Genomic DNA, 72,089 nt, shown 5'->3' with positions numbered 1-72,089 from the left:
CTTTTTAATTCTTATTGTATATATTTATCTATTTAAAAAAAAAAAAAACTTTGCTATTTTTCATGATTTAAGTTGTACGATGTCTAGTTTTCAAAAATACTCTTATGTAAAAGATAGTCTCAAGCATGGGTGGACCCACGTTGGCCCAAAGGGCTTGTGCCTCTCAAATTTTTGACTTTTTAATTCTTATTGTATATATTTATCTATTTAAAAAAAAAAAACTTTGCTATTTTTCATGATTTAAGTTGTACGATGTCTAGTTTTCAAAAATACTCTTATGTAAAAGATAGTCTCAAGCATGGGTGGACCCACGTTGGCCCAAAGGGCTTGTGCCTCTCAAATTTTTGACTTTTTAATTCTTATTGTATATATTTATCTATTTACTCTTTTGACCTTATATTCATGTGTGTCTGACGCCTTATTCCTCCTTCCTTCTCTCCTTATACCCATTTACCCTTTCTTCCATTTACTACTTCCTTCTCTCCCAAAGCCATATTTATTTTTGGGTACTGAATTTTTCACTTTCTTTTATATTTATGTGTTGTTTTATGCATATATATATATATATATTATCCTATTTTTATTCATAATTATTTTATTATGATGACTATTTAATATAATTCTAGTATTTATCTATATAATATTTTGATAATATAATAGCTATTTAATCAATGTTCTTAATATATTAAAAGTGTAATTGTTTAATAACAAGAATATTTATTTTATAAAAAAATATTTATAATATTATTCTTATTTAAATTTCATATTAATTTGGAGGAACTAATCTGTACTTTTTTTATTTAATTACACATTTTTGCTGTTAAATTTTTTTTTATTTTAAGATGTTTAAATTTTAAAATAACCAACTTTTTTATTTTTTAAAAAATTTTGCGTCAAGGAGTTTTTTAGTTGTTTACATTCTAAAATATCCAACATCTTTTTTTCTTTTATTTTGCATCAAGGAGTTTATATATATAAATTATGTAAAAGTGTTAAAATCATATTTTTCTTGAAAAGGAATTGGAAAAAAAAAATTTAATACTTGCGGTTTAGTAAATACTCTAATTTGTTAGGCTGCAGTATGGTGAAACAAATGTTACATCTTTTTTTTTTTTTTATATGTATATATTTCTCACCATAAATTAAAAAATAGTCAAATGGTAATATATCATAGTGCCCCCTTGGAAAATTTTCCTGGGTCCGCCGCTGGTCCCAAACTACTTATGGCATTTTAGTCGAGGTTCCTATCATAGATGTTGAATCAACATTCATGTTGTTTTTTTTCCATTAATGATAAACTTTTGTGCTTGGTTTCCATAACGTATTGGCATTTATAAAATTTATATGTGCCTCCAATATTTTTTTTGATCTTTCAGAATTGAAAGGATACACTTAATAACTGCATTAAGTGAAAAGTCTGCTTTACCCAAATTATCAAGGTCATAGATTCCATAATTGAAATTGCCATCATTCTTCCTTTTATTTGTTGGTTCTTCTTCATGTGTCATCCTAATATGTAAATTCTTTTTGGGACAATTATATGTCACATGACAATGTTGTTCACATTTGAAACATAAGTTGTATTTTTTTTTTTTTTTCCCTCCTAAAGTCAGTAGCATTAAAAGAATATGCTTTGGACTTTATTGGCTGACTGGCATTGTGATCTAGTTTCTTAAAAATTTTCAAGGCACTGTATGTCCAAGGAAACTCGAAAAGATTGTTTCATCTTGTGAATGGGTTTTTGCTATAAACCCCCTTTTAGAATTTTCACGTTTTGTTCTTTTTGAGGATTTTTTTTTTTTTTTTCTTTTGGTAGTGTCGCATAATTAATGTTGCTAATTTACTAGTTTGGCATAATGTTATTGTTGAAGCCCACTATAGCATTGCTTGATGGAGCCCAAGAGAAAAAAGTTTCATATATGTATATATAAAAGGAATACTACATTTGGATTCTTGAAATTTGAATTAAATACAATTTAATTTTTAAATTTTTAAAATGTACAACTAGTATTCTTAAAGTAGTGTAGATAACATTATTTCAAGTGGTGTGAATAAAACAATTGAGGAGAAAATGATAACATTTTGGATGCTAAGGAAAGTTGATGATATTTTTAGAATGAAAAGGACTGTATTTAAGTTAAACTTTAAAAAAGGTGTATGAAATGAACCCATATATAAATAATGTTTTATTCAAGCATGCAGATAAATATTAAAATCCATGGTCAATTTTTTAGTACACCAAAATTCATGGTCAATTTATTATGGGTTATAATTGATTTATAACTTCTAAGCTTAGATAATTTTCATATTTATAAATGCCAAAACAATTATTTAATCACCAAATATAAAAATAGTTGCCTAAATTTAGACACTGATGTTAGTATTTAAAAGCAATTAATTAAATTAAGCAAGCTTTGGAAGAATCAATCAAGAGCTTGTATTGCTAACAATTAAAGATTACAACTTGTATCATAACTCTCTCTCTCTCTCTCTCTCTCTCTCTCTCTCTCTCTCTCTCTCTCTCTCTCTCTCTCTCTCTCTCCGTATATATATATACACAATAATATTATATTTACCGAAATATAAATCAAATTTATTTATCAAATTATACGGTAATATTTAATAGGTTTATTTTTTAATTTATTTATTTATTTAAGAATTCATTTTTTCATATTTAAGTTATATGAATATATTAGCCAATAATATTTTAACATATGTTATTTGATAAATACATTTAGTAAATATCAGGTATCTATAGCACTATCTATATATACACAGCATCTGTTTATTATGCGGACGTCCACAAAAACAACGGTTTTTGAAGAAATCATCATTAATAATATACAATGGTTTTTAAAAAATTATTATCAATACTATACATAAAAATGATAGTTTTTAAAAATCATCATCTTCTTTGTCGTTTTTCTGAACGTCCATACGATAAAAATATAGACATCTGCATTATAGAAATTATATATATATATATATTATAGTGGGTGTCTATTCCTTTGTGCCTCCAATCAAGCAAAATTTCATCCCGCTTTTTAATTGTCTGATGGAATACGCTGATCTATGAAGGGGGAAAATGCTTCAAATAGCAAAATTAATATATGTATATATGTATATATGTATATGGATATAGATGTACATATGCTTGGATTAATTGAAGTAATTGATTGTAACTAGACATGCATTTTCAATTACATATATAATCAAAAATATAATATAATATATATATATATATATATAGTGGACTATCTAGGTTACTTTATTGGTGACAATCTAAGGATAAAATGAATAAATAATATATGACAATATTAATAAAACTTTTATTTTTATTTTTATATTTTAAAAATGAATCTATAATACAAATTTATCAAATTGTCATATGATATATAAATAAAACTAGATTTTATAAAAATTAAAAAAATATTTGTTTTTTTTTTATCCCATTTAATATTTGCGCCACATTAATATCATATATCATATATATCATAAAATGAACTAATTAGCCAACTAAATTAAAACTTAATATATTTCTTTTAACCAAAGGGGTTTTCTTTTGCTGAATAAGCAAAGCGATTTAGGCTTAGGTTGAGATAAAAGCACATCCAAAATATGTATTTAATTGCTACACATTTGTTTTCATTTTTCATTAAATCTGTCAACAAAAGTGATTTAAAAAGGTCCAAAATCAGTTGAGATTCTCTGCATTTCATTTAAGAAGGAAAATGAAATTCGAACCTTTATAATGTGAGAGTTTTTTATTATTATTTAATTTACACTAACTGCATGGCTTACACTTAAGCTCACTTCATTTATTATACAAATGACAATAAATTTTACTTAGGTCCCCTTTTCTACTCTCGGTCATCTTGTGCATGTATACATTATATACAACGGTTCTCTTATTTATAAATTTTGGACCATTTCATTATTTTACCAGCAATAAAGCACCTTTTAATGCCCTATCTGGGTGACACGCATTCAATTGGTGGGATGTAAAAAAAAAAAAAAAAAAAAAATTACACATCCCATCATAGTTGCTGGCATGTGTGTGTTCGCTACTAGAATAAAATCCTATGTATGTACCTAAACACAGGAGGGTTGATTGGTCAGAACAAGCTTGAAAGGAGTAATATGGGTGGTGAAAGGTCTGCTGCAATTTTGGTTATGGTTATGGCTTTGCTCATAATAACTACAGCTCAGGTTGAACCAGCTTGGGATTATGCTAATGCCACGTTCTACGGTGATATGAGTGGCGCTCAAACCATGAGTGAGAAAATTCAATCTTTTTTCCTTTTGTTTTTCTTTATTGTTGTTATTTTTTAAAAACTTGGTTTTGACTTTACGCTGACGTTTTTTAGTAAAAGAAATCTATAATCTAGCACAGCTTTTCTGCATCACAGTCTAAATGGACTGCTCTTGTTGGTTGAGATATCAGAAGCTGTGCTGAAAAACATTTTTATTTGCAAAATCTACTTTCATAGCCAAAAGAATTTGAACTTTTGATGATGAAGCAGATAGAAGGCTAGTCTAGTTGGGTTTAAGGCCTAGTTTTTCACCATGGTTCATCAACTTGCAATGTGCATGGCCAAAACTTTTTCTTTTTCTTTTTTTTTCTTTTTCATTTTTATACCATTAAAGTGTAGGAAATCAAATTCAAACTCATTACTTGAGGAAATAATAGCTTTACCGCTAAGTTGTCCCATGATAATTAAATTGGTCTTTTCTACAAATTTCTTATTTCATGGAACAAAGTACCAATTATTTAGATGTTTTATGTGGTAGTAGTTGCCGTTAAAAAGTTTAAAGAAAAATTATATAAAAGTCCTTAAATCTCTTTTTCAGTAATGATTCAACGATATATATATATATATATGCAGCTTGTCTATGACAGGGGGAAGGTGCCTTCCCTTGCCATAGTATTTCTATATATATATATATATATATACACACTTCATCTAATAAAACTCTAAACTCAAAATCAGTATATGTAATGCAGAGGGAGCTTGTGGCTATGGAGATCTATTTAAACAAGGATATGGACTTGAAACCACAGCCTTGAGCACAGTTCTTTTCCAAGATGGCAAAACCTGTGGAGCCTGCTTCAAAATCATGTGTCATAACTCTACACAATGGTGCCTAAACAATAGCATCCATGTAACTGCTACAAACTTTTGTCCTCCCAATTACACCAAAAGCACTGACATCTGGTGTAATCCACCAAGGAAACACTTTGATCTGTCACAGCCCATGTTCAGAAAGATTGCCCTTTACCAGGCAGGCGTTGTACACGTCATATATCGACGGGTAGCTTGCATTAAAACTGGAGGCATTAAGTTTGATTTTAAGGGAAATCAAAATTGGATACTTGTCTTGGTGTATAATGTGGGAGGAGCTGGTGATGTTGTAGATGTGAAGATTAAAGGTTCAAACACTGATTGGATACAAATGTCCAGAAACTGGGGCCAAAACTGGCAGACAACAAGCAACTTGATGGGGCAAAGCTTGTCATTCCAAGTGACTACTAGTGATGGTAAAATGGTAGAGTCTGATAATGTTGCCCCAGCAAATTGGCAATTTGGAGAGACTTATGAAGGTGAACAATTTCAAACAGAGGAAACCTAAAGCTCTAATTATGCATGCTACTGTCTATAATAACTCTAAATGGGCTTTAGGCTTTAACTTTGAAGCCTTTATGTACTTATAAAACCATCTTAACAAAAGAAAGATGTGTTTTTTTTTTTTTTTCTTTCATAAAAGACAAAATGGTTTCAAAGGGTGTTTTCTAAAACAAATAATCAAATTGTCAAACACCAACAATAATCGTTCTGAATTTAGATGCATGCCAAATTTTCAACCATTCAAATTATATTCCTTGTGGTTTTGGCAATATGAATGCTATTGCAACTTACATTTCATTTTCATTTTTTACATGTTATATACTTCTGCAAGCTATTCGATACAGAAAACTACAATCGTATATGTTAAAAAATACAGTTCATTCACAACAAGTTTCTACAATTTCTTTCATTTTTTTTTTCCTTTGTTTTAAGAGCATGTGTTGAGACAACCTTGTGAATTTGAAAATGTGTATGTGTGAAGAATAAAATTGCAGTATCATCACTTTTTTAGGCAGAAATCAAGAACTTCTCGAATCATTGACCAGAGTCCTTTGCATATCTGTCGACCTTGTCATCATAATCAACAAAATAAAGACCAAACCTTGAATTATATCTTGCAAGCCACTCTCAATCATCCAGTAGAGACCAGGCAAAATCTCCTTTTACATTGAATCCATCTTCTCTCCTGTTTACCAAAACAGAACCATATTGGCTTTTAGACCTCAAGCTTTGCTCTTAAAATATATAGAAAGCTAAACAGCTTCACTTAATGGAACGTGCAGATAGAAGATATTAATATACTCGACAGAAGCTAGGAAGTTTGTTAGATAGTCATTGTTGTATTTTATCATTTTCTCATCCTTAAGAGCATCCTTAATGTGAATCAGTCTATCATATGGATCATCCATCCCCCTAGGATTACAGTAGTTCACTATTTCCCTTTAGAGACAAAGGTAACAATGGAATTGATGTGCTTTCTAAAAAGTATTTTTTGATAACAAAATAAATAAAAAAGAAATGATAAATCAAATGGGCTAAGATTTTTTTGGCTTTTAATATTCTTTTTTACTTTTAGGCTTTCAAAAGATTACTTTCTCTGTGATAATGACTGGATGGTTTCCATACTTGTGCATGATGACGTTCATTAATTTTCTCATCCGCTCCGGTATTACGTATGACCATATTGAATTTGCCTGTGATTTTGGCATAACAAATTATGTGTAAGAAAGTAGAAAAACAATGATCCTTATATAATCATTTATCGTTATTAATAAGGTTTAAGTTAAAGTATAATGTCAACAAAGTTGTAAGTCACTAGTTCGTTTCTCTGTTGCTAAACAAAGGACTTTTGGCAACATTACTGCAACAACTCAACTTTAGAATGCTGTGAGATTCCATCAAGATCTTAGAAAGGCTAGCTATATATATATATATATATATATAATTGGAATAAGTCCAAACAAATCTGAAAACTTAATGTTTACCTTTCTACTCTCTCACCTCCTAGTTCTACTTGCTTTGTTATGAAATAGTGTATGTCATATTGACCTTATTTATTTATGAGTGTCATTCATTTTACACGCTTAGATATACTTGTAAATTATTTCTAAGGCCTTAAATATTCCCTCGCCTCCAATATATATACATATATAAATATTCCTGTGTATTTTAATGAATGTTTATTTACCAAGTTTTCAGTTCTTTGATCCTTTTTAACTATTTGTAATTTTCGTAAAAAATAAATAAATAAGTTACATGCACTAATGAGGAAATGATTAAAAAAAACTAGACATATGGATTGTAGAAAATGTTACTAATATTCGTTTCTTAACATTTTAAAAAGCAAGATTACTTAAATCTGACCTAAATGCATGAATGTAAAGAATAAATACATTACTTTTGTCGTAAGTAATTCGTTTCTCCATTTTACATTGTCATAGTTAGGAAGCAAAGTTTCATGTATATATTTGGCAAAGCGATCGAAGAACTTCCATTTTCACCATTACACAAATTGTCTATTTCTAAACTTTGAACAATTATTTCAGCTTTCATTTCAACTTTTTAGAACAAAACACAATGGCAGAACCAATCCTCTCTACCATCGCCGAGGGAATCATCGAGTGGTTGAGTTCTGAAGCTATGAAAGAAGTAGGATTGCTTTGGGGCGTAAACAATGAGCTTGCGGGACTAGAAGAAACCATTATAACAATCAAAGCAATACTTCTTTATGCCAAGGAAAAGCAAGTCCATAACCATCAAGTTAGAACTTGGCTTAAGAGGCTTGAAAATGTCATTTCTGATGCTGATGACTTGAAGGATGAGATCTCACATGAGGCTCATTGGCAACAAGCAATGGATGATAATAAGGTGATGAAGAAGGCATATATTATCTTCTTAGCCTCAAAACAAGTTGTTTATAGGCACAAGCTAGGCCACAAAATAAAAGCTATTAAAGATAGACTAGTTGCCATTAGAGATGATAAACACTTTCATTTGGAAGAGAGACAAGAGGAGACAAAAATTGTCACTAGAGGGAGAGAGCCTACTCACTCATATGTACCTGAAAATGAAGTTTTTTGGAGGGATAAAGATAGAATCGCAATAATGGAAATTCTATTGAATGCTAATATTAATGATGATGAGAATTATCAATGATTTCCATAGTTGGTAGTGGAGGATTAGGAAAAACCACACTTGCTCAATTGGTGTTTAATGATGAGAATGTGGAAAAGCATTTCAATTTAAGGATGTGGGTGTATGTCTCTAACGATTTCATTGTGAGACTGGTGGTTGAGAAAATAATTAAATATGCAACTAATAAAGGCCTAGAAAATTTGGAAATGGACCAATTGCAGAAGGAGCTCTAAAAAGAAATCAGTGGAAAAAAATATCTTCTTGTATTGGATGATGTGTGGAATGAAGACTTTCAACTATGGCAAAAATTGAAAATTTTATTGTCAAATTATCAAAAGGGAAGTAGAATAATTATAACTACTTGTAGCGAAGCTGTTGGAAAAATTACAAGTACAATGAAGCCATACATCTTGGGAAGATTGGATAAGGATGATTCTTGGTCTATATTTAAAAAGGTGGCTTTTAAGTATGGAGAGGAGCCAAAAGATCCTACAGTTGTTGGAACTGGAAAGAAGATTGTTGAAAAGTGTGGAGGCAATCCTCTTGCCATAAAGACAATAGGTGGGATGGTGTGTTTCATGGATCCCGAAACAGAATTGTCCTCTTTCCTAATATCCAAATTTTCAGAACTCCCTCAAAAAGAAAATGATATTCTACCAACATTAAAACTTAGTTATTCTAACCTCCCACCACATTTGAAGCCTTATTTTGCCATCTGTAAATTATTTCCTAAACGTCATGAAATCAATGTAAAAAAGTTAATAAATTTTTAGATGGCACTAGGATTTGTTAAATCCTCACATTCAATTACGTCATTGGTAGATGTTGGTCATGATTATTTTATGGATTTGTTTTCAAGATCATTCTTTCAAGAAATGCAAGAAGATATTTGGGGTACAAAATGTAAAATGCATGATCTCATGCATGATCTTGCAACACAAGTAGGAGGAATAGAATATGTTCTTTGGGAGTCAAATAAGAAAAGTAACTTTGACAAAAATACTCACCATGCATCATTTAATTTTCATTTAGATTCTTTACAGCAAATTCCAACTGCATTGTCTAAGGAAAATAGGATTCGAACGATTATTTTGTTGGATTTATGCTCCAGAAACAATCTAAATCGTTGATCATGAGCCTTAATTAATAGTGGTCGTTGGATCCCCAAGCTAGCTAATAAAGTGACAGAACCCATTAATAGAGACAAGTATGGCCTATCTGTTGAGCCTAAGGTAATTAGAAAACCCTGAGAGGCTAGGGTTTGGAGTCGATATATAGACTACTTTTTAAAGAGCCTCAAAGGGAATATTTTCCAAATACTAAAATAATACTTTGGAGTCTTCTTGTTTCTAGTGATTGGGTGTGCCCACACACAAATCCGTCGTGACTAGAATAGCTTGGAAGATTCAGCGAAAAAGGTTAGTAAAATCTATATGGGTAATGACATAATTTATCGCATATTTTATTCAATCATGATCAGGCTTCCGCTATATGTATGGTTCCAACAATTGGTATCAAAGCCTAGATTGAATTGGTATGTGATAAATCGAGTCCATTGTTTTATTTTTCATGTATATGTAATGTATATTAGATATATGACACCTAGGGTTCTATTATTCATGTTATTTATAATTTTTGTATTATGTATGAATGATTTAGTTTTGGTCTTAATCCATGGTAGATTTTTGCTTGTATTTTTTTTTTTTTTTTTTTGGGATGTAACAAAGAGGCTAATCATAAGATTAGGGTTTCCTCCTTGATTAATTTATTTATTTATTTTTCCTGCAATCTTATTTGAATTTTTATATTTAAATTCAGATTTATTGGAAAAATATGTAAAAGTACCCGAGAAAACTATATATGTGTTGTTGTTCATCACTTTTCGTGCTGATTGAAGCCATTTTTTGACAAACCAACACCCAAAGAAGATGCATGACATGAAGGAGGATCGGTGGGAGGCAGATGGCCACCGGAAGATGCTTCACACACCCACACGCGCCACTCAAAGTGACTGAGAGTGGGATTCATGCGCCGTAATTTAGATGGCACGTGAAGGAGTGTGTGTTGTCAGAATTTGATGATTTTTGGTGGGCTGGTTTATATGGTGACTATTTACCTCCCTATAAAATTTTGTGAGGATCCGAGATTTTTGTGGCGGCTGGTGGTGGTTTTGGTGCTCGAGATCAATAGGGAACATGTTAGGGTTTTGTGTTTTTTTGCGCTAAAAACCCTATAAATCAATTCTAACATGGTCCACACCCCATAGACTTGCAAGATTTGAAGAAAAGAAGAAGTGCGGGCCAGATATCAAGTTGGGCTCCTTGGCCCTTTTAGGCTTGTAATTTTCTTTTCTAGGAAACTATGGATTAGGGCCTATTAATTATTCTATGTTTATAATTGTTTAAATTATATGGATATAACATGTGATATGTACTTAACATACCATTTAGAATAGGTGGTACCATATAATTGCATCATTTGATATATACATGTCCATAATAATATTTGTTTTATCTAGGTAATATTATTATGAAAAACCCTAATTAATTAATGTAAAATATTGAATGGGTGCAGGTTAAAAAATTAATTTAATTTGAAACCTGCCGGCTCCATTAAGGGTCCAATAATAAAATGGTTGTGTGATGTCCCAACGGATAAACATGAATGGATTTTATTGGATTGGATCTAAAATAATTTCAAAATTTTAATGAGGTTGTACGACCCAACGTTGACAATGCTTAGATATTAAAGATAATTTTGAAATTAAATTAATGGTTATTACATTCAATTTTAGTGATATTAATAATTCTTCCAACAATACTCTGTTAGTGTTATTAAAAACCCAAAGATTATTGAAACAATGGTTTATTTCTAAAATTAATTTTGAATAATGTGTGTTTGTGTTATCGGAGAAGACTTTGTCTAAGGAGGTAGGTTTTTAAGGAGTTTTTGACCCACCTCACATTTTCTGGGAGTTGACTTGGTAGGACACTATGAATATCAGGTTCAAAAAGTTTTAATTTTTTAAATCAATTTTGAGTGGTATGTGTTCGTGTTATCTGAGAAGGCTTTGTCTAAGGAGGTAGGTTTTTAAGGAGTTTGAGACCCACCTCACATTTCCTGTGAGCTAACTTAGTAAGACATTAAAACATTCCATGTTCAAAATTTAATTCATTACAAATGTCTTGCCCAACGTAAGTATTTGTAATGGAAATTAAATTATTGTTACAATAAACATTAATAATAAGTAGTTTAAGGGATCTACATATTTGTATGTTTGTTGTGTTGATTACGTGTTAATATGTGTCCATTTTAATTTTCAAAAAATGGCATCTTTTAATCCTTTTGCTACAATTTTGAATCAAAAACCATTAGATGGAAATAACTACAACCTATGGAAAACCAATCTCTACATTGTCCTTGATTTTGAGAGAATAAAACTCATTACAACAACTCTGAAACCCCAAGAGCCCACTGCTAATGCTTCTGAGGAAACTAAGAAGCAATTTGCAGATTGACAACAGGCGAATACAACAACTCGCTGTTATATTCTAGCCAGTATTGCAGAACATCTGTAGAAGCAACTTGATAATTTGAAGTGTGTATAAAAAATAATTCAGACTCTAGATGGGATGTTTGCTAAAAGTAGCAGTACTGCTAGACAAGTAGCTATAGGGGCACTAATGAACACTCGTATGACTGGACGAAGTGTGTGAGATCATTGTCTAAAGATGATGGTGCATATCAATACTGTGGAAGTGATGGGAGCTAAGCTGGAACAAGAGATGAAGATAGACATGATCTTGGAATCTCCACCGGATAGGTCTCTCGGGAAGCAAAGAAGGTCTCTCGGGAAGCAAGGAAGTGCCTATCATGCCGAAAGTTCCTCAAAACCTAAAGGAAAACCTAAGGGTGGAAAGAAAAATAAGAAGCAGAAGGGAACAGGTCCAGCTACCGAACCAGCTGCAATGAAGAAGCTGAAAGGCAAGTGCTTCAAGTGCGGACAGAAAGGTCACTGGAAGAAGGATTATCCTAAATCAGATATGGGTAGTCTAGATATTGTTGAGGCTTGTTTAGTGGAGAATTACAATGATAAATGGATCATTCATTCTGGAGCCACTAACCATGTTTGTTACTCTTTGCTGTGGTTAAACAAAGCAGCTCAATCAGTAAAGGATAAAGAAGTTTAAAGTTGGGAAATGGTGAATATGTCTCCGTAATGGCAATAGGACTAGTGGACTTATGTTTTAATAACAAAACTTTATATTTATCAGACTGTTTATTTGTTTCGAATTTTAAGAGGAATTTGATTTTTGTTAGTTGTTTATTTGAACATGGTTTAACAGTACAGTTTAATTCCTCGGTTTCAATAAAGAGTAATAATACTTTTACTTGTTCTGGATTATTGATGAATGGTCTATATTTTTTAACTCCTTTGTCTTATAGTATAAATGCCATTGAAAATACTGATTATAAGCAACTTCCCTTATCTAAGAAAAGGAAGGTTTTAAATGAAACCTATTTATGGCATTTGCGATTGGGTCATATTAATTCTAGCAGAATTCATAGTTTAGTTAAAAGTGGAATTTTAAATTCCTTGATCTTTGAACCCATACCAGTATGTGAATCATGTTTAGAAGGTAAAATGATAAAAAAGCCTTTCAAGACAAAAAGAAATCGTGCCACCATACAGTTAGAATTGGTACATACTAATGTATGTGGACCAATGAGCATTCAAACCAGAGGCGGGTGTGAGTATTTCATCACATTTACTGATACCTACTCATGATATGGTTATGTTTACCTAATGCGCCATAAGTTTGAAGCTTTTGATAAATTTCGAAAGTATAAGGCTGAGGCAACAAAGCAATTGGGTGTCCATACCAAGCAACTTCAGTCTGATCGAGGCGGTAAATACTTGTCTGGAGAGTTCAAGTTTTACTTGGCTAAAGAGGGGATATTTTCTCAATTACCATCTCCAGAAACGCCCCAACAAAATGGAGTCTCTGAAAGGAGAAATAGAACCCTTTTAGATATGATGAGGTTAATGCTTAGTTATTCATCATTACCTGAATCGTTCTGGAGATATGCCTTAGAAACAGCTGTATCCATACTAAATTTGGCTCCATCTAAATCTGTTTCAAAGATGCCCACAGAATTATGGAAACGGTACAAATTCAGTTTAAACCATATTCGGATTTGGGGTGCCCCGGCACATGTCTTAGCACAAAAATCTTAAAAATAGAAATGTGTATGTTTATTGGCTACCCTAAGGGAACAAGAGGTGGAATATTTTATAATCCAAAAAAAAAGAAGGTAATAGTGAGCACTCATGCCACTTTCTTAGAAGAGGATTATATGAACAATTTTAAATCTAAGAGTAAAGTGGTTCTTGAGGAGCTTTATAACAACCCAGACCACCTGTATCAGGAAATTGTCCTCTTTGGCCCAGGGTTCACACCCTCTCTCCCCCCTAGCCTCAAGGTTTTGCTCACAAAACGCGTCCTGAAGGGAGAGGTATCCACAGCCTTATAAAGACCGCTTCGTGCCCCTCTCCAACCGATGTGGGATGTTACAATCCTCCCCCCTTGAGGCCCAGCGTCCTCGCTGGCACACCGATCCGGGTCCTGGCTCTGATACCACTATAACAGCCCAGACCACCCGCATCAGGATATTGTCCTCTTTGGCCCAGGGTTCACACCCTCTCTCCCCCCTGGCCTCAAGGTTTTGCTCACAAAACACGTCCTGAAGGGAGAGGTATCCACAGCCTTATAAAGACCGCTTCGTGCCCCTCTCCAACCGATGTGGGATGTTACAAGCTTGACTCAGTTCAACATCCACCAAAAACTCCTAGTTTTCCACCCCTATTTTCCGATGATGTTCAAAGAGGAAAAAATATACAAAATGTACCGGAAGGTGAACAAACACAGGAAAAAGCACAGGAACAAATTCAAGAAACTCAGGAACAAGAATATAATGAAGAGATTGGTAATTGACCTAAACTACAAAATTTGGATCCTCTTGTACATGTACAACAACCAGTGCAGCAAACTCGTAGTGGGAGAATGATATGTAAACCTATAAGATATGCCTTGTTAGAAGAGACTTATCAAGTTGTTCTGGATAATCCTGATGATGATCCTACCACATACAAAAAGGAATTGGAGGATGTTGATGTGCAAAAGTGGAGAAAGGCCATGGATCGTGAGATGCAATCTATGGATTCTAACTTAGTGTGGTCTCTTGTAGAAGCATCTAAAGGGGTAAAACCAATTGGGTGTAAGTGGATCTACAAGAGAAAGAGAGGATCAGATGGGAAGATTGAAACCTTCAAAGCTAGATTGGTGGTAAAAGATTATATCCAAAAAGAGGGCATAGGTTATGATGAAACATTTTCACCAGTAGCCATGCTTAAATCTATCCGAATTCTCTTAGCTATAGTAGCAGCTTTTGATTATAAGATCTGACAAATGGATGTCAAAATAGCTTTTCTCAATGGGGAGCTAGAATAGTACATCTATATGTAACAATCGGAAGGGTTCATAATAAAAGGTCAAGAACACATGGTTTGCAAGTTGCATAGGTCAATTTATGGACTTAAGCAAGCATCCAAATCATGGAACATCAGGTTTGATCAAGTTATCAAATCATACGGTTTTAAGAAAAGCCATGATGAACCATGTGTGTATAAAAAGATTCAATGTATAGTGGTAATTTTTCTGCTTCTTTACGTAGATTACATTTTTTTAATTGAAAACAGTGTGAAAGTGTTGTCAGACGTAAAAGTTTACCTGAAAGAGAAGTTTGATAGGAAGGGTTTGGGTAAAGCTAACTATATTTTAGGAATTAAACTTTTACGAGATCGGAAGAATAAGGGGTTAGCTCTATCCCAAGCTTTCTACATTGACAAAATAGTGACCAGGTTCGGCATGAAAAATTCCAAAATGGGACTTCTATCCTTTAGACATGCAATTCATCTTTCTAAAACGTAATCACCAAAAACTCCTGAAGAGAAGGAACTCATGAGTAAGAAACCTTATGCTTCGGCTGTTGGTAGTCTCATGTATGCCATGCTATGTATCAGGCCAAATATCTGTTATGCAGTGGGTGTAGTAAGCCGATACCAATAAGATCCTAAAGTGGAACACTAGACCATAGTAAAGCATATACTCAAGTATTTAAAGAGAATGAAGGATTATATGTTGGTTTATTCCAGTGGGAGTCTTGAAACACTTGGTTATATGGACTCTGATTTTCAAAGGGATATTAATTCTAATAAATCAACATCAGGATATGTGTTTACTCTAAATGGGGAGCCATATATTGGAGAAGTATTAAACAAACTTGTTTTGCTGACTCCACAACTAAAGCTGAATATATGGCTGCATCTGAAGCTACAAAGGAAGCGGTATGGCTTAAGAAATTCCTTTTGGATCTTCATGTGATACCAAGTGCAGATCAGCCCATTACCCTTTACTGTGATAACAATGGGGCCGTAGCACAGTCCAAAGAACCCAGGTCTCACAAAAAGCAAAAACACATATTAAGAAAGTACCACTTGATCGTGATTTCATTGATAGAGGAGATACAGTTGTTACTAGAATAGCATCTGAGGAGAACCTAGTAGATTCTTTTACTAAGACTCTTCCTGAACGAGTGTTTGAGAAGCATGTAAATTGTATGGATCTTAAAAGGATCCCAGGCTCACTTTAGAGTAAGTGGGAGTTGGTTACATTTATACTCTAGGAGCAAGACTAATTGTAATATCATTTTCTAATTTAATAGTATGAATTTTTTAAATTTTTACACACACTTTGTTTTACATATAAGGTCCAGATTAATTATGTAATATATGACCATATGGATAAGTTCATAGAAGACATGATCATAGGTTCTCATAATTAATGAATTGTCTCACAGTTGTTAAATAAAGTTGGGCACTTTATTTAGACTGCAATATTTTATGAAATAATCTGTCTTGGTTATTATAAAATATTGGAATGATTTATAGTTATTCTGAGAGGATCATGAGAGATTTAATTAAGGATAAATTTCTGCAAAAAGAATTAAATCTCAAGCAACATTGGATATGTTATTTTTCTTAATCCTAAGTATATTGTAAATAGAAAATTAAGTGACTATGCTTCTTTGAGTTATCAATAAGTGAGGTCTATTATGAACGACCAATATCTTGATAATTTGGGAATTATGGTTCATTTGATTACCAAGTATTTATGAAATATACAACATGGAATTTGTATGAAATATCCTCTTCACATGTTTTAGTACTCGGATATTAAAAGTCACTAGCCAGTGCATTGGATCTGTTAGAGAAATTGATAAGTTAAGAGAATAAATAATTAATTGATGCACATAAATTATTATTAATGGAATAAATAATTAATTGATGCACATAAATTATTATTAATTAATTATTGATATTTTACAAAGGAAAAATACATTTAATATTTACATTATTAATTTTGGAGTTCACATATGGGCTTTTAGTGGAGTAGCACCGGATAAGATCACGGTCCTAGACTTACTCCTAAGTAAGTGGGAGATTGTCAGATTTATGCTCCAGAAGCAATCTAAACCGTTGATCAAGAGCCTTAATTAATAGTGATCGTTGAATCCCCAAGCTAGCTAAGAAAGTGATAGAGCCCATTAATAGAGACAAGTGTGGCCCATCTGTTGGACCCAAGGTAATTAGGAAACCCTGAGAGGCTAGGGTTTGGAGTCTATATATAGACTACTTTCTAAAAAGCCTCCAGAAGGAATATTTTCCAGATACTAAAATAATACCTTGGAGCCTTCTTGTTTCTAGTGATTGGGTGTGCCCACACACAAATTCGTCGCGACTAGAATAGCTAGGAAGATTCAGTGAAAAAGATTAGTAAAATCTAGTTGGGTAATGACATAATTTATCGCATATTTTATTCAATCATGATCAGGCTTCTACTGTATATATGATTCCAACATCTTTTATTAGGTCATTCATCAAGTATAATTCAAGGAACACAAACGTATTCAATTTGTGATGTAGTTGTGTCAAACTTTAAGTTTGTACGATTCTTGGATCTTCATAATTTGGGGATTAAAACAGTGCCAACTTGTATTGGTAAGTTGAAACATCTAAGGTATTTTGATCTTTCTAAAAACAAAGATATCAAAGCATTGCCTGATTCTATTACCATGCTATATAATTTGCAAACATTGAATTTTCCGATTGTGAGGAACTCCTAGAATTACCAAAAGACATGAAGGGACTAGTCAACCTTGTAAATCTTAGTATTGATGAGTGTAGCAAATTGACTCATATGCCATGTGGGCTAGATCAGTTGACTAATCTTCAAACATTATCACAATTTGTACTAAAGGAAGCCACAAGTACTTATGTGCCTAGGCATAATTGTGAGGTGGGTGAGCTAAGGGACTTACTGAAATTGAACAACCTCAGAGGGGAGTTGGCTATTAGGAACTTGGGAAATGGGGAAGATACTAGGCCTGTAAATTTGAAGGAGAAAAACATCTTGGTGCTTTATGTTTATGTTGGATTAGAATTGATAATTCATATCCCAAGGTTGTTGAATGTTAGGTCTAAAATATTGATGATTTTATGCCATATTTATAGCTTAATGTTTGTTAGTTTGTGTTAATTTGTTATGGAAAGATACTTAATTATGTATTTTTCTTAATCTAGGTGCAAGAGGAAGAATTTTAAGAAAACAACCATAAAGATGGATTCCTTGGGAAGCAAGATTGTGCTCGAACGGATCAAGCATTGAAAAGATTCTAAAAAGATACTTTGAAGATTCCATAAAGATTCTATCGAGAATTTCATGGTGGAAGCGGATATCATATGAATCCTCACAATCTGATGATCTCAAATGTCTCATTATTTTTGAATTTCGAGGTGTGAGTAAAGAGTTATTGTCATTTAAAATTTGGAATTTATAAAAAGGAATATTCTAGTTAAATCTCCACCATTGATCAAAAGAGGGAATCAAGGTAATTTGAGGACCAAGATAAAGACAAGTAGCAATAATTGGTTAATTTATCATTAATGAGGTACATGTCATGTCACATGCTTCATTAAGGATAAATTAGACTAATTAACTATTTTTTTAGAAAGAATTAGAGAAAAGGAAAGTATTGGAGACCAAGTAATATCAAGTTTACTTTTTACACATGAAATTCATCCAACCTTCTTGATGGCCTAAAAAAGATATCTTGCAAGACTCCCACATTGAAAATAAAAAGAGAAAAAGGTTTCCAAGGTCCTATATATATAGCCCTCCCCCCCCCCCCCCCCCAACACACACATTGAAGGAAGATATACAAGTCCAGAGAGTTATTTAAGAACTTTTAGAAAGCTTAAATAGAAACAAACCAAATTTTGGAAGTTTCTAAAGTTCTTTTAAGGATTCTAGGATTTTAAAGTTTTGGAGTTTTAGAAGATCAATTGGACAGTTTGGAGGGGGTATAGAGGCGTGGCCTTGCTTGGAGAAGAAGGCTACGACTTAGAGAGCTTTTGGAGGAGGATTTCTTCAATAATTTTTATTCTCATTTCTTTCTCTTTAATTGTGAACATTATTGTTTTTTTCTTTATAATTATTTTTGCCATGAACTAATTTCATATCTAGGGTTATGATGTAGCCCTAACTATGAAGGTCTAATTATTTTAATATATGTTGAGTTTTATTTAATTAGTAATATGGTTTGTTAATAAATCATTGGTATGTTTAATGCTTTCATAGACCGGAAGGAATGAATGATTTTAATAATATTTGAGCTTGGAAAAGGATAATATTATGGATCTCCAATGATTTACATGAATGCAGAATTGATTGGAAAATAGTTCTGTCTCATGCCATATTATTTGCTTAATTTATGCTTAATAAATTTGCATGATTTAATTTATAGGCCTGAAGAAATAAATTAGGTTATGTGAATATTACCAATTGTGAGTGGAAACTATTTTTGATTAATTTTGTGATTAAGTGTGGTTAACAAAATTACTAGTAAATTAAATTTACATATTTAAGTAATTAAATTGGAATAGTTAGTGGTGAAATCAAATGCCCTAATATTCATAATTATTAAACTCACTCTCTTACTTGAAATTGATCTAATTTTAAATTCTTGTTTTTGTTTAATTTAGTTTATTTAATTTTCAATTGCCATCTTAATTGCTAGTTCAAATATTATCAAAACTAATTATCTTTGATACTTAATTCTTAATTCCTTGGGTACGACAACCCTATTTTTCTACTTTATTACTTGAAAACAATTCGTGCACTTGCAAGTTAATTTTACATATCATTGAATATGAAGCAACATTAGAAGGCCTACAATGACACCCAAATTTGAAAGCTTTGGGTCTACAATATTATGAGGGTGTGAATTTTCCAAGTTGGATTCAATCACTCACGAAGCTTTAGTATCTTTCAATACAAGGCAGCGAGAAATGCAAATATCTGCCACCATTAAATCAATTCCTTTCTCTCAAGATGTTGTACCTAGGTGATATGGTTGGTTTGCAGTACATTTCGAACGATTCATTTATGTCATCATCTACAGCAGTGCTACCATCCCTTGAATCATTACGCTTTATGGGATTGCTCAACCTAAAAGGATGGCTGAAAAAGGAGCTGCAAGTAGTAATGGATGGTGAAGAAGAAGATCATGAAAACTCTTTTGGAACACCAGTACTTTCATTTCCTTGTCTTTCTGATTTAACTATTTATGATTGTCCCAAGTTGTCTTTTTTGCCACTTTCCCCAAATATCAAAATATTGAGCGTGCAAAACAATATATGGAAGGCATTCCAACAAGCAATGATGACAAAACCACAAGCAAAAATATATCAGGGAGCACCTTCATCATCATCTTCTTCATCGTTTCACTTCTCCAATCTCAGGCAACTTCTTCTTTGCGAAGTTAAGGATTTACAATGTCTTCCAGAATGGTTGTAAAACATCACTTCTCTCAAAAGTTTAGCTATTTTGATGTGTAATAACTTGAAGTGTTTGTTACCTGGTATTCAACATCTTGCACTTAAAGAAGTGGTAATTTATCGCTGCAGCAAGCTTAACATGTCTGGTCCTGATAATGAGTTAACATGGCTTGCTCTGAAAAGTAGTCTACGTTCACTCAACTTGTCAATTTTACCTCAATTAAAGACTTTCCCAAAGGGGCTTCTACATGTTACCAACTTGCAAAACCATGAAGTTAGAGGCTGTCAAAATTTGATCAACATTCCAGAGTGGATAAGTAACTTCAAATCGCTACAGACGCCAAAAATTACTGAATGTCCAAAGTTAACATCATTACCCGAAGGAGTTCGGCAGCTCACCTCTTTAAATAAACTAGAGATTGAAGATTGTCCTATCTTATACAAAAGATGTCAAAGAGAAATAGGCCAAGATTGGCCTAAGGTGGCTCACATCCCAGAGTTGATCTTGAAATCAAATTTACATGATAATTCTGAATCTTCATCTACTTTTCTAGGTACATTTCATTCCATTTTCCAATTTTCATGATCTTATTATTTATTTTCTTATGTGAAATCTTGAAGAAAATTTCTTAGCTTTTCAACTTTCCATACACACAGGACGCAATAGGAAAATTTTTAATAAGTTCCGGATATCACAGTTTTGCAACAAAGGAATGTCATAATAGTAAGTATCTTGTATTTTCTTTCTTGTTCTTCTCTATCTTTCTTTTTTTTTTTTTTTATGTATGATCAATTGGCAAGAATCTATCATTATCTATCGACTTTCATTTCCAATACTTATTTTCTTATTTTCAGGATCCATATTTCGTATATAATTGAAGATTGAAGCAAGAAATATTTGTACTGCATGATTATTTTGCAAGTGTTCATCCATTAATTAATCGGTATATTTAAACAATTTCGTTTACAGCTTTTACAATAAAATCTTCATAATTTAAATGTGATTTAATGGTTTCATATTAAACCAAATTGATCATGAGGTGCTGCATTTTGTTCTTACAATGATAACAGCATAAAAAAGAATTGAAATTTTGACACTAACCAAAGCAGCATAAGGTTATGCTTACCAGCAATGCAGATTGGCCTGGTTATTAAGATAGAGTTGCATTTAGTAGACGGTGGCAGGGGAGAGGAAATGAAAATCAGAGTCTTCTATTTTTTCCAGGTACATAAAATGTGTCAACTTTTCGATCTCTTAATTTCCTGCTTCATATACAAGTCCCCATTTTTATTGATTTGTCATTACCATCATGATCTTGTTTTGAATGATTTCAAAATTTTTAAAAAATTTCCATTTTAATTTCTTGTTTCTTTGAGCCTGTAACAAACCAGGGGCTTGGATCAATATACTCCGAAAATGTTTCCCTAATGAAGTTATTTAACAAGCCAAATATCACATTGGTCAAGAGCGGTATGCTTATCCAATGTCTTGAAATTTTGTAAATGTAAAATAAAGTTTCCTCTCAAATCACCGTAGTACTATCTCACATAAACAAATTCATTTCATGTAACTTGTTTGAGAAAGTGATCGAGGATCCTCCGAAGATTCATAGAAAGACATTCATGGAGATGGAAAGGCTCTTATGAACATGAAGATCCTATGATGCCAACTTGTCTTTGAATTTATGAAAAATAATCATATCCCAATACTTCTTCTGGAGGAAAGACCAGTTTCGTTTTGCTACTCTATATATGTTTTTTAAGGTTAGACTACAATATTCAAATATTAAAGAGTTTCAAGTTAATATGTTCATCTTCTAATATAAAGTGAAGTTTCATATATATATATATATATATATTGCTGCAGAATAGATGGTGGATGAGTACTAACTAGTGTGTGAACTGTCACAATTGTAAGAACCGAAGGATTTGAACAAATTTCAGGACTTCCATGTTTTACAAGATATGTCATCCTCAGAAATTTCCTCTCTTCTTTTGATGCACATGAGGGAAGAAATCCCGGCCATCGATGTTACTTGTGTTTCTTTCTCTATCTTTCAAGAAAAAGGACCAAAAAACAAAAAAAAATGGAAGAGCTTTTCAAGGAATTCAACATTCTACAGCACAACTCATGTGCAGGTAAAAGCAACCATCCTTCTTTGTTGAATATTTTATTCCTATAAGCATGTAAAAGCATAACCTTGTTGTACAGCCAAATTGTTCTAGGACTAAATTCCTATAAATGCTATGGCCAATCCATGTAAGCATAGTTCATGAACAGTCCTAGGTTGTATTGTCTCAAAAAATTTAGCATATTCGAGTACTAACGGTTATTTTCAAATTTGTGAAAATTGACTTGCTTTTGGTGGTTTGGGGGTCATGAAGAAGTGGCTTTAAGAGTGTTAAAAAGAAGTTTTCGGCCCTTTTTCAGTATGGCTTTGAGTCAGAATGTTACTTTTTGTATGGTAATTTTTCAAAAGTAATATTTTCTCCTAAATTATTATATTTTTATGAAATTGCCATTTTCTTACATGTGCTCAAATTTTATAAAACTGGCTAATCTGATTTTCAAATATTTTGTTTATAAAAGTAAAAAAATCTAAGTTATATATAACCCCCTTTTTTTTTTTTAATTAACAAAATCGACCAAAAATAACAGAAATAATTTCTTAAGTGTCATCTTTTATTGATTTTATTCATTTATTTATTTTTTTTTTTCAATTTTAATTTTAAAACCTATTAACAATTTCTATTCTGGCAAAATGATACCTACTTTGTAAAGAACATGTTATATATTTGTACATATTTGTTTATGGCTGATTTGTTGAGCCAAATACTGTTATTGACATCATTTTGCTATTGGAAGAGCTGATTAGAGGAACCAGCTTGCTCCACCCGGGAAGGGACTGGATTAGCGGGAAGCGCAGGCAAAAGGTTATGAATAGGAAAGACCAAAGGCAAAAGAAAGAGTAAATGCCAGAAGCATTCAGAGCTAATATATTTACCGATAGTAGAATCAGTTCTGTATGTTGTAATGTAATTACTTGGCGGACCAAAGTGAAGCATCTTTGGAGGATAAATGGAATTGAGGAGCCATGTGTCTCTGACATAGTTGTTTGGGAGATTGGATAGTATATTGGGATTTCTTGCTACTTAAGCAATCTACTTCTATAAGACCAAAATACATACTTCAACATGATATACACCCCAGGTAAGCGAACACGGAACAATCTAGCAATATGTGACAATATAATTTGAATGAAGAGATTACTATAAGTTGGGCTTACTGCTTGCAATTTTGTATCTCCTAAGGCTCCTCTTCCTGTTGTAACAAGACCAACAATAATTGTTGCAGATATGTCGAAGAAATGAATGCTTATGTTGATGAACAGTATCTTGATTGGGCAATGCTTGTCATTCCAAGTCACTAGTGATGGTAAAATGGTAGTCTGATCATGTTGGCCCAGAAAACCGGCAATTTGGACAGACTTATGAAGGCAAACAATTTCTGACTGAGGAAACTTAAAGCTCTGATGATGAATCATACTGTCTGTAATAACTATTAATGGGTTTGAGCTTCAACAGTGAAGCCTTTATGTGAATTTGAAACCATCTTATCTCTAATAAAAGAAAGACGTGTTTTTGTTTCATAGAAAGAAAATGGTTTCAAATGGTGTTTTGTAAAACACATAATAAAATTTGATACCAGAAAATAATCATTCTGCACTTAGATACATGGCAAATTTTTCAACCATTCAAGTTATTTTTTATGGTTTTGGCAATATGAATGCAAATTGCAACTTATATTTCATTTTCATTTTTCACATGTTATTTACTTCTGCAAACTATTTGATACAGAAAACCACAATCGACAAATTAAAAAATACAATTCATTCGTAACATTTTTCTACAATTTCTTTCCTTTTTTTTTCTTTTAAGAACATGTGTTGAGACATCCTTGTGAATTTGAAAATGTGTATGTGTGAAGAATAAAATTGCAGTACCATCACTTTTTTAGGCAGAAGTCAAGAACTTCTTGAACCATTGAACCGAGTCCTTTGCATATCTCTTGAGATTGTCATCATAATCAACAAAATAAAGACCAAACCTTGAAGTATATCCTGCACCCCACTCCCAATTATCCAGTAGAGACCAGGCAAAATATCCTTTCACATTGCAACCATCTTCTCTGCAATTGACCAGAACAGAAGCATATTACCTTTTAGACCTCAAGATGTACCTATATAATATATATAAAGCTAAACAACGACACTTAAAGAAACGTGAGAATACATACTTGATAGAAGCCAGCAAGTTTGTTAGATAGTCATTGTGGTATTTGATCCTTTTCTCATCCTTTAGAGCATCCTTGATGGGAATCAGTTTGTTATTTGGGTCATCCATCCCTGTAGGATTACATTGGTTCATTATTTCCCTTTTGTGACAAACATGACAATGGAATTTGATGTTCTTTGTAAAAAGTACTTTTTGAGAACAAAACTTTCGAAAAAAAAATGATAAATCAAGTGGGCTAAGATTTATTTGACTTTCAATATTCCTTCTTTAAGGCTTTCAGAAGTTTACCATTCTCAGTGATCATGACTGGAGGGTTGCCATACTTGTGCTTGATGTAGTTCATTAATTTTCTCATCCCCTCAGGTACTATATACAACCATATAGAATTTGCCTGCAATTTTGGCATAAGCAATTATGTATAAGAAAGTAGAAAAACAGCAATCCCTATAATCATTTGTCATTATTAGTAGGGTTTAAGTTTAAAGCACAATGTTTTTCTTATCTGAACATACCCTGTCTCCAATTGGTTGCAAATTTTTGAATGCTGAAAAAGAGAAGAAACAAGAAACAGTTAGGAGAACAGGAAAAACAACAGCAACGCATAGGCTTGCGCAATATTTGGTGATTTTTCAATCCAATAAAGTATTCAAAGTTTCTGCTTCAAAATACTAATAACAATAACATAGAGAATTGGGTTTGCAGTTAGCTTACGAAGGGTAACAGCTCCAGAATCTGCAAGGGAGTCATTGAGTAAATTTCCAATTAAACTAGTTCTATTGGGAGAAGCATAATAGGTAGTATAGTGATTAATTCCCACAAAATCCAGAGACCCCTTGAGTAGGCTAGCCTGAGATCTTGTAAAGGTTGGCAACCGTTTTCCTACTCTAGTTCTCATTGAACTTGGATAATCCCCCAACATCAAAGGATCAAGAAACCTGTAGCCATGTAAAAAAATTTTGTAATTAAAGGACAATTTTTTAAATAAATATTATGAATAGCAAATCAAGTTACGCCCGGAGAAACTCAACTTATTTCTTTGTCCTTTTTTTTTTCTTGGATAACCTTTGAATAAAAATAACTATAAATGATTGATAATTACCATCCTAGCTGAAAATCTTGGGCTCTTTGAGCAGCTTCAATATCTTCGGTGGAGTTTGTTTTTGGTTCAAACCACATAACATCAAATGACAACCCAACGGATCCTTGCTGTTTTGACTGCATAATCATGAAGCAACATTAGTGAAGATTAATGTTATTTGACACTTACACTATACATATATGATCTTGGAAATGCATACACAGTTATTAACACGTAAATGCCTAAATTGCATGCCTAAATAGTGCTTCTTAACATGCATAATGTATGCAAAATGCTCAATTTACTGCTTTTTGCATGAATTTTAAAAAGTCAATGTCCCTCGTCAATCTTCCTACTTCCCAATAGATTGAAAGAGTGCGGTTTTGAATTTAGTTTCTGCACTCCACATTCTTACCTTGTATTTTCTCCTGTAAATATCTACCGTGGTTGCATGAGAAAGGAGGACATGGTGAGCAACAATGTAAGGCTCAGTTGCAGAGTTTCCTGCTCTACAGAATAGGCGGAGTATGATAGAACACCGTCCTGGTGCCTGGAGACCCACATCATATCCTTGTATAGAAAATGTATGCGGCTCATTGAATGTGATCCAGTGCTTCACCCTGTCACCAAATTTCTGAAAGCACGTCTCCGCAAACGTTGCAAAGTCCTTTCTGCAATTGACAGAGTTTTACATACATAATACATCACCAGAAGAGCATATAAATAGTCTACACATACTTGGGAAAAGTTGAAGCAAAAACAATAAAAATCATCATTTACATTATCCGTGGGTCAAGCCATCCTTTGTATTTGTCTTCCAAGGCTTGAGGAAGGTCCCAATGGTAAATTGTAACATATGGTTCAATTCCTGAATACGTAAAACGTAAATAAGCAGGCAAGGAAGGGGAAAAAAAAAAGATTTCTACAAAAGCACAATTCGTTTATGGTTCATGTAAAGCATTTGTGAAATTTGTTTATGGAATTCACAAGTGCAGAAAACTTCTTGCGAGAAGAATTCTGAAAGTTATTGTCAGATATTAGAACAAAACTTAGTTCAAGTGATTAGTCAAGACAGGTGAGATTTTCATAACTCAAATTTTCATGTCATAGGATTGGTACCTTTGGCTAGTAATGCATTGATCAATTTATTGTAATGATCAACTCCTGCTTGATTGATTTCCCCACTTCCATCTGATAAACAAAAACTACAATTAGTTGTCCTGTATTTGCTCTATACATTTCAAATGAATTGATCAATTAGTACTATGTATTGCAAATTAGAAGAAGATTGTGGCTACTAATTTTCAATGACTGTTGGCAGCAGAGAAAGCTTACTGGGAAAAATCCTAGACCAAGATATTGAAAACCTATAAGCATCCATTCCCATGTCCTTCATAAGTTGTATATCACTCTGTTTCAAACCATTAAGCACAATGATCTTTCTTAGCAAGTTGAGAAAATAACAATACCATCAATTTTGAAGGGGAAAAGAAACTACTTGAAGGGAAATTTCAGTAACTTGGTAAAAGAACAGAAAATTATTGGAGTTCAACAACATACTTCATAAAGGTGGAATTGATCCACAGCAACATCTGCATTACTGAAATCAGCTATCTTACCTGCCAAACAATGTAAGAGATTATTATAACAATCAAAGGCTTAAGAAACCCATGAAATGGGTTTGGTTCTTGAATATTTGGGTTTCCTGTAGATCCCCCAAAGAAGTTATTCCATTTTGTGTTAAAAAAAAAAAAAAAAAAATGCAGAAGCAGAATTATAACATAGCCCATCTCCCAAATTCGTTAAAATCCTGCAAATCACATAAAAACTTATGCTTAGTGATTTTTAGAAGTTGGATTTTGGCATTTGGCAATTTGCATTTACAGTTTAAAATAAAACAAAACAAAATAATAACTAGCTCCATCAAACTAGTGTGGACTCAGAGCAACTTATTGATTGTTAAACCCAATAAGAACCCAAAAGGAGTGGCTGCCAAATACAAAGAAAATCTGTGCAGGCTTCAGAGAGAGTTGAAATTATAAAACCTTGTATTTACCATGAAAATAATTAATACCAAAAAAAATAATTAATTTATACAAATATTATATAAAAATAACAATACCCTCTGTACAATTTTATCTATTTTCTCTCCGTTCTATTCTATCCGGGCCAATGAACTAATCTAGTATGCTAGTAATTGTAATTCATAATACAAAATAAAAATAATAATAATTTTCTAATTAAAATAGAAATTAAAAGTAAAACTTGCCAAATTGATGTGAAAAAGTGTCCCAAACAGATGGTCCCCTTCCATCTTCTTTCACTGCTCCTTCATACTGCCAAAAATTGGATGGAATACATACAGAATACAATTAAAATGTTGTATTTTTACTAAGGATATGGCCAAAAGATTGAAAATATATATATAAACAGTAAATATGCCATGCAAATTGAAGCTAAAAATTCGACGTTAGCACTGCGTCTCATTCTTCATTTTTTATTTTTTTATTTTTTTATTTTTTATATTTTCATTGATTCCATGTCTTTTTCTTATGTTTGCATATTTTGTCACCTTTCAAAATAATATTTGTTTCTAGCGTCACTTTCAAACCCTTTATTCAAATTGACGCAATATCTTTTTTTAAATTTTAAGTTATTCATAATTTATCTTTGTTTGCCTCTAATTAATATAAGCTTATGCAAAAGAAACCGATGCCTTATAAACTACTAAAACCAAACCCGACACATTGCAATAAAAATAGTAAAAAGTCAATGAATTATTTTATCTGTTAAAAAAAAAAATTCAATTCAATTGAAAGAATTTAAATTTTTTTATTAGAAAATGAGAATAATAATTTTTAACCATAAAGACTAAACAAGGTAAACAGTAATATTCTTCCTATATTTCATCCTTTTTTGTTGCAAGGTTAATATCATAATCATACTGAAAAATAGAGCTGTAAAACTGGAAATCATTGTACGATAATTTGGTAATTTCCCAGATTTCTCCAATCTCCAAAAACTCGTGGCCCATACCCAATTATTGGTGGAACAGATTTTTCATTTCTATAATTTCAAAAACCGGAAATACACACACACACACACACACACACACACACACACATATATGTATTTCTTGGATTTTGTTTTTATATATGTCCTTTTCGTATAAGCATTCTATCTTCTCAAATTGAACTTGCATTTACAACCAAAAATATCAAAACAAAAGAAAGAACTGATTCGAACTTATATCTTCAAATGGGTCCAGACCCAGAAAGATCTTTGAAAAACAAAAATAATTAAGTATTGAAAAAGCATGGTTTTTGTTTAAATAAATAATTATATAAAATATATATATATATATAATAAAATAAACACACCAAGCATGGTTTTTGTTTAAATAAATAATTATATAAAATATATATATTTATATATAATAAAATAAACACACCAACCTGGAAAGCAGAGGAGGCAGTCCCAAAAACAAATCCCTTTGGAAAACTACCTCTGTTTATAGTCTGTGATAAACAATTCTGGAACCCAAAAACCACCATCGCCAATATTATAAATAAAGCAATGCCTTTTCCCCACATCATGGTTTTTTTTTTTTTTTTTTTTCCAAATCCTTATTCAATGAAAGATAAAGCAAATGAGCTTTTGATTACAGAAAACAGAAAATTATTTGAAAAAGAAAGGAGAGACAAAGAGAAAGAGAGAAAGAGAGAAAGAGAGAGAGAGTTTGTGAGGATGGAGGAGGAGTTAGAGAGCGATTTTGTAATATTTATAGACAGCTATAAAAGAAATCTGATAGAATGTGAAAACGGGCAAGTTTTTTTTTATTTTTTTATTTTTGGATAATAACCAAAAAGGCAAATAATGGTGTTCAGTGGTTACCACTTGTTAAGATAGTGGATTTGGATTTAGAAAGAGAGAGAGAGAGGGGTTGGGTTGGGTTGGGTTGGCAAAAGTTATTGAAAAATGGGAAGTTTTGGAATTGATTCAAATCCTGGTTCACACGTTTTCAGACCCAGAAGAAGCAAATTCTTCTTGAATATGAAAACAATGATGAGGAGGGTTGCTTTTTGTGTGCACTTCTGCCTTTTACCTTCTGGCATATCGTTGCTTTGTCTTGTTTCTGGTTCCTTCCAATCATTATTATTTCTTTTTATTTTTTTATTTTGTTTAAAACATTTTTTAACTTAATCCTAATCCGCCGACTGTGTTTCTCCGCCACTCCGCCTCAGTTTATTATTTATACGAACTATTATTAATACTCCAAATTTTAAGGATTAAACAATGTTATATTTGTTTGTCCTACCATTGCTTGTGGACCATGGGAAAGTCTTGTCTGTCATCCATATACGTATACGTATATAGTATATTCTTCAATAAGATATAGGATCGGAAAAATGTAATAAATGGAGTATTATTATAATGTATGGAAAATATGTTATTATAATAAATAAAAGCTGTGGACTTATTAATAATAATAAATCCACCATTGTTTACCCACCAAATTTTAAGGATTAATCAATCTTATATTTTTTTGTCCCACATATTGCTTCTGGTAAGTCTTGTCTGCCATCAATATCTATGTATACGGTATAATCTTCAATAAAATGTAGGATGAGAAAATGTACTAAATGGTACTATTATAAGAATTCTTTTTGGTATACATTATAATGTGTGGAAAATGTTGTTAATAATGAATAATAAAAGCTGTAATATTTTTATATATAGTATACGTATATATATATTTCTTTCTTTCTTTCTTTCTTTCTTTTTTTTTTTTTTTTGGGTATATGTATATATGCGGTATATAGCAAAGTGTATATAGAATCATGATAGAGTGGAAACATGATATCAACTTTTTTTAATTTTCTTGTTTTTTCCAACCTGTACGACCAAAATGTATTTTCACACTACGGAGTATTTTATAAATTGTCGTTGACACAGTTATGTTTGGTACTATATGCCTGGAAATTTTTAAGATGTTCAACCATTTGTGTCAGAGCATTTAAAAATTTTCAACCCTATATTCAAAGCTCAAAAAATTTGGTGCTAAAGTGGCTCTTTTTTTCTTTTTTCTTTTTTCTTTTTTTTTAATATTACCAAAAAAATAGATAAATAAATGTGGCTCTCTTTAATAAATAAAAATAAATCCCCTTTACAATGCATTAAAAGATTAACCTTTATTTGATAAGGACATAAACAGATGAATCTTGTACCATCTCTAACGCAATAAACCAATGCAGCAATTGTAAATGATATAATATATATGTATATTTGGTTTATAATAATGTGTATAGCTTTTTAGGGAAATAATATACTAAGATTAATTTCTCATGAAAAGAAGCCATGCATCACCTTGGATATAAGAATGAAGCAGCGATATGGGTCCATCCTCCAACAAGACAATTACATCATCACCATACAAAACAAATTTAAATTTAACTAACTAGCTCATGACTATAAGTCTACAAGACACTTTCTAAAAAGGGCCCTTACCTTTAACTTCCTCTAACAAGTTTCTTTTAGCTACCAAACATTATTCTCCATTCTTGATCAATTAGGAATACCAACGGGTGTGGATAGGATAGATTTGGCAAAATTTCATAAAAGTCATTTACACTATACAAATTCACATGGATGGTTTAATATTTAGATTCCACTAGTATGGATCGAATTAATAATGAATGTATTAATGGATTATAACATAGTAAACCCCATAATGATCCGTTTTACTTTCTAAGAGGAATATTTTAATAATTATACTATATGTAAAAATAGGTTTAATTTTATGATGTTGATTGTATTGTCTTAAACAATTTTTGTTTCTAATTCCTCTTTTTCTCAAAAAATAAAAAAAAACAAATGTTTTCAAATTTCTTATCTTTGGTTAGTAATAAAATATTATTATTTTGTGTTTATTGGACTATTGATGTATTTTAGATAGAATTTTATATTATCTATTGGAAAACTAGATATATTGTGTTAGCTGATGTTATTTTTTACTTTTTTTCTTTGCTATTTTTTTAATAAAAATATTTTATAGAATATAATATAAAATATACCGATAAAATAAGTTAAATTGATGATTTGTTCGTGGTTAACCTATATTCAATCCAAAAAGTTTAATATGTTAACAAGCCATGTAATTAATAACCTGTTAAATTAACAAATGAATTTGAATATAAATATCTTTATTTATTAGTTTAACTGATAGTATTTGAATAAATAAAAGTTAACAAGAACATAACACAATACAAATTCATTTTTTTATAATCCTTTGCCGAGTCTAAGATGAGGTAGAGCTAGAATGTCTTCCCATTCCCATCTTATTCTTCATTTAAACAAGAAAACCATATGAGTTACGCGGGAATAAGATTCTATATGGGACATTTTCTCATCTTATTCATGGCCATATTTGAATGTTTTATGAATCAAAATATTTGAGACAATCAGAAATCTCCCCTTTTATTAATTACATATTTCAATAATTATCTTTAATTTTTATTTTTTTGGTAAAAAAGGCTCTGATCAAGGTTAAAACTCTTAATTTCCTATTCTTAATTAAGTTTTAAATGTTGAAAACCAAAATGAACTCTGTATAAATAGGGTTAAAAGTAAAAATTGATATTTTAAAATTATTTGTTCTTCCTCTTCTTTTTACGGTCTTGTTTTGCACAATTCAAAATATATATTTAACTTGTAGTCTTACCTTTTTAGTTTAAACAAATGTACAACCATATTTTTTGGGAAAAAATATGGAAAAATCGTTAGGCAGAAAGGGAAATAATATCATATTGAATAAGAAGGGAAAGTGAAAGATGTCCTTCTTTAATCCACTTACAAGTACTTTTGCTTTTAAAGCAACATTAGCAAGTCATTTTTTTAATAACTTTAGCAAGCTCATTAGCCGCAGACTTGTTGCTTCTATGAATAAAAAGATTGAAGGACAGAAATCTACAACTTGAATTTAAATGGACCACAATATACTTCTCATTGGTTTCACTTAATTTTGCCACTCACACATTAATTATTGGTATTATTAAAATGTAATTAAACAATTTAGAGTGCATTAAAGTTCAAAATCATAAAACTATAGAGCTTAATTTATAAGAAATTGGACCAAATTAAATTATAATATTGATCAAGTGTGAGTCGTATGGATTGAGTTTGAATTCCACAACTAACTATCAAATCTCTAATTGGATAGAACTGTAATAAATTATAAATCAAGGACATAGATGGCATCATTTTAAAAGTGAAAATGGAAGAGCAATCATCCAAAATTTGAGATACTAAAATGCAATTATATATCATTTTAAATTATTAGTAAAGAGCAACAATTAATTTACAGTTTATGACTTTGTGCCCTTCTATCATTTTAATGAGTTTATGGTAATGAGAACTGTGAAAAATACAATCTTATCTAAAGTCTCTCATAGTTGCATTACCGGGTTAATCTTTTTTTGTTAAGGATTAGAAAATCTCTGTAAGGTGAGTCTTATACTGCTCCATTTTTTAAAAAACAATAATGACATTTCCCAATACGACTCCTCCACTTGTAAAGGTGTTTGGGAGGTTTCAATTATCTCATTTGGGTTTCGTCCATTATCTTTTCCATTCCTTATCTAAAATTATGTCAGTCATGATCACTAACTCATCATAGGTTTATACCTTATTACCAAATTTTTACCATCATCATCATTATTATTATTCCTAGGACACATTGATTTAATTTCCTTCACGTGGTATTTCTCTTGTTATTGTGATTGACACGGTTTGATTTGGATATGAAGGAGATTACTACAACTTTTTAAGTTCTTCGTTAAGTTTTCTTTTTTTTTTTTTTTTTCCGGTTATATAGATGTAACTCCCAATTTGCGTGTGATAAAAAAAAACAAAAAACAAAAAACAAAAAAACAGGAAACGAAGGAGAGTATACACAATCATAAAATGGCCGCAAAACTCACCCCATGCAAGCATTCCAAAATGAGTAGCCTTATCATCCACATCCACTTCTTTTTTGTTATTAATACTTATTTAATTAATTCTATTGGCAACTCTTGCAAGAAAATGAAAGAGGCCGCAAAAAGTCCTAGTTAAAACCTTTTTTTTTTTTTTTCTTTGTCGGGTAAATGAGGTCCTTGTTAAAAGTTACAAAAGTTCCAAACTATTGAATGGAATGTTTGTAGTAATCAAAATGTCATTTTTTTGACTTATTGGTGCCTTTCCCTTGTCCTTGCTAGTTGCTTATGCTAATTAATCCCACTTTGAAATCCCTTCAATTTTCAATTTAACTTTATAAAAGTTTGTCAATCCAAGACGAATCACATCAGCATTATAATGCTGTCTTCTATCATTAATTTCTTCCGACCACAAATGGATTCCCATTTGTATGCTATGATGCTTTGAGTTGAAGATATTCCACTAAAATCTAGAGTCCCACATTTAAAATTTATAAATTAAACCAATTTTATTCAGATTTATTCGTAATTAAGAAATTTACTTGTTTTACTTTTTTCAACTCCTTATCTAGATGTAATATGTTTGAACATTGTACGAAGTCAATAAGTCTTTTTTTTTTTTTTTTTTTACTTGTAATTTAATCAAGTTTTACTTTTTTCAACTCCTTATCTAGATGTAATATGTTTGAACATTGTACGAAGTCAATAAGTCTTTTTTTTTTTCTTTTTTTTTTACTTGTAATTTAATCAATTCTAATTGGATTTTCCTTTTTCTTAATAAAATTCTAAGAACTAGATTTTGGAATTCTTAGTTGCAGTTTTTGTTGTTATGTGTAAAGCTAGTTTTAACTTTGAAGCAATGCAAATCCAGACTATAATAAGATCCGTTATGTCAACATCATTATTGACGTGTCAAAATCTATTTGTTTTCTACTGTACAGTATAACATTCTAAATCGCTTTTCAAAAATCAATGATAATAACAATCCTAAATCCACTTTATAGTACAATTTAAAATGATTAAGCCCCCTCCCCCACAAAAAAACAAAATGTACAAAGATTGATTAATTAAGTTGATAATTTGTAAATCAATTAAGGAATTAATCTTGATTAATCCGTGGCCGACTTCATTTTGAGAGTCCAAAGGATTCTTCCGTGAAACACTTTTATCATTACTATTATTATTATTATTATTTTATTATTATTATTATTAATTTTTATTATTATTTTGTTATATTTTGGTCCATGAAAGCAAAGATAACATATTTACATGAAAACATACGTTCAAAAATAGGTTAAGTTGGACGAAATGCAACTTTTAATTAAATCTTGTGATCACGTGTTTTAGCGACTAATTTGCAATATAATCAAACACGCTATACCTATTTTAATTATGTTGATTGTAGTTCTAGTAATTGTGGCCATGATTGTAGTTCTAGTAATTGTGACCATGCACACACATTTTTTCAATGGTATAATTATGTTTAACTTTATTTAGGTATCTTTATTAAAATATTAATATTTAATAATGGGAAGATGAGCTTAAAGACAAAGAGAAAAAGAAAATTTTAAACAAAAGTCGGAGTTCTTTCCTTTCACGCATACAATTGTATGTCTAATTAGTCTTCATGCATGTATTAACAAACAAATTCAAATCCAATTATTCAATCTAACAATACAAAGCTAAATCATGAGAATTTTTTCACTATATCTAATTTAATTATGTTGATTGTACTTCTAGTAATTGTGGCCATGCACGCATTTTTTTTTAATAGAATAATTATGTTTAATTTTATTTAGGTATCTTTATTAAAATAGTAGTATTTTGAAAAGCAAGAATAATGGGAGGATGAGCTCAAAGAAAAAGAGGAAAAGAAAATTTTAAACAAAAGTCGGAGTTCTTTTCTTTCACGTAGACAATTGTGTGTCTAATTAGTCTATCAGATAAGTAAATAATTATATACTGAGCATAATCAATTACTCACTTACAGAATCTATTTATGTCACTAATGGAACTGATTTATTTTATTATTTTATAGTAAGGTCCTTGATCATACACTCTCTATAAGATTCCAGTTGACCCATTAAACTAGAAGACCAACTCTCTTTATAAGGCCATTAGCTTACTCATATTTTTCTATTATTATTATATTATTAAATTATTATTATTTTGGTGTGCGTTAAAGTTAATGGGTAAGTGTGATTTGGAAAGATTATAAAAGGTCTAGGGCAAACAAAGAAACATATGTCATACGGTATTTTGTGATAAGGATTTTCAGAGATCTAAAAGTGGTTTAAGAGTAGTATGTCCATAGGTACTATTTTATATTGTTTTCTATTTTGAAGAATTAAAAATTTAATTTATCAATAACTACGTTTTGAAGTTAGTATATTTATGATTAATAGAATTTATTATATATATTTTAGATCGGTAAAATCTTACATAGTCTTCATGCATGTATTAACAAACAAATTCAAGTCCAATTATTCAATCTAATAATACAAATCTAAGTCATGAGAACTTTTTTTTTTAATATCTTTTATTCAACATATCCATAAGGATCAAATACGTTTTGGCTTTTATTTCCAAATGCAGCAACATTATTTATGGTTTCTTAGTTTTTTCATTTTGTTTTGGATATCAATGAAGATAATCTTCTTCTTTCCAAGACAAGCTAGGGAAAAAAGAAAAAAATTGTTTTTTCGTGCAAGATTCTAAATTTGACTCTTACATTTCCAAATAAATCGATAAAGAGAAATTGTTAACCTCGTCATAATCATTGTTATTATGATGATCAATGCCAACTCTCTATCTTACACGTAACCTTCCATACTCAAGTTAGCTTGAAATTGTTATTTATAGACCTTAACAACTAAAATTTATACATTTTTATTTTTTAAAAGTATAAAAAAAATTAAATGAAGCTGATTGATCAACCATAAAAAATACCAATTAATAAACATTATTATTTTTCCAGAGGAAAAAAAAAAAAAAAAAACTCATTTTGTTTTGGTCTCGTAAAAGTTAAAACCAAGAAAGTTCTGTTGGGTTCTAGAAGTTGGGCTCCAGGTTCATTGGGTTTGATTACGGACCTTCGGCTTTTGAATAGAATTATCTTCATTCATGTTCCAGCTAAATGGATCCCAAACAATCGGGCAGAAGCCCAAACAATTAGACGGACCGGCCCGAATATGGCCACCAAGCGCAGAATAATAACGTGCTGTCGTGTCAGCGCGGCTGCAGAAGGGGAACTCAAACTCGGTCATCGGGAATGGGGGACGAAGAAGACGATCCACCTCTTGCAGTTCAAATTGACCAACCCACTTCAACTGCACCCCAAGACGACGACGTTTCAGTCGGGGTTACCGTCATTACTGGCTATTTGGGTGCTGGAAAATCCACTGTAAGCTCTTCATCCTTCAACCATCTCTGTTTCAGTCTTTGCACCCATTAATTAGACTCTCTAAATTCTTTGTTATTTTTTTTTTCAATATTTTTCTTTTACATGATGGAGTTGTTTTCTTTTTCCTTTTTTTTCTTTTTTTTTTTGGTTTTTTTTTTTTTGGGGGGGGGGGGGGGGGGGGGATGATTTGTGATGTTCTAGCTGGTTAATCATATATTGAATTCCCACCATGGGAAGAGGATTGCTGTGATATTGAATGAATTTGGTGAAGAAATTGGTGTTGAAAGAGCAATGATAAACGAAGGAGATGGTGGTGCGCTTGTAGAAGAATGGGTTGAGCTTGCAAATGGGTGTATTTGTTGCAATGTCAAGCATAGTTTGGTTCAAGCACTGGAGCAACTTGTTCAGAGAAAGGAAAGGTTAAAAAAACACTGTATTCAATTCTTCATTGCATATATTTATATGATAGGAAATAAATGGGGGATTAAGTTGATTTTTGAAGATGGCAATTTTTGACTTGTAAACATCCATAAAATGCATATGCTATGCAAAAACACAAAAACCCCTTTTAGGAATACCCCACTTTTTAGAACTCAACTTAGAGAAACTTGGATAGCTTTTAATGCATATTAGTGGCCACGTGACAATGTTAAGATAGTAATGGTGTGGAGTTGTTGGTTTGTTGTTTGTAGACTTGACCATATATTACTAGAGACTACTGGTTTAGCAAACCCTGCACCTCTTGCATCTGTTCTGTGGTTGGATGATCAGTTGGAATCAGCAGTCAAGCTTGACTCAATTATCACTGTAAGTTTTCTATGAATTTGGTACTTTAATTTATTATTTTCTGTTTTAGTTGATATATGGCTCTTATTTGTATCCAGCTAGCTCTTATTATTTTTAGTAGCAAATCTATAGAGTTATAATGCGATAGACTTCATGGTATCACAACAATAGACACTATTTTGGAGAATGAGGTCTGCCTAGGGCTTTCCTTAATTTGTATTAAAATGATGCATCATCTGTCTTCACATTATGTTTGTTTTATGTTTAGCAATTGAATGTCGGATGTAGGAGGCACAAATCTGTATGCAGTATCATTTGGTGTAATGTAAGAATGACTGTGATTCTCACTGTTTTGCTTTGATAAATTACATATAACAGACGTTGACACTACATATTTTATGTTTGATTTTATATTGCTACAGAATGATATGCTCAGTTAATTTATTATTATTAATTACTTTATACTATGATATAGAACTGAGTTTGTAATGCTGCCATTTCTCGGACACAATCATATGTTACTTTACAATTAGCCACTGGATTGTCCTCATTGTTTTAGGTTACTACACAGGTTGTTGATGCCAAAAACCTCCGTTTTCAGCTGGATGAGCATCGCAGCTCTTCTTCATTTGCTGAAGCTTATCATCAGATTGCATTTGCGGTGATTATCATATTACTTATTTATGTGTTAATGACTATCATATTTGCATCTTTTTTAATGCCAAGTTTTATTTATATTCTTACTGCAACTTTTCCCTGCTGTTCATATTTATTTTGATTTGATGTATATGTTGGTGCTTTCAGTTTAGATCCTTATAACTTATGTTTTTTGGTGTAGGATGTTGTAATTCTTAACAAAGTTGATTTGGTTTCTCCAGAGGGTTCTGGGGGTGATCTAGAGGAACTAGAGAAGGATATACATAGCATTAATGCACTTGCTAATATCATTCGTACTACACATTGTCAAGTTGACTTGTCCAAGATATTGGATTGTCGAGCTTATGATGCTACAGTTAGTTGTCATATCACAAATTTTCAATCACAGGTTTTTCTCCATAGTTATTACCGAACTTAGTGATTGATGTATCTCAATTTGATTCTTCTCAGCATATCACTCGTTTAGAAGCACTGTTGGAAGAGAGTCATTCGCTTTCTACCCAAAAACTTCATGACAGTGGTGTGCGAACCCTGTGCATTTGTGAGACCCGGCAGGTTGATGTTGACAAGGTAGTATTTCAAATAGATATTACACTAATCTTTTAAATGGCATACTATTTGTTGATTGATCCTTTGTAGCTTCTCAAAATGGTTATAATTTGTCATGATTTTGGTGCAGCTTTGCACCACCTTGAGTCAAGTTTGGACTATTTCAGAATGTAACAATATATTGAATTCTTATTTTATGGTTTTTTATAGCTCAATAAATGGTACAAAGAATGGGTGGCCAGACTTTTTTTGCATCCCCTGATTCCATGCACTTTGATGTGAATTTGTTAAGTTAGAGAGTCAAGTTTTCAATAGAATTTCTGTTTATGTTTTTTAAAATGTCTCGTTATTTTGACCTTTATCTGAAAACTCAACCTGATTGGCTTTTCTTAGATTCAACCCTTTAAGTGTTTAATTCGTATGTTTGAATTTTCAACCCTTTGCTGAAGTTTGTGTTCCACAATGGTATTAAGAATGTTTTACTTTTCTAGAAGCATCCACGTAAACTTCTCCTGGCCCATAGAAAGTATGAATGGAAAAGATTTTCGTGTAGTTTATCTGCCTGTATTACAATTGTATTTGAAGCTGGATAGTTTAGAGAGCATATCCATGAAACATTTGGTAAAAAAATTGATTTAGAAATTCTATCTTCCTTTCTGAAGCTCAATCTTCTATATGATAATGTGGTTTTACTTAATGACGTCTGACTTGAATTCTTTAAGGTCCGTTCATGGCTTGAGGAGATTCTTTGGGATAAGAAATATGGCATGGATGTATACCGTTGCAAGGGGGTTTTAAATGTTAATAATTCCAACCAACTCCATACTTTGCAGGTATGTCTAATATTGAATGCCATATTCTTGGTTTTACTAGGAAATTTCACTTTATTTTTGCTCTGTGAGACTAAAGTCTATAGATTGTCGTATGATGTTCTAGCTTTGTCTTACTTTGGATATTGGTTAGTGTGTGTTTGAGTACCCTGTTAATTGACTTCTCAGCAGCCTTTAGGAAGCATGTTCTTTAGATAAAAAATCACCATGCATAACGTAATGATTAAAGTTATAAACAACTAAAACAAAAGGATGGTGCTCCAAATCCTAATTGAGATGGACCTTCACCAGGCTGTCTTGAGGTTTTAGCTTGCTAAGAATTACTTTGTGTTCACTATTTTCCTCCAAATCCTCTACTTCTTTGTTATTGTAAGACACACAGACTCAGAGATAGAAAATAAAATCCTACCATTCTGATGAAACGAGACTTGCAACGAGAAGTGGCTATGGATTTAAAACTGAAACATTTGCCTTATATATACATTGATTCTGAGTATGCTTTTATTTACATAGCCTGAAATATTGGCAGGCTGTGAGGGAAATATATGAGATTGTTCCAGCTCGTGATTGGAAAAAAGAAGAAAAGCCGATGAACAGGATAGTGTTCATAGGTAACACTGCCCATATTATGTTATTCTGATGCTCTTTGTCTCAGTTTGTTTATTTATTTTTTTCTCTTTTATTTATTCATTTATTTCTCTCCAGGTCATAATTTAAACGAAAATATCCTTACCAGTTCTTTAAGAGCTTGTGCAACTTGTTAAGGATTGTTTATTGCCACTAACAGTGGGTCTGCTAAGAGATTACAAATGACCTGGTAGAGAACTGGATCGTGAAGCTGTGCAACTTATTCAAATATATTTGTGTTCCAAGTCCTATACCATACCAATTTTGGGAGCTCAAGAAGGCTCATTTTTTAACCTTTGTTGTACAACTTTCCTTCCCCGGTCAACTCTTATCTTTCATAGGTTCTAAGACATAATTGTCTTTCGTTGAAAATGGAAATTGCCAATATTTTGAGGCATGTTGTCGCTGTGCGGTTGAACGTTTCATCTATTATTTGTTTGAATGTATACTCTAATTTGGCTCATGTTCATAACAAAGAAATTGAATGCTAATTAGCTTCAAGCGTTCAATTAAAAGCATAACAACAAAAGAATGAAGATGTCGTTTATCCAAAGAAAGAGCACTTATATATATATGTGTGTGTGTGTGTGTGTGTGTGTGTGTGTCGTTTATCCGAAGGAAAAACACTTATACAGAGAAAGGCTATGTTGTGGTCCTTCCGTATGCAGATCCGCTTCGAGAAAAGTGTTGGCTTTGTTGTATACAGATGCAAGGCAGATTTTTTTTTAAAAAAAAAATTGGTTTTGGTGTAGATGCTTTGGTGTGGATCCGCAGACGGATTGTCCCATAGCCTCCTCTTATATATATATATATATATATATATATATATATATATTCAAAAACAGATGGAACAAAATCCCCTAGCTCTTAGTTATTCTTTGAAAGAGTGGCGAAACGGTAATATTATTTCAGTGTTTATGAAGAAAGATGAGGTGCAAACGATGGTGTTCGTATATGTGAATAATGTCCATTAGTTTGCACATTTGGACTGTTTTATCTCTTGTATGCCCATATATTGTTTTTTTTATTTTTTATTTTTATATAAAAATTGATTCCAGCCGCGGAGAATCTAACCACACACAAATAATTATTAAATAATAATAATAATAATAATAATAATAATAATAATAATAACCATCGATGAAGAAAACTATGAAATCTTTCTCTTTTATATAGGAAGCAGCGCCAACGCAAATAAGATCAACAATGTATATAAGATCCACCCCCAAGCCACTTAAGAAGCATAAGGTCATGCACCGAATTCAACATAGTACACGTTTTGTAGTCTATTCGCCTCCAATCCGCTTAAGATATGTTGACTTAGCTAGATTGTTATGTGTTGGAGTTACAAATTACTTCCAATTTGTTGCCCTTTGTTATTAATGTTTCAAGGGGAATTTTACGACAATTAAAAACTTTATACAAACTAGTATGGGACTTTAGCCTTACAACTTATAAGGCTACACTTTTATATAGGCCTCCAACTGCTATAGTACAAACTACACAGCTAGATATACATCACACAATATCATAATCATTCTCTGCTTGGATTTTTTGATCTTTATATCACATCTTGATCCAGACTTTTCACATATTCTAACAGACATTTCTCAATCTTTATGTTATATCATGTTCTAGGTTTTTAAGGAAATGTTGTCACCAATCTACCAAACCAAAAAAAAAAAAAAAAAAAATAAGGGTATAATCGTCACTAAATTTGTTTGACCAGATTTAGGCCCGTGCAATATGCATACCATAAAACAGGAATCGGAATTAACAGGGACAAGAAACAAGAAAGCAGAGGACATAAGAAATGCTTACAGATTGACAAATAAGGTAATGTAGAACAAACTATTTATGATGAGATTAATTATATGAAATTAATAAACTGTATTCTGGGTTCATAAAACAAGATATTAGATTTCTCAGCTTTGCATTTATCAGCCATTTCAAAATTGAATAACAAGTTTCTTGATCTATTTCTTGATGCACCACAGCTTAAATTAAATTTAGAAAAATGCTTCATCTCCTTAGATCAGTGTACCTATTAAATTTGTATCACCCTTTTTTTTATTTTTTTTTTGGGGGTAATGAATATGCATCACTTTAATTTGCTAACTAGAGGGATGTGTCTTCAAATGTTTTATCTAGATGTAGAATTAAAGCGATTAATAGTAGAAGAATGGATAAAATTGATATTAAGTTTTTGATCTTTCATGAATTCAAACACTCGTTTTTCCGTTAATAAGTACTCGGTACTGCATATTGGGGTTTCTATCCTGTGAAGCAGGTACAGGAACCGAATCATTTCCACTGAAAAAAAAAAAAAAAAATGGAATAAAAGTAGAACTCCAAAACTTTGTATTTATTATATAAAGCATATCAACAATAGGTTCTCCTACTAAAAAAAAAAAAAAATAATAATAAAAAAATAAAAAAATAAATATAAACAAGAAAAAATAAACCAAAAAAAAAAAAAAAAACTTGGGTTAGACAGTAGCTCATCTTGGGCGGTGAATATATAGGCTGCAAAAATGCCTTAAAACTATCAACTACTTCCATATTCAATGCTGACGTATAATTCTTAAAGAGTATGTTGCCATGACAGAGAACAAAAAGAATTTAAACAATGTCAATGTTTGACTATACATACATACATATACATATACATATACATATATATATATATAATAATGGTTTGACTATATAGTAAAGCTATGTCAAAGACAAGGTTAGGACATACGACGTCGTTGAATAAATGATGATCCCAATAACCACAATTGCAAAAGCTAGATAATATAACCAGTCAACCTGAAATCTGAGAATAGGAACCAGTCAGGTTCGCTAACAGTAGTGCCAAATTATAAGGACTTACGAGGAGATGGTCGGTACAAAGTACAAACTAACTTATAAGTTGCAGCAAGCCATTATTGTAGTATCAGTTTCCAAATGAAAATAGTTATTCTATTGCTACTGTTCTCGTCACCAATTCTCTAGGGGTAGTACGATATTTTTGTAGAAGTCATGCATGTGTCATATATATCTTTTTATATACGGTTCAATGATTTGGGAGGATCAATTGGTAGACAATTTGAACTCCTGTATATAACAATCTAGCTAAGTGTTAGCTCAATTCATTTTGTTTTCTTTTTTGGGTACAAAGATGTGTAGGCAGATAAAAGAATCTGCATAATAAATATAAACTGGTTAATTAATTAATTAATAGATTTTTTTGGACAAAATTAATTAATATACTATAAAATAATAATAATAGTTAATTGAGCATATTTCATTTTATTCCTGCATTTTTTTGGACATATTTTTTTTAATAAGTTATTTAAATATAAATTATTTATTTTTTTATCTTTATATATGATTTGTGCTTTCGTAGATACAAATAGAAATACACTATCACTATCGGAATTAACCTATTTTTTTTTTTTTTCATATCTTTTCATACATTTTTACCCATAAAACCATCTATTTTGTCATAATTATTAATGATCTTATACGTGTTATAAAATAATTTCTTAATAATTTTTATTTTGATCTATTTCACAAAACATGATTCAATTAAAAGTTCTGATTTCTTTATTAGTGTGAATTAAAAGTTTTGATTTAATTTTCAAATAGAATCTCAAAAATCTCTTGCGCCAAAAAAAAAAAAAAAAAAAATTAAATAAATAAAAGCCATATGTCTAAATAGAAGATGCAAAAACGAAAATCACCGGACCCAATGCCCAATGAAGAAATCTGAACTGAAGTCTCTGAAGTCGTGAAGACTGAAGAGTAAAAGAAGCAAACAAGGAATAGCGCCGTGTTGTCCATCGTTTGGTTTCTGTTTGATTCTCACGATTCTTCGCGTTCTTAGCCCCGAAACTCTCAAACGAGAAGCTTCAAGCTTTCTTCATCAAAGCTTTTTACTTGGGTTGTTCTTATTTCCCTCTCTTTTTGAAATAAAAGCTTTTCGTTTGTTTTTGTTTGTAGAAGAATTGAACAAGATAAGGGCTTTAACCATTTCCAAGCTCAAACCCATTTCTTCAATTTCCCATCTTTTATTGATGGTTGAGGAATATTTACTAAATGTGCTTGAATTGGGTTTTTACTTTGTTTGCGTTCAGGAACATCAACATGTTTGCAGGGCCAATTATGGGGCATTTACTATTGTTACTGTATCCAGTCTACTGAATCTCACTATGCTGTAAGCTTCCTTCTATTCCATCATCTGGTTTCCATATAATTATATTTGATCTTCATTTTTAGTTTTCAAAGTCGAATTGTCAGTTTCTCACTGTCACTGCCCTTTTTTGCTGTGATACTATGTATAGTCAGAATCAGTACATCTTTTTTTTTGAATCTGTATATTTGAACTATTTTTGCCAATTAAATTTCTGTCCTCTGTGTTTTTTTTTTTTTTTTTTTTTTTTTGGGCTTTGATCTTCAAGTTAGCACATTTCAGTTTCCAATAAACTGCTAGTATATGGTAAATGTTGATGCTGTAAATCTAATCCTATATGTGTTTGTTAAGAAAAATGAACAAGTAAAGATATCCCCTGGACAATGATTGTAGATTTTTATTAAATTGCTATATTTAACAATAGGATAGTTTTCTTAAGATTAGAAAAGAGTATGAGCCAAAGTTTTGTTGTTACTATAACAGATTGCTTGTTGTTCGAACAACCATGTATTTTATCTATTCTATCCTCTGGTTTCTTCTTGTTTTGTTGCTTTATAATTATATTTGAGCTTTATTATTATTTTTTTCAACGTTAAATTGTCACTATCACCGCCCATTTCTTGCTGTGATGCTAATTATAATCAGAATTTGTATTTTTGTTTTTTTTTTTTTTACTCTTTATATAGGAACTATTTTTTTTACCAATTAAATTCTGTTTTTGGTCTAATCTTGAAGTTAGCAGGCACATTCAGTTTCCACTGAACTAATCCTATATGTGTTTGTTAAGAAAAATGAACAAGTAAATACATCCTAGATGAGTAACTCCATGGTCATCAATTGTAGCATTTTAATGGAATAGCTATATTTAGCAATAGGACAATTATCCTAAAATTAGAAAAGAATACAAATTGAAGTTTTGTTGTTATGATAACATATTGCTGGTTATTTGAACAACCATGTAGTATATAATGTTCTCTGAATGTTTTCTTTTTCACAAACTAAAGCTTTGTGAGAGAATGGAGTTGAGAGTAATATTGTGTTGTTTCCTTGTATCATGGTTTTCATTTTGTTTTGCTGATAATATAGAAGTTACAATTAGAGGAGAAACCTCAATAGCCAAAACAGATGACAATTTTATATGTGCAACCTTGGACTGGTGGCCTAATGAGAAATGTGATTACAATGATTGTTCATGGATTGAATCTGGCATTCTCAATATGGTACAACTATTATTATCATCATCATCATCTTCATCATCATCATCATCTTCATTTTCTCCTTTGTCCCCCGGTTTGTTGCGCTAACCTTTGTGGCAATTTTCAATATTTTGCAGGATTTGAAAAGCAAGGTTCTGTCAAATGCCATCAAGGGTAAGTTTTTAAAGGAGTTATGTGGTCAAATTATAGCTAAGATGAATAAATAAAAAATTATAGAATTCGTAATAACTCAATGATGGATGGTTAGGTGCCAAATTGACTCCATTTTGACATTTCTTATTCATTTCATCTCTCTTTGATCTTCCACAGTCTGTTACATTAATCACTAGTACTGTCACGACCGCATAATAAATAAATAGATTTGGAATCATAGAGAATAATTGATGAGTTAAAAGCTTGTAGCTTCCCTAAGTTTGTATTTTTGGCCTTGTCTGTTTTTTCTTTTTGTTTTGGGATCTTCAAAAGTGCTATTCTAACTTCTTACTATTTGGGAAAAAAATAAAAAAATAAAAAATCAGCATTCAATTCTCTTAGGATCAGAGTTGGAGGTTCATTGGAAGATCAGGTAGTGTACAATGTTGGAAATGCAGCTAAAGAAGAATGCCCTGAGTTTACAAAAACCAGTGGTCTATTTGGATTTAGCAATGGTTGCCTTCCCCAGAAGAGATGGGACGAGCTCAATCACTTATTTAACGAAACAGGGTAAGTATATTTACTAACTCTTTTCCATATTTAAAAATATGAGTAAGGAGCCAGTAAATAATTTATCTTTTATGGCAGAGCAAAAATGACCTTTGGGTTGAATGCCCTTTATGGAAGGAAACAGTCCCAAGAAGACAAAGTGCTTTGGGTAGGTAAATGGAACCCTCAAAATGCCCGTGAGCTTATGGAGTACACTATATCAAAAGGATACACGATTGATTCCTACGAACTTGGTAAATATGGCTGCACATTGAATTATGAAGCTTTCTCATTTAACAATACAACATATTGCAATTACATATCAATTACTTGTTCTCAGGAAATGAACTCTGTGGGTCTGGAATCGCAGCAAGGGTGGAAAGTGAACAATATGGGAAGGACATGATTGAGCTGAAGAATCTAGTGAAAGAATTGTACCCGGATGCCTCTAGAAGACCAAAGGTGTTAGGTCCTGGTGGTTTTTATGATGAAAAATGGTTTAATACCTTCCTACAGGTCTCGGGGCCAGATGTAGTTGATGGTTTGACACATCACATCTACAATCTTGGTGCAGGTATATTTGTACTCTTCTGCACTTTAATGAACCTAAACCACCAAATGCTATTGTGGTACTCCCTTGCAATTTGAAATTGATTCTTTTTGGAGCTAAACAAAATCATGGTTATAGGTGTTGACCGCAATCTTATCAACAATATTCAAGATCCATACTATCTGAACCAGATTGCACAGACATATGCTGATGTCTCCAAGTCTATCAAGGACTTTGGACCATGGGCAGGCGCATGGGTTGGGGAATCAGGTGGAGCTTATAATAGCGGTGGCAAAAATGTTTCACATACCTTTGTTGATGGTTTCTGGTTAGTACCCCTCCTACTCATATTTTTAAACAATGTTTGCTTGCCTTTATGAAACATGTATGGAGACTAACTTGAAGGAGAGAGAAATTTAGGTATTTGGACCAACTTGGCATGACATCAACCTTCGACCATAAGGTTTTCTGCAGACAAACTTTAGTTGGGGGGAACTATGGTCTTCTTAGTAAAGAAACATTTATTCCCAATCCAGATTATTATGGGTTAGAATCTCAAACTTAAGTTTACGAAGATACTTCAAAATTATTTATTTAGCTTATCATCCTTGTTGATATTGTCCAACTACTTTCATGCTTTCCTATTAGTGCGCTTCTGTGGCATCGGTTAATGGGAAAGAAAGTGCTGTCTACTAAACACCAAGGCTCTCCATATTTACGGGCTTATTCTCATTGTTCAAGAAATCATGTAAGAAAAATGCATTATAACTTGAAATTCAACTCTATTTTTCTTGTTGGTCTATGAATAGGATATGAAATTCATTGTTTGAAAACTTGTTAACCGATTCAAAACTCTGTTTTCCAGCCGGGCGTTACTCTACTTTTGATCAACATGTCAAACTCTACCTATTTCGACGTCTCAATTGAGAACGATTTCAATCTGTATCCAGAGCAAGTTGGGGGTTCAATACAAAGAGAAGAATACCATTTGACTCCCAAAGATGGTGATATTCAAAGTGATGTGGTTCTACTGAATGGAACACCTCTGAAGCTGACTGATTCACTGGATATCCCTAGTTTGGAGCCAGTTCTCGTTGATAGTTCATCCTCAATAAGGGTTGTGCCTGATTCTTTTGTATTTGTGGTTCTTAAGGATTTTAAGGCTGCTACATGTGCTTAGAGATCCTTAATTGCCATATGTGCTGTTGTTAAAGAATTCAATTAAATTTAATCAAACTTGCAAGCACACGAATTTACTGTTAATTAGACCTGTCATTAATTTCCGGCCAATAAATTATTAAACTAATATGGCTAAGCACTCGTTAACTAAGAACTATACACAGAAAAACCCACAAATCTGATTGGATAGGAACTAAGAATTATTGGACGTCTATGAGACTTTGCTGTCTTCAAGCCTTTTGTTTGGAATTAAATTTCTTCTAATGTATAAAATAGCAAGCAGGTATTACTAAAAAAGATAATTAAAAAAAATAAATAAATAACAAACCATAAGAGGACAACAGAGCCGATTGAAAGTGGATGAACAATGCGTTTACTTATTGATTGTTATAAAACAGAGTCTGAGCTGATAAACTAAAAACAATTCCAATGTACACAAAATTGATATACAACACATTCAACCAACACCATTGAATGTGTAGTGGGTCAAAAAATCAATACTTTTTGGGTTGTGGTAAAACACTTTAACAACAGTTGATTACTATGCTATTGTAGCACTTCCAATTGGAGCTTGAATGGTAGCCTTGGTTTTGATACAGCAGCGCCTTGAGTTGATCATCGGCTGCTTTTGTTTGTTCAAATCTTGAATGCCGCGATCAAGAAGGCCGAGTTGCTGCTGTGACTTGGAGATCACGTCCATAAAGCGGGACTTCAACATGGAAACCCTAGCAGCCTTTCTTGGTGACAATTGTGTCGACGACGAGGTTTGATCGGCGCTGCCATTGATGATTTGGCCACCGAAAGACTTGGGCTCGTTGGTTGTATGATCGATGATGACCTCCTCATCATCACGCTTGAGAAACAAGCCCAGCCCATTTAATGGGTTTCGGCCGAATACATGATAGTAAGGAGAAGCGCGACACATATTCCTGATTTCCATCTCGATTTGAAGATTGTCTTCGAACACCACGCTTTTTTCGAGTTGGTCCAAAGCCATGCGAGAGGCTTCCCTCTCTCTTTTTCGCCTTAACTCGATCTCTTCACTGCTTTCAAACTCAATGATTCTTTCCAGTCGGAGTAGAGCAGCGCGTGAAGCTTCTCTTTCTTTTTCTCGCCTCCTCTTCAACTCCATCGCTTCCCAGATCATGGGTTGTGTGATCACAAGGGATTGCTGTTAATGGCGGAATGAATGCAAAACAGAGAACAGAGAGAGCGTGAGAGAAAGAGAACAAGAGAGAGTGAAGGAGTAGCAGTTAATGTTATAGCAATGGCGGTGGAGATGGTAATTATTGGAACCGCGTAAAGGAAGAAGAAGAAAATTGGAAAGTAGAGAAGGGCAGAGCAGAGAGAAAAAGAGAGTGAAGTGGGTAGGAAAGTAACATATATGACCGTTGGGTTTGAAAGGCGGTGGAATGGGTATATCCAATAAGAATCATGGGTTGTTGGTTTTGACTGAGTCAGCGTGAGGAGGCCGAAAAGCTATGTTGCTTTATTTGAATGGTAATTTTACAAAATTTGAAGCCAAACATAGTGTAATTGTAAAAATGTAGCAAAAATAAAAATAAATAAAGTAAAATAAACAAATATTAAGAAATTAATTCGAGAACAAAAGGGTTTTTATTTTATTTTATTTTATTACTCAACTCTAGGGCTGAAAGAAATGTAGTTCCGAAAAGAAATTAGAGAATTGTGAATTTGAAAAAGTGATTGGGTTCGTAGCTATGTATAAAAAAGTAATTAGGAATAAAAAAATTCAGTAAACTAACAGCTACAAAATTGCAGAAGATTTAAAGAAAAAGATTTGCTTCCTCTCAGAGTCTTACTTGGTTCCCCCCACCAAAAGTTGTAAGCCATTTCAATCTCAACCAGATATTAAAGCATATATAAATTATTGATCCAATTTGGCTTTGCTTTGTTTATCTACCAGGGAAGTTTATGGCATGCCAATTATGAAACATTTGCACTTGGCTGTAAGGCTACCTTTCCATCCTCTAGTTTCATTCTTTGTTTTGCTTCCTTGTAGATTAATAATGTTTATGTTGCATTTTGTTCAAGTGTGGTTCCAAAGGGATTTGTTGCTCATGGTCGAACTAATTCTTCTATTTTAATCTATTAAAATTATTCAACTAATCTTTACCATGAGAAACTTTTTGATTTATATTATTTCAAAATACTTACTACAATCATATTATAGAATATTAATATTAAGAACTACATACACTAAGAAATTACTATAGATCCATTGCAAATGACTTTGTCATCCAAATAGAATTTGTATCCTCTGGCAGATAACTAGTATGAACTATTGCAAATAAGCATAAATATATCAGAAAATAATTTTTTTTTTTTCCAAATGTGTTCCATCGCTTAGGTTCAATCAAATTCAGAAGCAAATATTACAAGTTTCTCATTCCTACTGTATGAACAGTAAACTAACGATTGCAGTACCTAAACCACCATGCCTAGCATAGAAACTAGTAAACTAAAAAACTATACCAGCTTCATTGCCAGCGTTAGAACAGCACTTACAATGGAATGCCACAGATATATGCAACAGCAGACTCAAAGTATTCACCCTAATTCCTCTAAATCAGTAAATTGCCTTTAGAAAGTCAAGCTTTATTACGTGGAAGTTGATCAAAGTTGTTATGAAAGCTTTGACTACTGCAGAAAAGTTCCTTATCTGTCATGCGAAGTGGAAAAGAAGAACTAGAAACATGTTTTTTTGATGAAGAAAATTAAAAATTCTAATAAATCTTCAGATGTAGAATTGAACATGAAAAAAATGTACACCAATAAATTTGAAGAAATCATCTGTTGCTGCCATTTTCTTCTTGTTCAATACTGCTGTAGTAGCATTGGTGGCCATAATTATAGCATCATCAGCTTGCTTCAAAAAATTTTACATCAAAGAAATGAGTTATTTTTCTTGAATCTTCAATTTCTTCTGTAGTAATTAACCACAACCATACACAAAGATATGGTTACTGTATGTAGATACATTAAAGTTAAAGCTATAAAGGAAAACTTAATACCTTATATTACCAATTCCTTGATCTTTCTCGTCTCATCTATGGCATTGTTAATGTCTAATCATATCTTTTACTCTGCCATCAACAGCAAGAAAATAATTATTACCAAACAATGAACTCCACAACCCCGTGTCAATTCCAATGGGAACCATATGTACCCCACAAAACAAATAGATCATGCAGTCAAAATTGTAAGGGAGTTACATTACACACAGCCGCAGGTAAAATCATCAAGTTGATCCCAAAATTATACAGACTTCATCATTTAAACAAAAACTATATATTTTTTCTTCTTCTATTTTCCATTCAATCAGTGAAAAAAAGATATATCATTTAATCGCTTACTTGTTTAGTCCGATTTTTGAGATTTATGAGGCATGGTGAACAAGCATTAAACGTAAAATTAAAAACTTCCAAGGTGAATTCAAACAGTTATATTTGTTGGACAGGAAGACTTTTGAGGTTTCTTCAAGTCCAAGCAACAAGTAAAGTAACAGTGGTTATCATGAAACCAGAAGTAAACACTTAGATGATCAATCTATGTGTTAAGATTATCATGAAAAATTAGTGATTATCTTAACACCTAGTAGCACTGAAGGAAAGTCAACAGCCTATAATTGTCCCAGTGGATGGTGCAACAGCATGTACATAGACCATCATAATCAGATTGATTTTGCACTTTCTTTTAGGTTTTTCTCCTAATATAAGAGAGAAATAAATGGATCTGAAAATTACCAAACCACATAAACATGGGATACACAGGAAAGTCTTAACCATCTGAAAACAGTAGCTTCAGGCCTTCAGCAATCTCATTTTGTAAGCTTTGATTAGATCTTCTGTAAATTTTCTTAACAATCTTCTTTTATGCTTGTTTCTATAACTAAATAAATAAATAAGACAATGGTTGAATGGAAGAAAGGTAGTAGCTGTAGTAGTAAAGAACAATTGAGACAAAACCAACGAACTCATTTTGTTTAGCCTTAACCGCAATACTAGGAAGCTAAGGGAAATCTTATTTTCTTGACATCAGCTTTCCTGTCAGCTGGAATTTGTGGGAGTCCATACTAATTTCTGTATAAACTACACAAATACGTACGTCTAGTGTCTGTAAAACATTACAGACGCGTACACACATATATTTATATAATTAATATAAATTCTTGATGCGTTGGCCGGGTGTGAGGGATATACGTGATGAGATTGTTCCAGCTTGTGATTGGAAAAAAAATAAAGGAAGAAAAACCGATTAACTAGATAGTTTTGATATGTGACACTGCTCATGATAACTTTTGAAGCTACTTGTCTCCGTTTATTTGTAATTTATTTTAAGTGTTTAATGCTTTGCTGAAGTAGAAAAAGTCGATACAATAATAATTACTTGCACAAATCAATGGAGTTTCGTTAATATACATATATATATATATATATATATATATATATATTGACACACATACATTTATATTATGGTGCTTAGGAATTTTATATGAAATTATGTATATTCTATTTTAGACGTTTGGTCAGAACAAGAAAGTAAAAATGGGAATTCCATCAACAACAAAGAAGCAGTTTTTTAGATGAAAAATAAATACATAAACAACTATATTCATAGCTTAATATATAGTGGAAAATAAAACAAGCAAAGCCAAAAAGAGAATGATGATGCCCTTTTTAAGAATCTTTTTTAAATAAAATAATACTTCCTAATTGTATCATTAACACTGTATCAGAACTCTGCATTGGTGCCATACAATGTGCATTTGTGCCATGGGACTCTGAAAACAAAATTTGTTAAAATCCAAATCACAACTTTCAAATCTAATTGAGTAGTTTTCTGATGTTAAACTACCATTTTTATTAATAAGTTCTTTTAAGGATATAATTTTTGTAGAAAATGTCTTTTTAAATAAAAAATCTTTCTAAAAAACGACTTAGACATTCATCCAAAAAATAAATAAATGAACAAATTATATTTGTTATTTTTTTTTAATATGTACTTTTTTAAAACATAAAAAAATATATTTACCAGAAAAAAAAAAAAGAAAAAATAAATTATTATTATTTTTATTATTTATGAAAAAAATTCTAAATTAAACACATCTTCTTAAATAAATTATACAGTTTAAACCTTCAAACTTATTTTAAATTTATTACCAGACAGTTAAAAGAAAAAATCTCTTTCATCTTTGCTTATCATTAATTAAAATTACATAAAATAAAAAGAAGAAGAAGAATGTTTCAAAAACGGTGTCGCTTCTTCCAAACGTCACTTACCACTCCCAATTTCCCAATTTCACATGGCTTGTCTTCATACACCCTAGACCTACCTCCGTCTCTCAGAGACGTCGCGGATTTGAATTTTTTCTGTAATTTGTTCTTATTCAATACTCTCTCAATATATTATTTGTATGTTTCACTGAAAAAACAAAAGCTTCAGGATTCTACCAGATTTTCTTCTTTGAGCTTGAGACTATTGAACAGTCCCAAATCCCATTTCCCAATTTCCCTTGGTCTTCTCAATAAACCCCAGAGACCTAACTCCGTCTCACAGAGACCCACACCTACAATCTGTTCAACTCGCATTGCTTAATTGCAACGCTGATTTAACTTTCTAGTTTTTCATGTATATATTCTTATTCTCCATTTTTGTTTTTCTGACAAAGCTTCAGAATTTACCAGATTTTTCCATTAATTTTCACTCCCAAATTCATCCAAACTGAGCAAAACAGAGAGAGAATAAGACTACAATTCGAAAACACAGAGAGAGAGAGAGAGAGAGAGAGAGAGAGAGAGAGAGAGAGAGAGAGAGAGAGAGAGAGAGAGACTTAACAGAAGGTTTGCAAAGAGTTCTAACGCTTACAGCAAAAGAAGCTCGATACCAGCTAGCACTCAAGTTTTGATTTGGGCTTCTCGTAAAAAGGTTGTAGAAGGGCTTTTTTTTTTTTTTTTTTTCCTCCCCCCCACCAAAAAAAAAAAGTGTTTGCTTCTTGCTGCTTCTTCGATGTTCGTCCTTTCTTAGCCCACCTTCTTTTCTGCTACCATTTCTGTTTCACTTTTTTGATAATTCTTTCTTCAATAATTTCTCATATTTTATTATGGGTAAGAGTGCTACTAATTTTCTATGGCTTTTCAAAGTCCTTAGTGACATAGAGGCAGAATAATTTATGAAATTTTGTAATTTTATTGTTTCTCATTTTTCAGCTCTTCGAAGTTTTACCTTTCGGTCCAGAATTTCATTTGAGTTGCTGAATTCTGCCAAGCTTTAAGCTAATCACGTATGTAAACTTAAACTAAGTTTCTCTTCAATAATTTATTTATTTATTTTTGGATTATGCTTTGATAAGTTGACCCTAATTTGCATATAATATTAGAAGGTGAATGTGGTTATTTTGTTTCATGTAGATTTAAGTGTCAACCTTGTAGCTCATTATTAATGTACTTGGGCAAAATCTCAACAGGCTAGATTGTGTTCCAATCTGAAATCCAAATTGTTGTCCTAAAATACTCAATATATGTGATTTTGTATGCTTATGATTAATATGGTGTTGGGATTAATGGGGCCTTGCCAGTTCTAATGGGAGTTTCAAATTGCCTGAGTTGTACCTGTATCTAACCACTTTGAGGAGGAAATGCTGTAATGGTTAATATTAAAGAGATTTAATCTACTTGCTCAAATCCCTCATAAAACTTGCGCAAATCCTTCATAAGCCGTCCTCGATCTTTCAATTTTTTGTTAGATAATTTAGCCGATTCAATCTATCTTTGGAAACAAAATTGGAACTTGAAAGGATTGTTAGAGTTATTAATAATCATCCTTTCCCTAATCAAGCACTTCAGCCTACCCTTCTTGAGCATGACCCATTTCCATCATCTTCATTTAGAATGTTTTGAGTCGCCTCTATGCTGCCTATCCCAATGATCCAAGTTCAGATGCTTTTGGAAATAGACTGCACATTCTCAGAAGGATGTGCTATTTTGATGAAGCTTGGGGGTTGATGGAGGGAATCAAAAGCACGCATCCTTCGTTGCTTACTCTTAAATTGATTATTATCATGCTGTCAAGGATTTCAAAGTTGCAATGTTATGAAGTTATACTTGAAGCATTTGGAAAGATGAAGAAAGATATTTTTGTTGGGCAGAATTTTGTATGAACGCATGTACTTCTTAAGGCATCCTGTATACAAAAGCAGATAAATGAGGCACAGTCTATCTTCGTAAAGATGCATTTGCGATTTTCCCGCGATATAAAGACCATGGATATCTTGCTTTTAGGGTTCAAGGAATCAAGAGATATTACAGCAGTAGAATTTTTATACCATGAGATGGTTAGAAGAGGTTTTAAGCCAAATATTGTAACTTATGACATCAGAATTGATGCTTACAGAAAGAAATGTGATTGCTTTGGCAATGGTTTGAGACTTCTTGAAGAAGTGGAACAAGCAAATTTTTGACTTCTGGCCATCAGCTGTTTATTTTGTTATGCAGGCAAGCTTTGCATTATAAATTGATGGCTTGAATCTAGGCATTGGAATAGTTTCTGTATTGGATTCAACCATGTTGGTGAGAATTCTATATTTCTTTTCTGCTTGTATACCCTTACACGTAATAGATTAGGTTTGTTTCAATAACTGATCAATTCTTTTTTAAATGCAACTCTTATCTTTTTTTATTAGTTTTCTTTCTCCTTATGTATCTAATAGCTAGTGTTTTCTTTGTCTTGTTTTTTGGGGACTGAATGATGTTATTTGAGTGTTTCTCTCCATTTTCTAGAATGGCATGCTTCTTTAGGCCTAAAAGTTCCTTGATGAATGTGTTAGAAAGGAGATTATATCATTTATAAAATTGGGTCCTCACAGTATTTATCATGTTACTCTCCTTTTGAGGTCTATGGGCATTTATAAAATTGGGTCCTCACAGTATTTATCATGTTACTCTCCTTTTGAGGTCTATGGTGGATTCCATAGCGTTTATAAGTTATGAATCCAAATTAGGCTGATTGAGGCCTATTAATAGTTTGTGATTTTCAGATAATTTTTTAGGAGAGTTGCCTTTTGATTTTTCTTGTTAACTTCTTTCAGTTACTGGTATCTTCAAAACAGATTTGTTGGACAACTGGTTGATGGAGGTTGTGAAGTGTGAAAGTTCATTTGGAGAAGACAGCGATGATGATAGCCATGGGCAATATGCCAATGATGATGATGCAGAATATTCCTATGCTTCTGGCTTAGTGCCCAAATTGCAATCCAGGTTGAGCTTTATAAAACAAAGGACAAAAATTGAGACTAAATTGTTTCTTAGCTCTGAGATTCTGTTATATGGTTCCAGGAACATTGTGTCAAAGGCCCGTTGGAATCCTAAAATGGAAATGGCTGAAGTCATAGTTCAAAAGGGTTCACTTTGGAAGACAACTGGAATAGCTCGTAGTGGCATGATCTATTGCTCAATTGAAGAAGTTTTGTAAGTGAATTGCTCCTCGATCAGGATTTTTCTTTCCTTTTATTTAATGTAAGTTGCTGTTTCTCTAGAAATTCAATGAAAAAGATAAAATAAATGTTTGTGAAGTGGTGAACTTTTGTTTCCTAAAACTTTATTGATGCAGTTCATTTCAGTTAATTACATTTTTGGGAGTATGTCAGAGATGTTTAAAATAAAGTTTATAAAAAAATTTCCTACTTGTTAGATAATTGTTTTAGGTGAAGGGTGGCATTATTTAGATGAATTTTGCGCTTATACTTTCTAAAATGGATTGGAGGTTTTTGGTAAATGATAAAATTTTCAAAGGTTTTTGGCTGAATTAGGGGCTTTAATTCTATTGGATCATTGTGATGCCACTCTTCCCTTAGAAGATATTTACGTAAAGGTTGCAAATGGAAAAAATGGGTGTTCTTGGGAGCAATTTCAGGCGTATAAACAACTAAAATCTCTTGGTTACATTGTTGGACGACATGGTGTACCCTGGTCCTTGAAGGGTGTCAACAGAAGCAATGAATGTGTTTCTTCTAAATGCTCTGTAGAAAGTGCATTGGCAGACTCGGAATCAGAAGACAAAAGTTCCATTATTGGAATGTTCAATGGAATGCAGATCAACGAAGCAAGGCCAGTTTTTGATGTTTATCTACCCAACAGCAAGTTTAGAAAGTCTTCTCCTGGCGATCCAAGCTTTGTTCTCTGCTTTACTGGGTATTATTATTATTGTTTTAATCCTTTGCTTCAATTGTGCTCAGTTTATTGCAGATAATGTCTGTGTGACGAAAATATGAACTTGAATTTATTTGAAATTTATTTTTCCTATTGCTTCTAAGCAGCATGCTCTTCTTTTAGTTTTACATCTGATACCATTTTTTTTTTTCCAATATTATTTATATATGTTTTGTATTGTGATGGGTTGCGTTCGCTAGGGGCTATCCACCATCCAAAGCAGAACTTGAAGCCCTGGAGAGACAGTGTGGGGGAGTTCCTTTGAAGTTTTGTCACATCGAGCATGGACGGGTCAATTTCTTTTCTTTTGACCGAGTGGAGCTTCCCGTTCTACCCTGACATATGCAGTTTTATAGTTCTAGAAATGTACTAGGTTTGTTTTTGTTCGACCATGGATCATAGTTTTTGCATTCGAGTTTACTTTTTGATAGTAACTTCTCAACATTTTGAAATTTGTAGAAGTTTTTCTGAGTGCATAAGAATGCTCTGAACATAAGAATGGTAAATTTGCATACAGTTCGTATTACATTTTGCCCTGCTACAGAGATGTTAGTTTTTCATGCTTGTCATTCCAATAAAAAAATTCTTATTATTTAGGAAATCTTAAGCAGATGGAAAATCTTGGAACACTGATGGTTTTTTGGCCAAATATCAATATGATATATATATATATATATATATATATATATATATTTTTTGTTACGCTATTATTTTTGTAACATACATTATTTTCCGTAACGCTACAAATAACAAAAATTATGAACAGTTTTGAAAATCTTATGCAGTTGTACTGCTGTTAGCCCACTAATTGCCGTTATGCTATTATGTATTTTGTTTCGAAAATTATGTATAACTTTTTTACTCTTTTTTTATTTTTTATTTTTTATTTTTAACAACTTATTTGTTTGCTTTTGATCATGATTAAAAAAGGTATAATCATAATTTGAAAATGAGTTTCAAAATAATCCTTTTATACGTCATTGTTGATAACTATTTAGCTTTTATCAGGCATGCATAAAAGGAAAGTCTTAGCTGTACAATTGTCAACTAATGGTGGGCCTCGTAATTGCATCTATACGTACTGAGTGATCCACGTAAGACCTGTTACATTAAAACACAATATAACAGAGGCTATATAAGGTTTAAAATATTCTATATTTTTTTAAAATTTTTCAAAATTTTTAATTTTAGAAGGGATCGATAGAATTTAAATTCGAAATAGAAATATATAAAATTTTCATAATATCTATTGAAATTTTCAAAATTTTATCAAAATTTCTATGAAAATTTGCATAAAATATCCACATCAAATTCTTAATGATTTGGTTAAAAAATTTATAATTTCCATAGAAATTTTTGAAATTTTCATGAAATTTCCACTGAAATTTCAAAAATATTCATAAAATTTATTAATTTTTTTTAAAAAAATTCATAAATATTATTGATATTTAGAAGAGATAGTGGCCAAAGGGAATCACCAAATCAAGAAGTTGGATTAATCCCATTTACTGGTGAACAATATTATACACATGCAATACAAGATATAAATCATGAGATTAGAGATGTAGGTCAAGGATTCGATACTATTGGAAAAGACTATATACGTAAAGAGAAATCTATAATGAAGATGTCACAACAAGAAGAAAATTCGATTTCTATGAATTTTGAATCTATGAGCGTTGGAAGTTTTTTTCGTAACCCTTATTCAATGGATATTTATGGAATGTCATCAAGTAGCAAATCATGGGTACTATCTCAAACTCAATCATCAAAAAGTAGTAGTTATACACATAGTCAACTAATAATGCAAAATCCATATAGTTGGCATATTAATAATTATGTGCAAAATTATCGGGGAGATACATATTTTCATAATTATTTTTTACATTTCACATCTCAAAATCAAACTGAGGAAACTGATGATTTTCAACCATCCAGAAGTTCTATATGGTATTAAAATGACATTTATGAACTGCAATGCAATTGTAATAATCGATTTATATATTTAAGTTAATAAATAATTTTATCTTATATGTATTTTTTGATATATTTTTATTAATAATAGTTTATCTATGATCATTAATGTTTATTACAAATCAATTCACTAATAAGAATATAATATCCATTCAATATTTTAGCAAGTTTTATGATCAATTTGATAATCAATGGATTAAATAAGCTAATTCTAAAGTTTCAATAAAAATTTTCATTTTTTAAAATAAATTTCCATCATTTTTTATAATTTTTTATCGACATTCGATATTTTTCAATATTTTTATGGAAATTTACGTATTTTAAACTCTCGATATCTCCATCGATACCGATTTTTTGAACTTGGACTACATACTATATATATTAGGGGTGACAATTTAAGTCATGACACAGTGACACGATTTGAAAATGACACGAAATTAATGGGTTTTGATTTATTATAAATTATTCGGGTCAAATTCGGATCAACTTATTTAATATAAGTAATAAATGTGTTAGTTTCGGATTGATCTGTTTAACTCGAAATTGACTCGAATTGACCCGTTTAATTTACCTTGTCAATTTCAAGTTGATCCGTTTAACCCGAATCCGACATGATTATAACCCGTTTAAATTATAACTTTAATATATTAAATTTACTATTAATAAAACTTTAACTAATATTATTACTAAATATCAAACTTTTTTAAGATTATATTATTAATTAAAAATAAAAAATAAAAAATATTGAAATAATATTTATTTACTTAACTATAACATGTTTAATACACGTATGGATTTGTGGACATCGAAAAAATACAAATTAATATGCCTAAAAGTATTGGAGATGTAGAAAAATAAAAACCTAATTATTAATAAAGTTTTTTCATATTTTTAAAGAAATAGCATTAGGTTTATTATGTAGATATATGTATCTATATTTAACTATAATATGAAATTGTTATATTATCATATTATTTGTAAATTTGTAACTATAATTACATGGTTTTACATATATATTTTAATTTGAATTAATTAATAACTAAATTATTTTTATTTTATATGAAATAATTAATTTAAATAAGGTAATTCGTTTAATTAGGTAAATTTTGTGTAAATGGATCAATTTCGTATAAACGGGTCAATTTCGTGTTAACGGATCATGTTGACCCAAATTGATCCATTTAATAAACGGGTTATACGGGTCGTGTCAAGTTATCTGTTTATTAAGTGGGTCGTATTCGAATTGAATATTTCTGACATGATTAATTAACGGATTGGGCAATTTCAACACGATTAATAAACAAGTTGACATGAATACGACGCGGCAACACGAATCCCACCCATAATATGCATAGAATGATATACTGCTAGATTTGTAGAGTTGATCATGTTAGACTACGCTTTTGAAGAATATTAAGGTTACAATAAAGGATGTCCTATGTCAAATGTTTGGAAAAGTCGACCATAGAAAGAAAGATGTTGGGGATTTTACAAAAGAAAGAATGTTATTGCGAATCTCAAATTGGATTAAAAAGAAAACAAGAATTAGTGAATAAATTTGAAGATTAAATTGCTGTCGGTGTTCATCATAATTGAAGTAAAAATACAATGACAAAATCCCATACAATTGCTTAGGGTTCTCTACTGCATACCATAATAAATAAGCATTGGAAATACACAGAAACTTTTTTTAAACGCTACTGTAGCACTTGGCATTTTAGCGTTAATGGTGCTCTTGCTTTTGCAGTACTGCCTCGTGCTCTTCTTGAAACTTCCATTATTGATTATCGACTGCTTTTGTTTCTTTAAATCTTGAATTATGCAGCCAAGAAGACCAAGTAATTGCTGCGACTTGAAGATCACATCCATAAACTAGGTCTTTAATATGGAAACCCTAGCAGCTTGTTTCGATGACAATTGTATTGATGAAGTTTGATTGCCTTGGCCATTGTGGAACTTGAATGCCTTGGACTTGGACTTGGACTTGGACTTGTTGGTTATATATTCTCCATGTAACATAATCTCCTCCTCATGATTGTCCTCATCAATGTCCTCATCATCATCATGCTTAAGAAACAACCCTAGTCCATTTAATGGGTTTCGACCAAGAACATGGTAGTAGGGAGAAGCGCGACACATGATGGTAATTTCCTTCTCGGCTTGAAGATTATCTTCAAACACTACACTTATTTCGAGTTGTTCTAAAGCAATGTGTGAAGCTTCCCTGTCTTTCTTTAGCTTATTCTTCCTTAACTCGATCTCTTCGCAGCTCTCGAACTCAATGATTCTTTCCAGTCGATGTAAAGCAGCCAGTGAAGCTTCTTTCTTTTTTTCTTGCCTCCTCTTCAACTCCATTGCTTCATCTAAGTTTTTACGATATAGAAGAATATCATCAAAATAAACAACCATAAATTTTCCAATGAATTGTCAGGACCCGTCCAGAATTCCTTCCCCGGAACCCTAGACAGCCCTGATCCCAGGGAAACCCTACCGGACCCTCCAACGGAAAATCCGACAGAGCCTCCCCTAAGGGATTTACTTACCACAAACTACCTACACTGAAAACACACTTCTAAAAACATCCCCTTATTCCTCTCACAACCTACAAACTGTTCCACAAAGTACAGCACTTCTCAAAAGCAACAACAGTCCAGTGCGTAAATAAAACAGAAGTATCCCAATAGTATACAGAGCTTTAAGAAGTGCTAAACAACAGAAATACTAATACACTGAAATGAAAGAGTACAAAGATACTTCTCGAAACACAACAGCAGCGGAAAACTTGGTTCGCTCCGGAAGAACGTCTACCACCACTTGCACCTAAGGGAACGGAATTTAAGAGTGTGAGATGCTAATCATCTCCGTGAGTAACCCGAACTACTGAACACCTTTTGGGATAATAAAAATAATAGTAATAGCAATTAAGGAATAGAACGAATACCAACAATTAATAAATCAATAATAATAATAACGGTTGGAAAATAATAATTTCTCTCAAAACTCTCACCAATCGCTCCGTTTGAAATGTTCCCTTTTTAAAACCTTTTCGCAAAACCCAATGTTCATACCTCCCAAAAACCAAGGGATTAAACCATTTGATAACAAAATTAAATAAATACATACCCCAAATATATAATAAAAATATAATAAATTATAGTAAATAAATTTTGAACACCTTTGGGGTTTAAACCATTATTTGCAATTTACACCGACAATTACACCTGACGCACCACACCATATACCGGTGATGCCCTCCGATACCCAGCGTCCTGAGCACCGACTGGCGGGAGGTTAAAGAGAGAAACCTGCAGCGGTCACTTCGGCGTCCCGACAGTACCAACTGCTAAAAAAACCATCACCCGGCCAAGGAGGGGGGCGGCTGTGCGCAACAATAACCTTGCCTGCCCACGGTCCAATGGCAACTCACGGGTGAAGTAAAAACCGCACGCTAAACCACATAATAACCGCGTGCTAAACCACGTGTCCATACACCATACACCAGAACACCAATACTGTATGAGTGCGTCTAAAAATAAACAATAACAACCAACCGTACCGTTTTTTCCAAAAACCACCGTGGGAAGTATACCATATTTTCACAAAACACCATCCCACATATTTTTATTTAAACAACCCGGTACGAAACAACGATAATCAACAAACCACAATTTTCCTCGAAATACGAGATGCAACCATAAAAATACCGCGGGCATAATTTATAAAATTTAACCAAATATTTTCATAAAATATTTAACCCAATTATGCCCGAGAAATCACATTTGAAACCACGTAAAATCAATACCGAAACATACCTTGCTCATGCATAACAAATAATTTAAATTAAACCGCATTAAAACCATAATTAAACCACACCACATGAGCATAATTTAAATACTAAATTAAATACCAATTAAATTTAATTAATTGCACAAAATAATTTTTGAAGGTGGGTCACTCACCTGGAGCACGCAAATCAACTAAGATCCTCCTCGGGATCAACTCCGCTACTCGCGCGTGCACCTAAACAACCACAGTGCACAAACCAAAAATATTAATATTTTATTCGGATAATTCCCAAATGGATACCCGGGGAGCGAACACCAAGCGACATCTAAGGGTTACGAGTTATATACCGAATCGAAGCTTGCGTGATGAGGATCACGGATTCGGTCTTACTTTCCGGTGATCGGACCCGACGGGATCGGAATCTCGCCGGAAAGCTTTTCGAGTTTCGGCTCCGCAATTCTCTCAAACCATCACGAATTGGTGGAAACGGAAGCCGGATTCGGATTCAGGAGGTCGAACACTGCGGACTGGAGCTGGCCGGAATTTCGGGTACTCGCCGGAACAGTACTTTCCGACGAACCGCCGCGGTCACCGGCAATCGTCGCCGGCGGCGGCGCGTGCGGTGGCCGTTGGTCGTGAAATTTTGCAGACTTGTAGATCTTGAGGAGACCAATCCAACGGGACCGGCGGTGAGCAAAACGGAGGTCGGACGGCGGCGAAATCACCGTTTGAAGATTTCCGACCCCTCGCCGGAAAACGCTCCGATCCCGGCGCGTCGGTGGTCCGATGGCCGTGATTTTTGGTGGGTAGGCCGGACTTGAGGAGAGGATCAAGGCTGTCAGGTGCGTGTGGCCGGAAAATGGCCGGAACAGTGCCGATTCGCGGTGGCCGGCGGTGGAGGGGAAAAATCGCCGCCAAACTTCGGACGTCCGATCCGGGCGCGTCCGGCGGCCGTTCACCGTAAAACTTGGAGGTTTTGCCGGAAATGAGGTGGGCAAGCTTTCTGTCTGGCGTGTGTACAGTAACTCGGCCGGAATAGTGGAAAACTCCGGTGGCCGGTGGTGGCTCTCTCTCTCTCTTTCTCTCTCCTCTCTCTCTTTCTCTCTCTTCCCCGAGACTTTTAACAAATAAAAACCCCTGTGACACTGTTCATGCCACGTGGACCAATCAAAAGCTGACACGTGGCATTTCACTGTTCACCGACCCAAAAATATTAAAATAATACGGTATCCGGTAAACTTCAAACGTCCATAACTTTTTAACCGGATGTCCGTTTTGAGCGTGCCGCTAGTCTGTGAACTCGTATCAACGAGCACTTCACAACCATGCACAAGTCAGAGCTCAATTCCCCATAAACAAAAAGTCAACCCCGGCACTCCTTGGACAGTTTGGACCGCAACTTGTTTCGTCCATAACTTCCAAACCGTAGCTCCGTTTTCAATGTGCTACCAGTCTACGAACTCTTGGCATCGTGCACTTCGCCACGGTATCCTGGTCAACTCGAAATTCCCATCGAGTCAAAAAGTCAACTTTTGACCCCTTTGGTCAACGGTCAACGGTCAACCTTGGTCAACGTGCACGGATTCCGGTGCGATGCGGGACGGGGTGTTACAGAATGGAGCATGACATAATTCATTAAACTTATAAAAGTACTAGGTGCATTAGTTAAATCAAAAGGCATTGCTAACCACTCATATAATCTATATTTAGTTTTAAACGCAGTTTTCCATTCATCTCCCTCTTTCATCCTAATTTGGTGATAACCATTCCTAAGGTCTTAGCAAACATACATGCACCATGTAATTCATCAAGCATATCATCTAACCTAGGAATTGGATGGCTATATTTAATAGTTATATTATTAATAGCTCCACAATCAACACACATGCGCTATGATCCATCTTTCCTAGGTACTAATAAAACAGGGACAACACATGGACTTATGCTTTCTCTAATGTAACCTTTGTTAAACAACTCACTTACCTGTCTTCGTAGTTCCTTTGTTTTCTTGTGATTACTCCTATATGCAGGTTTATTAGGAATTGCAGCTCCAGGAACAAAATCAATTTGACGTTCACCTCGAATAGGTGATAAACCATTAAGAATTTCTTCTGGAAAGACATCATTAAATTCCTGCAAAAAAGAAGAAATAGAACTTAGCAATTCAAGCTCTTCAAGGTTAGCTTGATCATTTAGATAAACATCTTTATAAATCATGACCAGCAATGGTTTATTATTCAAAATTGCCTTTTTAACCTCACCTAAACTAAGATAAATTTTTTTTTTCTTTTCTTTCCTCTCTTTTTCCTTCCCACTTTCGACCACCACAATTTTTCTCTCACTTTGGCTTTCTCTCTATTTTCCATCCTCTCGGCTTTTTCATTATTTTTCCACTCAATTTTAGTTTTAGAAGAGTTACCTTGAGTAGATGAACCGGCGTTACCTCTTTTCTCCATTGGTGAAGCTGTGGGTGCCACACTTAGCCTCTCTTTTAGCTTTTCGGCCTCCTTTTTTTGTTGCATTTGAAGTTGGTATCTAAACATCTCCTTCGGAATTAATGGATCAAGCTTGATCTTCATTTCCTTAAATTTAAATACAATAGAATTCTCTCTACCATGGTGGATGGTATCTTTATCAAATTACTATGGTCTACCCGATAAAATTTGGCCAGCATGCATGGAAACAACATCACATAAAACAACATTCACATATTTATTAATGTTGAATTTTACCTTGGCTTGTTTGTTTACTTTCATCTCACCACTATCATTAAGCCATTGTAATCTATATGGTTCGGGATGTTTAATTGTTGTTAAACTTAATTTCTCAACCACAACATTACTAATTACATTAGCACAACTTCCAGTATCAATTATCATACTACATGTATTACCTTGAATTTCACATCGGATATAGAAGATGTTTTCTCTTTGTACTTGATCCTCATCTTTATACACAGTCAGGACCCTCTTTGCAACCAAACTCAATTCAACTTTTGAAGCTTTAAGAGTCTCGGCTTCTTCATGTTCTTCATCTCTAATTTCTTCATCAACAAATTCTACCTCATCCTCGAATTCTTCACTTTCGGACTCTAACTCTCCATTACTTTTCAGTATCATTATTCTTTGATTTGGACATTAATTGACAATATGTCCTTGATCCTGGCACTTAAACCAAACAATGTCACGAGTTCTAGAAGGTTTAGAATCAAGCTTACCACTCGATTTAGGTGCTTCTGGGTGTTCGGGTAGATTATCTTTCCTTGGCCGGTTGGAACTCTCTTTGCCATATTTTGGTTTTGGCTTTGTTTCATAGGGGAGATTGCTTCTCAAAACCCTTGAATTAGTCCTACCGCTATTTGAAACACCTCCAAACCATGAGCTTGTACCCCTCCTCTTGAATTGGTTTTCAATCTTGATTGCTACATGAAGCATCTCCTCCAATTCTACATATTGTTGTAATTCCACTTGGTTGGTTATCTCATGGTTCAAACCACCCAAAAAACCGTGCCATGGTTGCCTCACGATCCTCACTCATGCCCAACCTCATCATGAGCATCTCCATCTCTTTATAAGTAATCTTCTACGGTCCAAATTCCTTGTGTCAATGATTGAAGCTTTTGATGTAGCAACCTATGGTAGTGACTTGTACAAATCTCTTTTTCATGGCTCGTTTAATTTGTCTCCAAGTAGTAATAGGTTCATCTCCAACTCTTCTTTGGGTACTTTGCTCATTATTCCACCATCGGAGTGCATAAAGTCCAAATTCTAAAGTAGCCAATTTCATCTTCTTTGCCTCGGAATAATTATGGTAATCAAATATCATCTCCATATGCTCCTCCCACTCTAAGTATGCCTCCGGAACACTTTTTCCCAAAAATGGTGGGATATTCACTCTAACATTTTCAAGATCATCATCCTCATCTCTAACTTGCATCCCACAATTTTTCCTTCCTTGGAATGCAAAAATTTCATCAGACTCCTCCTTCAGATTGTCTCTAAAATTACCTTCCTCAAATCCTACCCTAGGACATCCACGACCTCTTCGACCTCGTCCTCGGCCTCCATTAAAATCCACCCTAGGATTTGGCCCATCTTGTGAATTCTTAAATCTGTCCATTTTTTGATTTAGGTGATCAAAGTGAGCATTCATCCTTCGGAGTTGTTCCAAGATCACCATCGTGTCGGTAGGTTCATCTCCAATACAGATTCCTCTTCATTAATTCTTAATGAGCCATCTTCTCTTCTCACCTTTGAATCTTCCATATTAGTATAAATAATGCAAAAATCCTAACCAAAATCACTCCCTCATGTGTTTCATTAAACAAGGTCTCGACACTTGTGTTTGCACACTAGTTTTGACTTTTAACCCTCTTTTAAGCTCACACTCTCTTGCTTTTTTTGGTTAAAGAATTATCTCAAAGTTCTAATTAAAACACACTCAAAACAGCAGCTAGATCACAAGTATGCCTTAATTAAACTTATCAATAAAACAGCAACTAAAACAAACAAATTCTGAGTGAATTAACAAAACCTAGTCTCGGCTTAACTAACAAAAAATAAGGTAAATTAACAAGTAATTTTCGAAATTAATAAGGAGCATACTAGAATATTAAGAAATCAAAAATTCAAGGATAAAATTTAGGAAAGAGATTCAAACAACGAACAAGAAAAATTTTGGACAAAATATGGAATAGTTGTTGGTTGGAGTTCTTGTAATTTAAGTTTTGTTTCAAATTCTTTACCAATTTTAAACCAAAAAATTTTAGCACTCAAAATTCAAATTTCTAGCAGCCAATATTTAATCAAAAAGTAGCAATTCCAACAATTCTCAAACAAACAATATTCAAACCTTTCAAACTTCAAAACTGGCCTTTTGTGTAGTAATTTTTTTTTAAAATACTCACTGAATATAAACACAGTTCCATGTAAGAATCAAAACCAAAAATTGCAATTCCAATGCCAAAAATTCCACCAAACCCCGAGACCAACTTTCAACCGTAAACAAATTACAAAAATTTATAGATTTTATGCAATATGTTCTCAAACTCCTTTTTTTTTTTAAAATATATGAATGCAACTATTTAAGATTAAAAAAGCAAAGAAAAATCAATAATAAACCAAATTACTAAGAACTAATATGCAAAAACAACCAGTAAATTAGGAAGCAAAAATTTAGATTAAACAAGGAACAAATTTGGCTATGAAGAAAATCATTTTTTTTTCCCTGTAATGTAGTAGAAGATAGAAGCAACCTTAACCTAATGCTAAAATTGAAAAATAACACAAAACAAAACAAAGTAAATAAGATCACACTTGAACAAAATTTGGCTTTGATACCGAATGATATGAACCTTGGTCGACTTGCTCTTAAACCCGTATTATATCAGCCCAGATCTTAATTATGTTCAGATTCTAATGGAAACCTTTACCCCTAATCAACTTATGATTAGAAACCTTGGTATATGATGAAGACGCCACAATAGGTGATGGATGTCCTATTAATAAGTCAAACTAAAACACTTAATTTCTATTAAGTGTTTTAGGTGTTCAAATAGAACAAAGAGAATTCTTTCTCATAAATATTTTTCTGTATGAGTAATGTATTGTCTATTATTGAGAAAATAAGCCTTTAAATAGCTTTGAAAACACAAAATAAAACCATAAACAATTAGGTCAAAAAACCGGCCGCCATAGTGGTTTCCTTAATGTGGCCGAATTCCACCTCATTTTCTATTCTAATTTGGATTAATTAATTCCTTCATTTTGAATTAGCAATTAATTAATTTACAATCAAAATTATAGAATTTTAGCTTTCCTAAAGTAATTTATCCAGTAAATAACCAAATAAAAGATAGTTTCCTAAAACAAAAAGTCAAACTCAAATTAGGAAACTAGTTGACTAGTTGACTAGTTGACAACTAAGTTGTGGTTATCCAATCTCCAGCTATTTTAGGCTCCAAATTAGCTCTCCTATGCCATGTAGGATGGAAAATAGGATTAATAATGATTCTCATACGTTGCCCCTTGATTTGAATAAGGCAAACTTGCTTGCACAACAAAAGAAGTCAAAGCCAGCACCAAAATGAGCATTTTCGGCTAACAAGAAGAGCTATGCATACAAGTGGATTTTAAATGCTGTTTCTTTGGCCTTGGCATGATTCCATGGCCTTTTAGTGATATCAATTGAGCTCATAAAGTGTTGAATCCATTCTTTGCTGCTCGAAATCCAAAAATGTACCAAAACAACTCGTCGGGTCCATTTCCACCTTCGTAACTTGGATACATGAGATAGGCTTTGGATCTTTGGGTATTGTCATGTCCTCTTGAGATTGAATTACTTCTTTAATGAAGCTAACCAGATTATGCTTGAATCTCCTAGCTTATGCCGTAGTAATTGGTTCCATCTTCATTTGTAAAGGATCAGCACCTTAGTGGATAGTCGATTGTACAATATGGGTAGATTCTCATCAACAAGAAATCATTCACCATTAATATAATCTGCATCTACTAAGTAAGTAACAACCTAAAAAAGAAAAGTACCTCCTATCAGTTTATGAAGGTTCGACCATTATGATTTACAATTTGAGAATTAGTCTTACTAATTGGCACTTTTAATCTGTTTGGCCTACTTAATGCATCTCAGAGTACTCTCGAGTCCAAAGCAGAACTTCCTTACTAGATAATACAAATATGAATTCCATATTCTGGTTACATACACCTAAGACATTTATGACTTTCTTACCTTTCCTTGTTTGATATTGTGGCTTATTGATTTCATGTGCATTCACCTTAATATAAGTTCCATTTAATACTAAAAAACAATTCTATTTCTTAAACAAAATTACCCAAGTAATATAATGTTGCAAATAATCTAAATATAAGATTATTAATCAAACTAATTCACAAACATACCTTAAACACTTTTCATCTGTCATTCGAAAGATTATTTGACACAGGTTTTAGATGTCTTAATAAAATCCCATGTAAGTATAATACTCCATTCAACACTGAATTAAAGTAACTACTGATTATCTTCCTTGATTTATAGAATCTAGTGATAATCGTAAGGTTTTTTGCATGATGAGGAATTATGTGCTAAAATATACACACTTACTCTTTCCATGTAACAGTTCCATCTATTTTAATATATCCATCATGACATAATAACTGGCATAAAATAGCAAATGTTCTCCTATCCATCCTAAGTTGATTAATACAAGTTATATCATTGTCCAACAAACTGTTTACAAAAGATGTACGTAATTCTCTAGTCCTAGTTATTCGATTTCTAACACCTACATCATTTCTAATTTACCATGATAAGTATATGTACATAAGCAAAACTACCATAAAACACACACAAAATGATTTTAATTCTAAATAATTGACAAGCAACAAAACCTAGTGACCTTTCTTCAATCCATTTCTACTACATTATAAAGAAGAACCCAAAAAAAAAAAAAAAAAACACAATAAATTTCTTCCACTTGTTTACACATTAAACACAATAGAAACACAAAAAGCATAACTCTATTATAAAATAAATAGGCATATTTTATAAAAAAAATATACTATCCCCAAGTATTAGAGTGATTAAAAAAACACAGTATGTGTATATATATATATATATAAGATGTTAAGTTATAATGAAATACAGATTACAAAGGTCTACATCAGCCAAGTGTAAGAGTGATTAAACTTAACTTCATTTGAAGAAGACAAATAAAGGAAGAAAAAAATAAAAGAATAAAATTTAAATGCATATATTTTTCCTACATTTAAGCTTTTAAACTTAGCGTGGTCTCACAGTTCGATTGACAATCCTTAATGACTAGCTTATTCATCAAAAAGAATATTCAATACCATAAGAGCATAAATATAAAAATGGAAAAAATTTAAAAATTACAGCTGCATACAAATTAGCTAATTTTTTATGGTAAAAAAGCTAGAAAGCAATGGTCCTTCTAGAGAGCAACCTTCCACATAGTTGTAAGACAGAGTGAAAATGTTCAACATTAGCTATAGATTATATAACTATTGAATACCATAATAGAGCTAAAAAAAGAACAATGATACCTTCAAATAAAATAAAATAAAGGTTCTTAACAAAATGTGTAATGCTTCATGACTGAAGAAAAGAACATTGATACTTTTAGAATACATATACTAACATATTATAAATAAGTAATTAAGTCTAAAAGTTATAAACTTCCATTTACAATTCTTTTAAATTATATTTGACACTATACTAATAAGCAGGCAAGGAGGTTACTAAGTTTGAAAGCTATTCTACCAAGCATGCACTTGATGAGAAAATAGTTTTACATTAAATCATACATTAAAAAAAAAAAAAAACCAATATCATAGAATATGAAAGAAATTATCAAGGAGATTACTTATGAGAAATATGGGAAAAAAATAATAATATATAAAAATGAACAAAATGATAGCATTCCTATTTTTGATTAAATATCCATAGGCTAACAGCTTTCTCTTTTATTTTTTATTAAACCCTATAATATTTGAAAATTAATGATATTATGACTATGTCTATAAATTGTATTGGAAGGAAAGGAAAAAAAAAATATTTTTTTTACTAATAAAATCAATGAAAATTAAAAAAAAAAATCATTTGTTTGACATGTAACATGGTATTTTAAAATTTTGCAAGAAAAAAATTGTAACACCCCGCCCAAAGTACAACGGAAATTTTCCAACTTTGATCGAGGTTGACCGTTGACCGTTGACCGAGTGGGTCAAAAGTTGACTTTTTGACTCGGATGGAATTCTAGGATGATTGAGGTACCGTTACTAAGTACACGTTGGCATGAGTTCGTAGACTAGTAGCACGTCGAAAACGGAGCTACGGTTTGAAAG

At 32.4% G+C, this 72,089-nt stretch overlaps 5 protein-coding genes across 16 annotated transcripts; 4 read left to right on the top strand and 1 right to left on the bottom strand.

Annotated features, from left to right (window-relative positions):
* The first annotated feature begins 4,098 nt into the window (after nt 1-4,098).
* LOC107428867 (expansin-A23) lies at nt 4,099-5,726 on the top strand. The gene is made up of 2 exons (XM_016039460.4): nt 4,099-4,276; nt 5,006-5,726. The coding sequence occupies exons 1-2, from the start codon at nt 4,141-4,143 to the stop codon at nt 5,629-5,631; spliced, it is 762 nt and encodes a 253-aa protein (XP_015894946.4). The 5' UTR covers nt 4,099-4,140; the 3' UTR covers nt 5,632-5,726.
* An 18,278-nt stretch (nt 5,727-24,004) lies between these two features.
* On the bottom strand, nt 24,005-29,730 carry LOC107428870 (beta-glucosidase 40). Its single transcript, XM_048462599.2, has 13 exons — nt 29,050-29,730; nt 27,864-27,930; nt 27,155-27,213; nt 26,930-27,005; nt 26,714-26,785; nt 26,375-26,462; nt 26,010-26,265; nt 25,616-25,731; nt 25,228-25,451; nt 25,029-25,060; nt 24,805-24,907; nt 24,518-24,626; nt 24,005-24,409 (listed from the first exon to the last, which is right to left on the bottom strand). Exons 1-13 carry the CDS (start codon nt 29,188-29,190, stop codon nt 24,235-24,237), a joined length of 1,518 nt encoding a protein of 505 aa, XP_048318556.2. The 5' UTR covers nt 29,191-29,730; the 3' UTR covers nt 24,005-24,234.
* Nucleotides 29,731-36,495: 6,765 nt separating this feature from the next.
* Nucleotides 36,496-40,979, top strand: LOC107428882 (uncharacterized). 6 transcript variants are annotated; one of them, XM_048462892.2, is made up of 9 exons: nt 36,512-36,970; nt 37,172-37,389; nt 37,663-37,777; nt 38,316-38,417; nt 38,595-38,768; nt 38,864-38,983; nt 39,685-39,795; nt 40,322-40,403; nt 40,498-40,979. In XM_048462892.2, the coding sequence occupies exons 1-9, from the start codon at nt 36,839-36,841 to the stop codon at nt 40,554-40,556; spliced, it is 1,113 nt and encodes a 370-aa protein (XP_048318849.2). In that variant the 5' UTR covers nt 36,512-36,838; the 3' UTR covers nt 40,557-40,979. The 6 variants fall into 6 exon arrangements, with proteins under 6 accessions (XP_048318850.2, XP_024934375.3, XP_060669273.1 ...); XM_016039473.4 differs by having other exon boundaries at nt 36,518-36,970; nt 38,328-38,417; XM_048462893.2 differs by lacking the exon at nt 37,172-37,389 and having other exon boundaries at nt 36,496-36,970.
* A 3,296-nt stretch (nt 40,980-44,275) lies between these two features.
* On the top strand, nt 44,276-48,309 carry LOC107428871 (heparanase-like protein 1). Its single transcript, XM_048462158.2, has 10 exons — nt 44,276-44,347; nt 44,541-44,620; nt 45,930-45,966; nt 46,332-46,515; nt 46,594-46,748; nt 46,835-47,068; nt 47,183-47,372; nt 47,465-47,590; nt 47,693-47,792; nt 47,910-48,309. The coding sequence occupies exons 5-10, from the start codon at nt 46,601-46,603 to the stop codon at nt 48,222-48,224; spliced, it is 1,113 nt and encodes a 370-aa protein (XP_048318115.1). The 5' UTR covers nt 44,276-44,347; nt 44,541-44,620; nt 45,930-45,966; nt 46,332-46,515; nt 46,594-46,600; the 3' UTR covers nt 48,225-48,309.
* A 5,237-nt stretch (nt 48,310-53,546) lies between these two features.
* LOC107428885 (uncharacterized) lies at nt 53,547-57,976 on the top strand. Of its 7 annotated transcripts, none has more exons than XM_048462786.2 (7): nt 53,547-54,172; nt 54,454-54,527; nt 55,738-55,812; nt 56,352-56,499; nt 56,578-56,709; nt 57,034-57,432; nt 57,651-57,976. In XM_048462786.2, the coding sequence occupies exons 4-7, from the start codon at nt 56,372-56,374 to the stop codon at nt 57,787-57,789; spliced, it is 798 nt and encodes a 265-aa protein (XP_048318743.2). In that variant the 5' UTR covers nt 53,547-54,172; nt 54,454-54,527; nt 55,738-55,812; nt 56,352-56,371; the 3' UTR covers nt 57,790-57,976. The 7 variants fall into 7 exon arrangements, with proteins under 7 accessions (XP_048318743.2, XP_048318742.2, XP_048318741.2 ...); XM_048462785.2 differs by having other exon boundaries at nt 56,331-56,499; XM_060813564.1 differs by lacking the exon at nt 53,547-54,172 and adding an exon at nt 54,204-54,351 and having other exon boundaries at nt 56,331-56,499.
* Nucleotides 57,977-72,089: the final 14,113 nt, after the last annotated feature.

The sequence above is a fragment of the Ziziphus jujuba genome, chromosome 12 (assembly GCF_031755915.1).
Source record: "Ziziphus jujuba cultivar Dongzao chromosome 12, ASM3175591v1".
In the NCBI taxonomy this organism is placed as follows: Eukaryota; Viridiplantae; Streptophyta; class Magnoliopsida; order Rosales; family Rhamnaceae; genus Ziziphus; species Ziziphus jujuba.
This window is presented reverse-complemented; position numbering and strand designations above follow the sequence as displayed.

Coding starts and splice junctions, on each gene's coding strand:
- LOC107428867 (XM_016039460.4), top strand. CDS start 4,141: ATGGGTGGTGAAAGGTCTGCTGCAATTTTGGTTATGGTTATGGCTTTG. Junction 4,277..5,005: donor GAGTGGCGCTCAAACCATGA/GTGAGAAAATTC, acceptor TATGTAATGCAG/AGGGAGCTTGTGGCTATGGA.
- LOC107428870 (XM_048462599.2), bottom strand. CDS start 29,190: ATGATGTGGGGAAAAGGCATTGCTTTATTTATAATATTGGCGATGGTG. Junction 25,061..25,227: donor TTCTGGAGCTGTTACCCTTC/GTAAGCTAACTG, acceptor TCTCTTTTTCAG/CATTCAAAAATTTGCAACCA. Junction 24,908..25,028: donor TGCAACCAATTGGAGACAGG/GTATGTTCAGAT, acceptor CCAAAATTGCAG/GCAAATTCTATATGGTTGTA.
- LOC107428882 (XM_048462892.2), top strand. CDS start 36,839: ATGGGGGACGAAGAAGACGATCCACCTCTTGCAGTTCAAATTGACCAA. Junction 38,984..39,684: donor GGCAGGTTGATGTTGACAAG/GTAGTATTTCAA, acceptor GAATTCTTTAAG/GTCCGTTCATGGCTTGAGGA. Junction 40,404..40,497: donor GAACAGGATAGTGTTCATAG/GTAACACTGCCC, acceptor ATTTCTCTCCAG/GTCATAATTTAAACGAAAAT.
- LOC107428871 (XM_048462158.2), top strand. CDS start 46,601: ATGACCTTTGGGTTGAATGCCCTTTATGGAAGGAAACAGTCCCAAGAA. Junction 47,373..47,464: donor ACCTTTGTTGATGGTTTCTG/GTTAGTACCCCT, acceptor AGAGAAATTTAG/GTATTTGGACCAACTTGGCA. Junction 47,793..47,909: donor CTCATTGTTCAAGAAATCAT/GTAAGAAAAATG, acceptor TCTGTTTTCCAG/CCGGGCGTTACTCTACTTTT.
- LOC107428885 (XM_048462784.2), top strand. CDS start 56,372: ATGGAGGTTGTGAAGTGTGAAAGTTCATTTGGAGAAGACAGCGATGAT. Junction 56,500..56,577: donor GTGCCCAAATTGCAATCCAG/GTTGAGCTTTAT, acceptor ATATGGTTCCAG/GAACATTGTGTCAAAGGCCC. Junction 57,433..57,650: donor TTTGTTCTCTGCTTTACTGG/GTATTATTATTA, acceptor TGCGTTCGCTAG/GGGCTATCCACCATCCAAAG.